Raw genomic sequence first — 71,009 nt, forward strand, 5'->3', positions numbered from 1 at the left:
TAACACAACAATCAATCTGAGTCTCCTCAGCTGTCTCATCTGTGGAAGGAGTGGCAAGGGTATCCAGCCACATCACCTCCCACGGTCTTTGTAGATGGTGGGTGCTCAGGAAACCCAAGTCTTTATCATGGCCCTGCCTCTTCTGGGGACCCCACCATATCCCTCTTTCCTTTCTTCCCTTACTCTTCCCCAACTCACTCGGCCCCATCCCCACTAGCCTCTATGCATGCTCCTTCCCATTCGGGCCTCTGCACTTGCTCTTGCCTCTGGCATGGAATGTTCTTCCAGTAGATATGAATTTGGCATATTCTTTTACTAAAATCAGATTTCTGCTCAGTGGTCACCTCCTTAAGGAGTTTTTCCCAATCCTTTTTTTTTTTTTTTTTTTTTTTTAATTACCCAGTTGTTTATTTTATTTTGAGATAGGGTCTCACTAAGTTGTGGAAACTGGCCTCAAACTTGTGATCCTCCTGCCTCAGCCTCCTGGATCATTTGGATTATAGTCATGGGCCACTGCAGCCAGTTTCCAAATCATCCATTCTAAACTAGCACTTTCCCCATCCCTGGTCATCCTTTTGCCTACTTTATTGTCTTTCATAGGCAACTGTTATGTGGGATTACATAATTCCAATACTTTAATTTCTATGTCAACTCAAAGGCAATCACTGAGTTTGGTCTTGCTTTCCCCTTATATCAACTCTAAAATTGCCTAGCACATAGGAAGGGTTAAAAATAAAGTCAGGTGAATGAACGACTTGTCTTATGTTTGGTTTAGCCATGGTCTAATTCGATTTCAGTGATTCCTTTGGTATAAAGAGCATTACTAAGGGTCTGACATCCACAGGGTCCCCTGGATACAGCAAACAGGCACCCAGCAGGTGGAGGGCTTCCCTCTGCATCCCAAGGCCCACCAGAAGGGCCTAAAACTCCTCGTTGCTCTTCCTTTTTTCCTTTATTTTTTCAATCACTAAATACTGAGCTCTAGTCAAGAACCTGGTACCATTTGAGGCTCCAGGATATTGAGGCAGCCATATTTGTGGTCAGAGAAAAATGCAGAAGAGAGATTTTTATGAATGTTCACTCTGCTTACCTGAGGGAGGGGTTAGCTGGGATGGGGGATGAAGAGCCTGCAGGCTTAGGTCCAACCCCGACTGAGTAATTTCTACCCTCAGTTTCTTCATCTGTAAAATGGAGCTAATATAGTAACTACTTCTCAGAATTGTCACGAGAATTCTTTGTTAATCCTTTTGGCAGAAAGAAAACTTTCAAACGTGTTGGTTATTAATCATAACAGTGAGTATAGGTTACATCTGTAATGTAAGCAAACCTAAAATAAAGAATAAAAAATAAATCTCCCAGAACTTCATACACGATCTCTCAAAATTCAGATGGAGAAAGTAGCCAGAAAGATCCCAGGTCTTGTTCAACCTGTGGAATGAGGGGTGGCAGGCATGGGTTAGGGCTGCACAATGCAATCTCTGTCCTGAGGAACATCTAAGTAGCTGAGCATGGTGTCGCATGCCTATAATCCCAGTGACTCAGGAGGCTGAGGCAGGAGAATCACACATTTGAGGCCAGCCTCAGCAATTTAGCGAGCCCTAAGAAACTGAACTTAGTGAGATCTCATTGCAAAATAAAAAGGCTAGGGATGTAGCTCAGAGGTAAAGCACCCGGGGTCAATCTCCAATACAAAAAAAAAAAAAAAAAGGAACCGCTAAGTAAGACACAAGCATTCACAGCTGCAGTTTTGTTTTGCTTTTTCACCTTTTAGACAAACTTTATTGTGGTATAATCTTTTTTTTTTTTTTTTTTTTTTTTTTTTTGCAGTGCTGGGGATCAAACCCAGGGCTTTGTGCTTGCAAGGCAAGCACTCTACCGACTGAGCTATCCCCCCAGCCCTGTGGTATAATTTACATACAATAAAATTCCATCACCCAGAAAGTCACCTTGTACCACTCAGTCATCATTTCCTGCCCAAAAGACAACCACTGATAGGATTTCTGCCACCAAAGGCCATTGTCACCAGACTTTATATTAATATAAACATAGAATGTGTACTCTTTTTCTCTCCTTTTAAAACTAACTTTATTGACATGAAGTTGCAAAATTGATGTACATAAACTTACTTAAGGGTACAATATGTGGTGTTTTCACATTGTCCAGGAAACTGTCAACAATTAGGATAAGGAACTTACCCAAGACCCAGCAGTGTTTCCTGTGCTTTTGTTTTCTATCCCTCCCTCCCCACCCCTCTACTCACCTGCTGGCACTATAAATTAATTTGCATTTTCAAGAATTGCATATACGGCCTGGGGGGCATGGCACAACCTGTAATCCCAGTGACTTGGGAGGCTGAGGCAGGAGGATCACAAGTTTGCAGCCTGCCTGGGCAACATTTATGAGACAGTCTCAAAACAAAACAAAAAAGGGCTGGGGATAGCTTAGTGGTAAAGTGCCAAAAAAAAAAAAAAAAAAAAAAAGATTGTATATAGAATCATCCAGTAGGTATTCTTTTGTGCTTGATGTTGAGTATCGATACTTCGTCACTTTTTTCTTCATTATATGGAAATAACCACAATTTGTGCAGGTTGATAAACATGCACGCGAGTGCCTTCCAGTTTGGAATTCTTATGGGGAAAGACGCTATGAACATTCTTAACCAAGTCTATTTGTAAATGTTGTTTTCATTTATCTTCGGCAACTACCTAGACATGGAATTGCTGGACTATAGGGTCAATATATATATTGAATGTTGTAAGAAACTGCCAAACTGTTTTTTCCAAAGTGTTGTATCATCTTACACTCTCACTGGGTGGCTGAAATTGACCATCGAACTTGTTCCTATCTCAGGGCTTTTATACTTGCTACTCCCGATTCCCGGAAGGAACTTCCACTAGTTTTAGCATGGCTGCCCTCTTGAAATTTAGGTATCAGCTCAAATGTCATATTCCAAAGAGATTGTTATAAACTGAATTGTGTCCCCCTAAAATAATATGTCGAAATTGCAACCCCCAGTACCTTAGGAAGTGGCCAAATATGGAAATTAGGTCTTTAAAGAAGTGATTACATTAAAATGAAGCTGTTGGTAGAAACATCAGGAATGAGGAACCTTCTTCCCAGAGAGGAGAGACCATGTGGGAATACAGCAAGAATACAGCCATCTGCAAGACAAGGAGGTAGCCTCAGGAGAAACCAAATCTGCCCACAGATTTTGGATTTCTAGGCTCTAGAACCATTTAAGCCACACAGTCTGTGGTATTTTGTTATGGCAGCCCTAGAAAACTCATATAAGGGCCCCTAATCACCATTTCACAACCATCATAATAAAAATTGTTTCAAGCTTTTAGTTATTCATTTTTTGGATAAAAGTTCAAATGTACACATAAATTTTAAGAATAACAAAAAACTCACATACTTCTCACCCATAGAAATAGTTATATTTTGCCACATTCTCTTGTACATTTTCTGTGTGTACATGCATACACACACACACACACACACACACACACACACACATACAGGGTTTATATAATGTGTATATGTCCAAATGAGAATCATCAATGAATGCTAAAACCAGTGGATGAGAATCTAGTGACGAATAGGATATTTAGTCTCAAAATATAGTCCTATAAAAATACCTAACAGTTACAAAGGGAAAATGCAAATTTATGGTGGAGAACCCTGGCAGATTCAACTTTAACCAATGATCAAGGTTAATATCACCAATGTTGGGGCAAGCCAATGTCATGTGCTTCCTGATGTGAGGCACCGAGGACATAACTTTCTTTTAGTAGCATTCCTGTCAAAAAGTGCACAGTCTGAATCTACTTATGAGAAAATACCAGACAAATCCAATTTAGTGACATTCTACAAAATAACCTGCCAGTATTCTCCAAAAATGTCAAGGTCATGAAAGACAAAGGAAGGCTGAGTAGCTAACTGCCTTCCCAGGATTAAAGCAAACTAGAGACATGACAACTGAATTCAACAAGTGATCCTGAATGCAATCCAGGGAAATAGCCATAAAAGGCATTAATGCCACAATTAGCAAAACTTAAAATATGAATGGTGTATTAAAAGAATGTTCTCATAGTTAAAATTCCTGCTTTTGATCATTGTACTGAGATTGTATGAGAGTGTCTTTGCTCTTAACAAATCCAGAAAAAATATAAAGGAATAAAGGAATATGTCTGAAACTCTGATTTTGAAAAAAAGGACGTGTGTATTATACAGAGAGTATGCAAACTTGGCAAACGATAACAACGTATTTTTCTGGTAGAAAAGTGTGTGAGACGGGCTGGGATTGTGGTTCAGCAGTACAGCGCTTGCCTAGCACATGTGAGGCCCTGGGTTTGATCCTCAGCACCACATAAAAATAAAAAAATAAAATAAAGGTATTGTGCCCATCTACAATTAAAAAATATTTTTTAAAAGTATATGAGAGTTCTCTACTAGTCTTACAATTTATGTATACATTTGACATTTTATCAAAAAAAAAAAAAAAAAAAAAAAGAGAGAGAGATTTTTGGTGACCAAACACTATCAGAAGTGGCCTGTCCACAGCTCCCGGGAACTCTACAACTATTTTTTTTTTTTTTTTTGGCACGCTTATCTCTGGCTAAAATTACATTGTAATACATTGTGCGTTTAATGATTTTTATTGTGTGCAAGACCTGTTCTGGTCTAGGTGTTTTAAGGGGATAAGCACTTTGACTTTTCCAACTCTCCTTCCTACTTTACAGATGAAAAACAACGACAGAAGGTTGGTTAACTTGCCCAAAATAATCCAAGTGATTTGTCTCCTCCAGGGGTGAACAACTTCAACTAAGGCAGAGTCTGTCTCTGCTTTTTTTTCTCCGAGATTTGGAATGGTACGTAGCACATTCGGTAAATATCTGAAGATTTCAACTAAAATACGGGGCACCTACTGGAGAATGGAGTACCACGCAGTGAACAAAATATTTTTAAAAATTCATGCCTAAATGGAGCTTCCATGGGGCACTGTCGGGCCACACCCGATTAACCACCACTTTTCATTTGGTCCTATCAACCTTGGGAAGGCGGGCCCACTTTATTTTGCTGAGGAGGAAACAAGATCAGGAACGGGTAATGATTTGCCCAAGATCACTGGGCTGCGCAGGAGTGACAGTGAGCATTCCAACCCAGTCGGTGAGGTTCCCAGGCCCGAGCTGTGAATCAATCAAACTGACGAATCCAATCACCCAATCAGTATTTATGAGGCACCAACCGCGGGCGGTTAGTCCTCACGCACTTCTCGAGAGGAGAGGCGGTTGCGGTGCGCAGGCGGCTGCGTAGACCCTGAGGCCGCCGCGAATCGCGGGAATTTGGCGCGTATTTTTTGTTGGTTGGGTGTTCTCGCCGGTGATTGGGCCCCGGCTTAGCGTCCCGGGTGCGCTGGGTGGCGGCCGCTGCGTCGACCTTGGCAAGACCCGGGCGGCGCAGAACTGTGCTGGCCTCCCGGGGGATGGGCCACCAGGAGTCTCCGCTGACCCGTGCGGCGGCGGGAGGTGCAGCTTATATAAAAAGGTTATGTAAAGGGCTCAGCTGGCGCGAACACGTGGAGGGCCACGGGAACCTGGAAGCCTGGGCCTCCCCCGCGAGCGCCTCTGCCACCACCGGCGCAGCGGTGGGACCTGTCGCAAGCCTGACTCGGGCCGCCGCCTCCCGCGCAACTCGGTCCCGGAGGCAGCCCCAGCCCGGAGCGGACCATCCCCTGGCTAGGGCCCCAGGGGGGAAGCGGGCCGCCCGGAAGTGGAACGGTGCCGGCCAGGTAAGGACAGGCCGGCGGAGTAAAGGCAAGAGCCAGCTCTGGGGCTTCTGCCCGCTGCCTCGGCGCTGGCGGCGGGAAACGGGGTCTTTGGTTTGTCTCACTCGGAGAGGCCGAACTTTTGGTCCGTTTCCTCCACCCGCTGCCCTTGGGGACTTGGGTCGATCCTTTGGGCTCTGCTAGGTCTTAATTCAATGGACTGTTTACACCCCGGAGCACACAAAGCAGGACGCGGGGAGGGGGATCTCCAAGGGGACCAAGCTGGGAAAAATATTTGAACGGGCAGAATCCCTCCTTCAAGGCGCTTTTCATACATCGCGGAGGCTGCCGGTTCTTATTTTTCCGATTCCTACCGATAACTTAACGGAAAAAGTGGATAGTTTTTGCTTTTCTTTCCGGTTCACCCTCTGAGCCACTGCTTAGTGGTTCCGTCTTTCCCGCTTTCCCCTCCCTTCCCCGGTTCAATCCTCGGCAGTGGCTTCCGTCTTAAAGGGGCCGCGGCGGCCGGAGGAGGAGGAGGTGGGACGCTCCGCGGCCTACGCTCCTTGCCTCCCCGCCTCGGCCTGGTCGTTTAACTGATTCTTTCGCCCGCAGGTCACAATCCAAGGTCCCGCTCCTCCGCGTCCCGGGGCCGGACGGAGGGATGAGGCAGGGGGGGCCCGGGCAGCACCGTTGCTGCTCCCCCCGCCGCCCGCAGCCATGGAAACGGGGGAGGAGGACGGCGCCCGCAGAGGTACACAAAGCCTGGAGCGGAAAAGGCGAAGCCCAGTGCCGCGGGCGCCCAGCGCGAAGCTGAGGCCGGCGGCGGCGGCCCAAGCCATGAATCCGGTGGCGGCCGAGGTCCCGGGCGAGGCCTACCTGGCGAGGCGGCGGCCAGAGGGTGGCGGCGGGTCTGCGCGGCCGCGCTACAGCCTGTTGGCCGAGATCGGGCGCGGCAGCTACGGCGTGGTTTACGAGGCAGTGGCCGGGCGCAGCGGGGCCCGGGTGGCGGTCAAGAAGATCCGCTGCGACGCCCCCGAGAACGTGGAGCTGGCGCTGGCTGAATTCTGGGCCCTGACCAGCCTCAAGCGGCGCCACCAGAACGTCGTGCAGTTTGAGGAGTGCGTCCTGCAGCGCAACGGGCTAGCCCAGCGCATGAGTCACGGCAACAAGAGCTCGCAGCTTTACCTGCGCCTGGTGGAGACCTCGCTCAAAGGTAGGGACACGGTGGGCGCTCGCAGGGCCGGGACACCCGCCCTCCGGATCGCTGGGTCCTAACTGTCCCCGGGCCCCCTTGGCCCTGGTCCTGTCACCCTGGGCACAGACACACCCTCCTTTCCCAGGCCCAGGCATTGGGGCCCTCTTACCCTTGCTCAAGATCAGCCCCAGCCCCGAATGTTAACTGACTTTTTCATAACAAGAGCTCATTTAAATGCTGACCATTATCTTAGTAAGTAGTCAGCGTGCCGCTTTGTTTTTAAATGTCTAGCACTCATAAGATCTGATGGGGAGCAGAAGGGGTCCTGTTCTGGGTTGTTGGCAGAACTGCATGGGGAGCCCCCTCACCCTCTAAGGTTTCTTCTTTTTTCCCTCCTAAAACAAAAAGACACTTTCATCTGACCCACCCGCCCCCTCTCTGGTTCCAGGTTTCCTGACAACTCCAGCTCCACCCCCAAAACTCTTGCATTCCTAGTCTGCGTTTTCCTCTGAGCCCTTCATCTCAGAGCAGTCAGGAAAGCGGGTTGGCTTTCTGTCTTAGTCTTCTGGGGCATGCAGACTAATAACTCCCATAGGTGGACCTAGAACTGTCCCATAACAAACCACCAGACATCTTTTCCTGCCTTTTAACATGGTTAATCTTTTTCCTAACCTCAGAATCTGGGAAGTAATTTTATTTATGAAGAAAATTGGGCTCTGTGAGTCCAAGGAACTTGCAGCCCTGGGAGAACAAGTAACCAGGGATCTGTTCATGGAGGAAAAGAACAGTGGTCTCGAAAAGTGTGAAGAGACTCACTGAGATTGGAGAATCAAGGGGAAAATTAACTAATCTGAGTCCCAGGGTTGGTCTGAGCACTGAAGCGATTTTAGGTAATAATGTTATAAGTAAATTCTGTCCCATTTCTATAAATAGAAAAATTAAGGCTTAGAGGTGAACTTAATTTGATTAAGGTTAATCAGCTTGAAAGGGAAGTTGGACTATAACTCCTTGTTCTCATGTACTTAAGTAATGTTCTCATACTTAAGTAATGTGGACCCAGAGCTGTCTTTCAAGGCCTGAGTCCTTTCAAAATGAGTTAATTCTACTCTTCTACCTAAGAATGAATTTCTAAGAGTAAGTAGGATTTGTGGTTGGGTAGGCTGGTGTCCCAAAGTCTTTCTTGGAGCTTTGGCCCAATTTTTCTATAGAATCCCATTAGTCTATGCCAAGAGAACTCCTTGTTCTGTTTCAACTTATTTGTTTTGATGGTGGACTAGATGTCAAACCATATCACCTGGGGCCCTTTTCCAAAGTATACTTGTTACTTTGTTAGTCCCTGCCCCTTTCATTCTGAAAAAGTCCATCATTCCCCCAGAGTGATGCTTTTGTTTTGAAAAGACTCTTGGGACATTGCTTCTACCTTGCCTGTGATCCAGGAGCGCATCACTTATTTTTAAGTCATTCTTTCTCAGGTGTTTCACCATGGTTAATGAATGGTCTGGATTTCATACTTCAGGGCTGTTGTGGGATGTGGGAATTTTGCTTTGCTGAACACTCCCTTTTATCTTTAGTTCATTGATGCCAGTTTTGAAATTTTAACCTCAATTTACAGTTCTTGTTTACTCTCTCAAAATATAAATACCTGGAAATTTTCCTTACAGGTAGAAGAATTTTTAAGAATCCTACAGTGATCAAGAGCAGCAGAGAATAGTGGTTAATACTGTGGACTTTGGAGTTAGACTTATATTCAGTCCTGAACTAGTGTACAGGACATGGGATAAGTTGTCTAAAACCTGTGAGGCACATACCTGTATCTGTAAGGTCATAGAGTTGCTGTGTACACTGGGAATGTCAATAAGTGCTCCAGATAAGGAGGAATTCACTGCCTCAGTAACTTCAGGCTGCATTCTGAACCCTTTTCCACCAACCCCCAATTTTTTTTTTTTTTGTTTTTTTTTGTTTGTTTGTTTTTCCTGGTACTAGGAATTGAACCCAGGGGTACCCTACCCTAAACCTTTTTATTTTTTTGAGGGAGGGCCTCTCTGAGTTGTGCAGACTGACCTTGAACTCAGTCCTCCTGCCTCAGCCTCCTGAGTGGCTGGAATTATAGGCATGAGGTACTGAGATTCATGTTCTTGAAGTTTCCCAACTTGACTGTGGACCACATCTTATTTCCTGTGTTAGCAACACCAACTTCACAAAATCTCTGATGTTTTCATCCTGCCTTTGCAAACTAAAACTAGAGAAATAAAATAGTTTGCTTTAGACCACATACTTAATATTGTCCCTTTTACTCATTTAGAGTCTTCAGAATATTTGAGCCTCTACAGTGTTCTGGGCTCAGGATAACAATGAAGAAAATGTATTTTCTCTACTTATGGAAATGACAGTCAAGCTTCATTGTCCTTGTTAATTTACCAAGTAGCAAACAAGCAATCATTTTGCTTATGTAATATTAAAGTGGGGAACAAAGATCCAAGTATCTCCAGGTTAAGTTTTCCTGATTCGAGCTTCCAAGATTTAGTGGTCTTGATCAGGATTTACAGCCTACCTATCCTGTCCAGTAAGTTAGAGCAGGAAGGAACCCTAGAGATGACCTAATTCAGACCTCATTAAACAGAAAAGTCCTTTGCAGATACCCTCTGCTCCATCTCCTGCAATTTAGAAGGATTTTGAAATTAGACCAAAGTGATGATAATCTGCCCTGAAGTCTCAATGGAAGCAGATGCCCATATTTTTTACCAGGCCCCTACAGTGATATTTGAAGGGGTAGTACAACCCCCACTGCACTCCCATAATAATCTCCTTGCTAACTTACTTATAGAGTTCGAAGAATTGCATGGTGGTCGAGATCACTGGAGGAAATGGCAGGTTAGGTCATTAGCACTGTAGAGATTATTGTAGAATTTAGAGATAATCAGGAGTTAGGGGAGAAGGTGGGCTTGAAAAAAGGAACCCTTGGGCTGAGGATAGGCAGAGATCAGAGTATAGTCAAATTTACTCTTGGGCCAGTGGATTGGTTATTTTTTCTCCCTGTCATCTCAGCTGTCTAGTGAATGCACAGAAGGCATGTCTGTAGTCTCAGGAAATTACTTGATGTATAAATGACCCAAAATTTAAAAAAAAAAAAAAAAAAGGAAAGAAACTTTTTACAGTGCTCTTGGTCTAATACCGGTCCTGCTTTGGTAAACTTCGTGCATCACATTTTTCCTTTCTAAGCCAGGACCAACCAAGTCCTACCCAGAAGCACTTTATAGAGAACAGAAGCTATAGAGTCAAAAGACTATGGCCTGAGTTTCATAAGGAAGGAAACTGGAGCTCAGAAAGAACAGAGCTTGCCAAAAATGAGTTAGTGGCAGCACTGAAACCAGCCTTTTAAAGAGTGACTTTTTAAAACCAACTTTTAACAGTCCTACAAATTACTTGGTTGATGAGTTGGTGTCTGTGTCTTTGTTTAGCTTTGAAGTACTTTTCACATAAAAGAGGAATTAAGGCATCCCTTGCTTTCCATTGCTACATGGCCCTGTTTTGATTGCACCTAAAACAAAGTTCAAGATCCCTGCCACTTAGAAGACAGCAGGCAAGTCTGGCTGCAAACTCAGAAACTCTGTCCCTCTAAATCCTTCTGACAAACAGCAAGTGAGGAGCCCCTCCCCAGACACAAAGTAAAATTAGGATCAGCTCTTAAGACTGACAAAACTAGACATTTGAAAACTGGGATCTTAGCCTATCCCCGTCTTGGTAAGACACTAGTTCTACTTTACCAGTTGTTTGATATTTATGACTCAAGTGTTCTTTAGGTAGCTTGAGATGGTGGGAACCCAAGTCCTTGGGAAGTGGTCTTACTTGCTTACCAACAGAATGGCCACCATGATCTGGGCTGTGATACTAGAAGGGTCTATGCATAGCTTGCCCCATGAGGTACACACATGCCCGGGTGGACAGAACGATGCAAGGACATGAGTGGTGACAGCCTAGAAAACAGGTTCTCTCTGGGAATTTAGTTAGAAGTGTTGGGGAGCAGGGAACACAAGTGACTGAGGAAAGAACTGACGTGGGGAAGGCCAGGGTCTTAGCAATGGATTGGGTGTCTGCGAGCTCTTTTAGACTGTTGAGTGTCTGGGGAATTGTGGGGGCTTACAGGGCAGGGCCTCCCCTTGCCCAGGCTCCTGGAAAGCATTTTTGAATTCTGTACTGTAGCTTAGGCCTTCAGGGTTTATAGAGTCCCCAGGTAAACTGGGCTGGATGGAAGGTGATCTTTGGCTACCCTGCCAGATAAGTAAATTAACAGGTTACAATAGAACACTGAACTTGGAGTCAAGTTTTAGTCCATTTTTCACCCTGTTCATAAAACTTGCTGATATGTGCCAGGTGCTCTGCTTTCTACCTGTTAACTTCATTTAGCCCTTAGAACCACATTTGAAAGTCAACACTGTGGTTATCTTTTATAGGTGAAGCAACAGGTTAATGAAATGGTCCACCGTAAAACAGCTAAGCAAGTAACCAAGCCAGGACCGGCACAGGCATTCCGATTTGAGTCTGCTTTCTTAACTGCTATGGGCTGGACAGTTGGGACAAGTGGCTTAAGTTCTGAGTTGTTCTGTTTTTCTTGGTTTTAAAATGGGCATAATCATATTTAGAGGCTAATAGTTACTGTTTGTTTAATTATATATTAATCAGTGTTTGTGGCACTGCTCGCTTTCTGTGTGCATTGGGAATTTTTAGGTAACAGCCCCAGGAGATAGAAACGACTCTTCCTTAATTGAGAGCTTTGGTTAATTGGGGTTGCATTGGGTAAGGCTTTTAATAGTGCAAACTCTCAAGGAGAGCCTAACTTCTAGTAGAACTCAGTTCACCTTGAAGTTATCCTTTGGTGGTATTCTTTAGACTGGGAACCCTCCTCAGTGACTCCAATTCTGGACCCTGACCTAGTTGTCTTTAATTTACATATTCTGCATGCCTTAGTTACCACACACAGGCTCCTGCTCCTTGCGTACTTGATTGAAGTCAAGTCAGTGGAGACGCAGGTGATGGATAGAGTATTTTGTTTATTACAACGAGCTTGATGAAGGGTCAGCTTCCCAGTAGTTGATTTACGGGGCAGTCTGGAGGAGATGGGTGATCACAGATGGTGGGTACCTTCTCACAGGCAGTTTGCAGAGCGAGGCATATCTGATCCTAATCAGACACCTGGTCTCCAGGTGCTTCAGTTCTGCAAATCTCAAGAACAAAGATTATTTCCTTGGGCTCTTCTTGTCACTGATTAGTTTGTGGGGCTGTTCCTGACATGTTATACAATGGACCTGCAAGAGGGAGTAGCTGTCCCTAGGCCCCCTTGCTGATCATCAGCCTCACAGTAATGAAAGAAAAGGGATCACCTGATCACCGACAAGCTTCAGGTAAGAGTAAATGGGAAGTCGGCTCAAGGTCCCGTCTCACTGTTCAGCTTCGCTTCTACTTTTTTCATGTTCGTTTTATAAATCTGTCCAACTCATAACACCCATTCTTGAACACCTATTATGTGCATGCACTATATTGGGGGAACCCTCGGACTTGGTTTTAGTCCTCCGTATGTGCCCAGTCTAATGGAGGAGACAGTTATGTTATAGCACATGTGACTTCACTGCAACCTATGAGGAGTGCTGTAGGGAACCAGCTGCTGGAAATGTGGACTCAAGAGGGAAGAGGGATGAATTGTAAAGGTCAGAAATGACCTGGCAAAAGCCGAGGCTTGCGTATGTGGCCACTGGAGAAATTCTTGAACCAAGAATGCCATGGATTATTCCCGCTCTGCTTGGCTGGCAGAATACACACTTTACCCAGATCCCCAGTAATGTTCCAACTGGTGATTGCTTGTCCCTCAGTATTTTCATGTTCATTTTCTCATTTAATCCTCTCCTGAGAAATTAGTGTTTTTGTTACCTGATGTTACAAATGAGAAAAATGGAGATGCATCAATGTCAAATAACTTGTCCAATATGACACTAGTGAAGGATAGAGCCCTCCTTTTATAAACAGATGTTCTCTGCAGTTTCTCAGCTCTTGATATGCTGTCTTATGACCAATGTGGTCATATTGGATGACTGCCACTGGTGTTCAGAGACCTTAAAATAATTAACACCCAGTAGTCATCTGCTCTGGTGTCTAGGCACTGTGCTAGGTGCTTCAGATGTCACAAGCCTTACAAGAGCCCATTAATGGCAGTGTTCTTTCCAGTTTATGGAAAGTGAAACAGATTCTTTGGATCTTGGGTCATAATAGAAAGCAGGGGCTAGAGGGAAATGCTGATACCAGGCCTGCAGGCTGCAGGTTCATTCTTGGCCTCTGTAGGACACTGTATCTTGCCTGGCAGCCTTTGAAAACAGATCTATTTAACTAATTTTAGGAAGTCTTTTGGGCACACCCCATGGTGTTGACATGGTACCCAACCTTTTATGTAGTGTCGTGGCACAGCCTCAAATCATTGAAATTGGGCAGCAGAATTGGTCTAAATACTCATTGTTCTTGGGAAGACATGGTGGGGGCTTTCCTTCACCCTGTCAGGACTGATCTTTAGCTGAACCACTTTAAAAGATTTTAGCATACAATGCTTAACTAACTAAAGCAAAGCTAGTCATAACTTATTCAAACTACATTTTTATCTCTAATTTTTTCTTTAACATAACTTTACAATATTCTGCTCTTTTTTCCCCTTCACATTAAAACTTGTTTATGATGTGTTATGACTTTTGCTTTAAGTTTCTGTTGACATATAACATGACCCTTGAAAGCATTCAACCAAGTGGCAAATATCATAATTAACTGTTACCATTCTTAGACATTTTAGTTGTTTTCAATTCTTTACTTTTATTATGCTATGTGGAATACTGGTTCTGGGTGTTCTGGGTGTTTAGGGGGTGTCTTGTTGGTGGTAGGGTTTTTTGTTGTTGTTGTTTTGGTTGTTTTAATATTTTTGGTACTTTTAGTATAAATTCCTAGGATGGGATTTTTATTTTTTATTTAGTTTTTGCTACCAGGAATTGAACGCAGGGTGTGTTTTACTGCTGGGCTATGTCCCCAGACCCTTTTTTTTTTTTTTTTTTTTTAACTTTTTATTTTGAGATACGGTCTCACTAAGTTGCCAAGGCTGGCCCCAAACTTGTGGTCCTCCTGCCTCGGCCTCCTGAGTCTTGGGATTACAGGTGTGCACCACCATGCCTGGCTAGAGTGGGATTTTTTTGTCAAATCGATTGAGTATTTTTAAGACTCGTGGTACGTACTACTGAATTGTTATCATCCCAGAACATTTAGGTAAAAATCATAATCAGTCCTCTATTGAAAAGAAGTGAATCTGCATGTTGTGTATTTGGACCATCAGCACCAGGGCCTTGATGCACATCAGATTCCTCAGTACATGCATCAGTCTGCTCACAAGGCGCTTGTGCCTGCAGGGGAATCAGAACACCCGGGTGTGAGATTCTGCTGGGGCACTAAGAGGCAGTAGTAGAGCATCCTGAGGTTCCGTGCTGTGGAGACTCTAGCTCCTGCCCCTCACCAGCTCTGGGACTATAGATGGGCAAGTTGCTTATTTTTTGAGCCTTAATTAAGGCTATAAAGGAGGATGTTACTCAGAATATATGGGAGTCTGGAGTAAGAAGAGAGGACTGGCCAGAGTACTCTCTTGACTTGGTTTCCATCAGATGAGATAAAACACTAAATTCTGTTGATCCTAAACCTCCAAGTCTCTCTCATTCCCTCTCCCTTCCTTTGGTTGAGAACCTTCTGACGAGTCTCCTGACTACTCGCCTATCTTCCATCTCCAGCCCCTCATGCCTCCAGAGGGAACTTTTTCCATCAATTATCTAAGACAGACCAGCTCTGAGATGAGAAGTTGACTTAGTCCATGGTATGTCATAATGTTGTCAACAGTCTGTAAGGGCTTAAATGCCATGTCTAAACTTGATGACTTCTTACACTCGGTGAGCAGTGTATCTTTCTAAAATAAATTGAGACTTTTGAGTCATTTCCATTTCTTAGCATCTCAGTCTGCCCCAGAACATCTCCAGCCTCACCCTGCCCAGCGTTGCATCTCTTCTGTGACTCCCTGGACTCCTGTGACCTTAGCTGTGCCTTCACATCACCTTCCTGGGAGAGACAGCTGAAGGGTCTCTTTAGTTATTCCCAGCCTGCCTTTCTCTCCTTTTCTGTCCCCAGTCCTCAGGCAGAATGGGGCCTTGCTGGCTCTTACATTTGTACACATCATGCTTCTCCCAACCAGCAGCCTTTGTAGGGGCAGAGACTGCATCTTAACTCATCTCTCATCGCTGGAGTCTGACAAGCCATGTGTGTGCAGGAACTGTTTGAATGGAATTGACAAGAAACTGGACCTCCTACCTCTGGAGATGTCTTGGGAACTAATTGGCTTATAAACTCCAGGGCGTTTTGTATCTTCCCAGGAGGTGCATGCTTATGCAAAGCTCACACCGCTGTCCTCACGTGGAGCCTGCTGGCCTACAGTTTCTCAGTAAAGCAGGGCACATTTTATTGAAAGATTTCATTAGTTTATTTGCACCTGCTTGGTTTGGAGGGTTTGTTTGTTTTTTGTTTTCTGTCTCCTTGTGAACTGTGACATAGAATATTTTGAAATATGAAATCTGTTTTGTGGCCACCTGACTTCGGTGGGCCTGCCTCTTTAATCAAAGTGCATGGTTCGGCCTTCTGTGAACTGGGAGGCAGCATTATTAGATGAACTTGGCCGTGGAGGCTCAGATCCTACCAAACACTCCCCATAGTGCTCTTGGGCAGGTTACTTAGCTTTTCTCGCCCTTAGTTTCCTCACCTAGAAAATGTGCAGTAGGCGGTGAGATAAGACGGCTCAGGTAATGACATTGTGTCTGAAACCCAGTGAGCACTCGGGTTCATGTTCTCAAATTCTTGTCACTTCCAAGTAACATCCTCAATATTTTCTCCCTCTCTGGAATAGAAGCTCAGTTTTTAACTCTGAATGCCCCCCCTCCTGCCCGCCACTGCCCAGTACTGAGGATAGAGCCCAGGGCACTCTGCCATTGAGCTAAATCCCCAGCCCTTTCTTAAATTTTTAAAAATTTTAGAGACAGGGTCTCTCTAAGTTGCCAGGCTGGCCTTGCACTTGCCATTTTGTTGCCTCAACCTCCTGAGTCTCTGGGATTATAGGTGCTGCTGCTCCTGGCATTTCACTCTTAATTTTATTAGAGCCTGTCAGATTGTACCAGACGAGGAAATTATAAAAACCTAAGTTTTTATTTGTTTCTATCAGCTAAAAATACTGAATTTCACATGGGAATTATAGAAGTTGCCCATTCCAATAGTACATCTTGAAAGTGGGAAAATAACCACAGGCTTGGTTGGGGACCCACTGGATGCTCTGAGGTAGGCCTGAGCTCCATCAGTCCCTGCTCTGACAGATGGACCACTGTGACATTTTGGTCTTCAGGAATTAGTGTCATTTCAGAACCAGTGTTCTGTAATCCCCGATAGTTTGACCATTTTCTCTTTCCCAGTACACACCTGGTAAATGACTCAGGTCGTCCCTCTGGGGATGCTGGAGAACTGAGAAATCTAACCCGCCCCTGCCCCGCACCCCCCAGCGTTTGCAAAGTGAGCTAGCATTTCTCATGACCAAATAGAAGTTGAACCATGAGTTGTTAATGAGCTGTCTGGTCTAATTTAATTAAAATTGAAATAAAATAAACTAGGGCCCTGCCTGGTCAGAGAAAGAGGTTCCCTGGGAAGTTGGGCAAGAGTGGCCTTTGGGCTGTCCTTAGGTGGACGTTTACTTGTATCTTGAAGACTTAACTCTGAAGGCTCGTTTGGTGGTCACAGTTAGCAATTCCGGCACACATTTGGCAGAGATAGGGGATCTTTTTAGGTAGAGAGACCACCCCAAGTAAAAGTGGCCTGCACTAGCTAGAACTTAGGTCTTAGTTGTTATTGCCTAAGAAATGTGATATAATTATCCACTTTCATTTTCTGATCTAAGAGTCATCTTCTGCCTCACATGCAAGAACTTGATTCTGGGTCTATACCCCTGAGATTATTGAAATCATGACTTCCAAGGACCTGGTTGGGGTTTGGTGGCAAAGAGAATGTTAGTCATGATCAGTGATTCCTCCAAAGTGCCTTTGTCCTCTGCAAAATTTCATATAATTGTATTTCATGTAATCTGTGACTTAATTTATGGCGATCATGTGCTGTAGATGTCATTTTCAAATTTGATCAATGAGAAGATGGAGCCACCAAAAAAGACTGATGCTCAGGTTCAGGGACCAGGGTTCTAGCCATCTGCCCTCATACCTCAATTTTCCCCGCAAACTAAGAATCCACCCACAAGTTAGTGGAGAGAGTTGGGGAATGCACCCAGACTCCTTGCTTCTGGGTCTGTGCTCCCCCTCTTAGGTCACCCTGGCTTGCTTTACCACAGAAGAGCACAAATGTGGGGTGCTGTCCATGTCCCCTCCCTTTGGTCATAAGGTAGCCAGGAGACCCGGGCAGGCCTTCTGCCTTACGTAAGGGCCAAAATTCTAACCTCTTCCATTTTTCTGGTGTGCAGAAGCTGAAATAAACCCAAGGCCCTTGTGTGCTCAGAGTAGTTCTGTCTCTGGGACAAGTAGCTGTACTCCCAGGTTTTCCATTCTGTCACTGATGCCATTTCGGCTTCTGAGAATGCTTCCGCCCAGTGTTTTCCTCCCCATACCCAGCCCCTCCTTTAGCGCCTCCTAAGCTTACTTAGCTCACTCCTCAGAGCAGGCTCCTTGGTCCAGGGGTCCCCCCTGCCCCACCCACGGACTAATTTCAGGCACTTTTTTGGCCCTTATTTTCTTTCCCTGGATTCTTGTGACCTAGACCTACATTATGGTCTGTTTGGTAGACTTGTTTTCTTTTTTTCTTCCATTGCCATAGTTACCAGCTTTGTATATAAAATAATCATCGTTCCCCACCCTTTATTCTCCCACCAGAAGTTTCACTGTTTTCTGATGTGGCCTTTGCAGAAGGAATTTGATGACTTTTAATCTTTTCCTTTCTGGCTGTACCACCAGGAAGCCTTCCTCTTCTTTTTCTTTCTCTCTCCTTCAGTCTAGATAGATTGGGGCTTTAGGTCGCTGCTTCATTTTGCAGTGTTTTTAGGTAGAGAGCCTCAGCCTGCTTCCCAGTGACCTAGAAAGAGGATTACGAGAGGGGAAACTACTGATCTTTAAAAAAAAAAAAAAAAAAGAAGAAGAAGAAGAAGAAGCCATCTGCCCTAGACTGGTTCTACCTGTATTACTTTGTGAGTAATAGAAACAAATGAATTAATTGCAGGGGAAGTGAGGTATGTTAGGTTATAGTCAAAACCTAAAACTTTTGTCAAATCACAGAGGCTCAATCTGGAACTCCCCAACCTCTGGCTTTGGTAGACCATGAGCCTTGGTAATTTCAGGGTTGTTTGGGGTAGTAGGGACTCATCTGGATCACTGATTGTCTTTGTAGTAAGGTACGGTAAAATCAGTGACTGGTAAAAAGCATCCTTTGGCAGAGGAGGTTCAGCTCCTGTCATTGGGAAGGTGGCTACACCATACTGGGACCTGAAGGCTTGTTTTCAGATCCTGGCTGTTACAGATGACCCAGGGCAAGTTGCTACAGTTGTAACCCTAGCCAAATTTTCATTAGCAAAATAAACATCTGCCTACTTAGACAACTTTTAGGGCACTTGTCATCAAATAACTTTCACATAAGTGTTCAGTGTGCTGTCAGTTGCTTTATAAAGAATGTTGGGATTTGCTTGGAGATACTAGTCCTCAGCTTTCCTGCTTTCAAGCCCACACAACTAAATTCTGCCTTACACATCTACTCCAGACTTCTGTTTACCCTTTCCTACTTGGTTCATTCCTGTGTCCCATTGTCTGTGCCATCTCAGCCTAGAGTTACCTTCTTATTTCCTTCTGCTGGTCCACTGCCTGTCCTTTAAAGGGCAATTCAGGTCCTGCCCACTCTTCATTGTTGATACAGGTTGACCTTACTGCTGACCTACAGCTTATGGTGGTTGCTATCGCAGATACCTGCCCCCTTGAAACTAAGCTAACTTTGTAGTCAGGCCCATGTTGCCCTCTTGACTTGCAGTGGGCATGTGGTGGGCTAGCGGAAGATATTGCTGGGTTGGAGGGGGCTTCTGAAATAATTTGTGCCATTCTTCCTACATCAATGGAGTCCTCACACAAGTCAGGAAAGAAGGGAGGGTCATTTGCCTGGCGTAGAGTATAGTGATAATAGAAACAGCAAACACCCTGCAGTCTGCTCCTGTGCTTCACCTTGTCTCATCTTCCCAGCAGCCCTGGGAGGTGTGGGTGCTTGATGCTCCCTATTCAGAAGCAGTAAAGAAAAAAATGGCTTCCCAGTCAACCATGTAAGCAGTAACCTGAGCTCCTACCCAGACCTCTTGATTCTACACCCCAGGTGCTTGACACCAGTCTGCTCCGTGTCATACCTAGACTTAGCCTATGTGGTTAGAAACACTCCTGCATGTCTATAGTTGGCTTGATGCCAATTGTGTAGGAATTGGAGGAATTATTTGTCACCACCATCATTTTTAACATAGTGCATTGTTTTGGTTCAAAAGTGATGTGAACACATCCATCTCACTCGAGCTCTTTCCTGTCCTTTGGTTTAGGAGAAAGGATCCTGGGCTATGCCGAGGAGCCCTGCTATCTCTGGTTTGTCATGGAGTTCTGTGAAGGTGGAGACCTGAATCAGTACGTTCTGTCTCGGAGGCCGGACCCAGCCACCAACAAAAGCTTCATGCTACAGCTCACCAGCGCCATTGCCTTCCTGCACAAAAACCACATCGTGCACAGGGACCTAAAACCAGACAACATCCTCATCACAGAGCGCTCCGGCACCCCTATCCTCAAGGTGGCGGACTTTGGACTGAGCAAGGTCTGTGCTGGGCTGGCACCTCGAGGCAAAGAGGGCAATCAAGACAACAAAAATGTGAATGTGAATAAATACTGGCTGTCCTCAGCCTGTGGCTCAGACTTCTACATGGCCCCTGAAGTCTGGGAGGGACACTACACGGCCAAGGCGGACATCTTTGCCCTGGGCATTATCATCTGGGCAATGATAGAAAGAATCACTTTCATTGACTCTGAGACCAAGAAAGAGCTCCTGGGGACCTACATTAAACAGGGGACTGAGATCGTCCCTGTTGGTGAGGCGCTGCTAGAAAACCCAAAGATGGAGTTGCACATCCCTCAGAAACGTAGGACTTCCATGTCTGAGGGGATCAAGCAGCTCTTGAAAGATATGTTAGCTGCTAACCCACAGGACCGGCCTGATGCCTTTGAACTTGAAACCAGAATGGACCAGGTCACATGTGCTGCTTAAAATTCAGGGCTGACCATCTTGGGTGTTTTTAAACTAGGTGAGTGCTCCCTTCTTGTCACCCTGGGCCCTGGGTGGGCTCTGGAGAGTTGGGGAGAAGACAGGGTTGATGAGAAGTAAGTCTTGTTATTTGCCCCCAAGTCTTGATGAAGAAAGAGGTGGGATTATTGGAACATAAGTTGGGAAGCATAGGGGAGTCTTCGGAGAGGACATTGTGTTTGGGTTAAATTTTATAAGAAACACCCCATCAAGTAGTAAATGCAAACAGGAGTAAGCATGACCAATCCTATCCTTCCAGTTCACACATCTGATTCTACATTGTTTAGGTCTATCTGACTCTACATTGTTTTGATCTGACTGCGGTTAGGGGTCATCTGACTGCTCTTTTCACTGGTCTTCTGCTCTTTTTACTCCATGTTGGTCTGAGCACCTCCTCATCATACTTGGAATATGTAGTTTTCAGGCTGGGGATATAACTCAGTTGGTAGAGTGCTTGCCTCGCAAGTACAAGGCCCTGGGTTCAATCCTCAGCACCGCAAAAAAAAAAAAATGTAGTTTTCAGTGATTATATGACATCCCATTATATAGACCATAATATAACCTTTCTCCTACTTTAAATATCAAATTGTGTCTCCATTTTAGACACTATAAAGAATATAGTAATGAAGTCTCCTTTTTTTTTTTGTACCAGGGACTGAACCCGTGGGCTCTCTACCATTGAGCCACTTTAATTTTTTACTTAGCCACAGGGTCTAAGTTGCCTAGGGCCTCTAATTTGCTGAGGCTGACTTTGAGCTTGCAATCCTCCCACCTCAGCTTGCCTAATCACTTGGATTATAGGTATGCACCCTGCTGCTGGAAGTCTTTTCTTGCTTAGCAGAATTATTCTTCCTCTGCTGGCTCTGGAGGAGCATGTTAAGCAAAATCTCACTTTCCCCATCTTCATGCAGCTTTAACTAGGGAGCAAAGCATTGATCAACATTTGTCACATTTGTTTATAGTGAATGAGGGAAGTGTTAAGGGGAATTGACCTAACGGGTGTGGTATCCAGAGGCAAGAATAGGGAGTTGGGGGTAGCAGGGAACATCCTAGGTAGAAGGATTGGTTTCTGCAAAGGACCTGGTGCTAGAGAGATCCTGGCACATTGGAGAGATGAGAGTAACTTCAGTTAGTGAGGAAGGACAGGGACCTGCCAGGACAAGGAACCTGTGCATGGAAGTTGAGGCAGAAGGTCCAAAGTTGTGTGCCCAGACAGGAGTCTGAGGTGCTGGCAGAGGAAATAGATCAGAAGTTACCTCCGTGTGTGTGTGTGTGTGTGTGTGTGTGTGTGTGTGTGTGTGGCATTTTGACATGTGCCATTTCATTTCACCTTGACAGCCTGGCAAGGGGGTTAAGTGGTTGCCCAAGAGCCCACTAAATTTAGGGAAGAGACATGTTACGCAAGCAGTCCCACTTTCTTCCCCTCAACATCAGTATGGCAAGCTGTAAATGAGCTACCCTTGATGAGCTTGGAGATGAGGTGGTTGGGGGGCTAGTGCTATTCCCAGTGGGTCACAAGGAGGAAGCCTCAGGAACCATCCAGCCCAGGCCTCTGTCACTAAGAGTCAGTTCTTACTCCCCTTTCCCATTCTTCTGAGATTTCTAGGTTGAGTTGGTTTGAAATGAAAGGAGTTGGTTAACATCAGTGCTGAGCGAGGCACTAGGTTTAATTCTTCCGTCTACAGATATTTATGAGTACCTTTTCAGGTGCCAGGCCAATTTGTCTGCCATGCATTGAGTAAGACAGTACCATTCCCCAAAGTGAAGCCCATGGTCATGCTGTGTTAGAGACTGGGGGCTTGGCCAACCAGTGTTTGAGCTGTATTTCATGCTCTCTCCCCCCAGTTCCATCTTGTCCTTTTTGCTTCTGAAAGCCCTCTTAGAATTCTTAGTTTGCCCTGGTGTAGGAGGAACACTGTCATTGGAAGAGGAACCTGAATTTGGGTTAGGATTGTGAGGTTGTCAAGCAAATTGAGATCAGGGCTCCCCTTTGGATATCCACACTTGGGACTTGAGCTGCTTTGCAGGGCAGAGTTTTTGCTAAATAGAGGTGATTCCTTTATCTAGGAGAAAGGGGTGACCTTGAGAAGAGGAGAAAAGGTTAGGAACTTCACAGGTAAGTGCCCCAGGCCGTTTCGTGATTCACTTTGTGATTCACAGCTAAGTAGGACCCTACTGGTAGTATTGTACTGGCTTCCCCTGTGCTAGGTGGGCACTTAACTGTGGGCTGGGCCTAGGTCTGTGTGACCAGAGCTGAACTGTGGTGCTAGAAGCTTCCCTTTCATTGTCCTGTAGATGAACTGGATCTGGCTGGTTAGAGAATCAGGCTTGAGCTGAAAACAGTGAATCCAGACCCCCTCCCGAAAAGCTAATTTTACTTTTTCAAGGTATTTATTGGGAAACTATTTTCCAGGTATCATTTCAGGCATGGGCAATACACTGGTGAAAAAAGCAGACACATTTTTGCAGTTGAGGAGCTTATATTATGTTCAGAAAACAGGCAGTAAACACAGGTCATCTGAAGAAAGGGCCAGTGGAGGAGGAAAGAGAATGCTGGGAGGTGGGTGGAATGGCAAGGTGAGTCTCCTTGAGACTGTGACCTTTGAGCAAAGGTTAGGAGTTGAGGGAGAGAGTCGAGGACTTCTGGGAAAAGAGCATCCCAGACAGACAACAGCCAGTATAAAGGCCTAACTACCAGATGGTAGCCAAGAGTTGAGGGTAGGAAAAGAGAAGCCGAGGTAACAGGAGTCAACAGCACAGGCTTTGTAGGCCATGGTAAACATTTTGTCTTTTGTTCTGGGTGAAATAGAAAGCCATTGGTGTGTGTTGCTGTGCGATACCTCATCTTTTGAAAGATGTGTTTGTCTGCTGTGCTAAAAATAAGCCATGGGGAAGCAAGTGAGAGGCGAAATGGAAGGCCCCTGTAATAATCCAGGTAAGAGTTGATGGGGGCCTGAAACAGTGGAGGTGGGAGGGGATGATTGGATTTGGGGTCTATTTTGAAGTCAGAACTAACAAGATTTCCTGTGGATTGGACGTGTGAGGTATGAGAGGAGGAATTAAGGATAGCTTCAAGATTCAGGACTAAGCAGTTAGAAGGAGAGAGTTACCATCAAGTGCAATGGGGAGAATTGGGGAAATGGGTTTGCCTGGGTTTAATCCTCTGAAGTTTGGCACACCATTTTAGAATTCAAGTACTGGTCTAGAATAGGCAGTTGGCTGAGTCTGGAGTTCAGGAGAAGATTCCAGAGGACTAAGCTCTGGACCACTCTGAATACTAGGCATTGGTTTTAGCAAATGGGAAGTGATTGGTGTCTTGGGTGGTTTTGGTAGGGTAATACTAACCCCTAACTAGAGTGGATTTGAGCAGGCATGAGAGGATAGGGTTTGGAGATAGTGAGAAAATAGACTAGTGATTCTCAAAGTTTGGGGAGTAGACTCCAGGGAACTTTCGTTTGGGATTACATGTGGATATGTGTTAAAAATTAAAACTGAGAAATGTTACTAAATATCCCTCTTGAATGAATAAATAACATGTCATAGCTAACATTTTATGAAAAATAAGTTTTCAGAAACATTTAGTAAGTAGGGTAGTTGTGTGTGTTTGCAAATCTCTTTAATGTCTTCCTTAATAGTCAACTGGATTCACGTTTCTGCAATACATTTGGGCACCATGTCACTCATCATGTAACTTCTGGAAAACTCCATTGTACAGCCAGGAGACGAAGAAAGTGAAAAAGGCGAACTGTCTATTATCATTCTGAAAAGGTTCAGCTGCGCAGATAAACCAGGGAGCCAGTAATAAAGATGGATTTTTCTGAGGAATTTTTGCTGTGAAGAGGAGCCAGCAAGTGGGTGGTAGCTAGAAAACTAGGAATGAGGCGATAGTGCGAGGTCCCAAAAGAAGAGACAGAACTTGCCTGTCCTGATTTCCTAGCCAACGTTCCAGTTGGACTTGTCACAGCTCAAACTAGCTACGTACATTAAGTACATCGGACCCCAGTACTGACGAAAAGAAACCCCTCAGCTCCAAGGTTGCAGGTTGCAGAGTAGCATTTTAGTCAAGGGTCAGTGATTTTAACTCTTCACAGAAAGGAAATGCACTTTGGATTGGAAACTTGGGTTTTCCCTGAAAGGATTGTTGACTTGGGACAACCTAGGGATTGAGTTCCATTTCTGTGGTTTACTGACTCTGTGGCCTCAGGCAAGTTATTTTACCTCTCTGTGCCTTGGTTTTATCATCCCTAAAATAGAATCAGTCATGTTTATCTTATGGAGGATATTGGAGTCACAAAAGGTTGTGCAAGAATCATCTATAAAACATGTGGATTAAATACTGTCACACTAGGTGCACACTGCTGTGCTGCACTAGGTGTCTGGAGGAGCTCGTGGCCTGAGGTGAAAATACTCCATTCCACTCTAAAGACCTGCACTGTCGTAGCTTTGCTTCTGAGGATTACCAAAGAACTTTTCTTTTAGGACAAAGCTGTATCCAAGGCCACCTTGTCCAGTTACTTGTTCCAGAAAATTTTATCTATTTTTAACTATTACATAATGATAGGCCCTATCTCTCCCTTATCTGTCACTTTTGGAAGACATTTAATAATTCCTAATGGATCTTACCAGCCAGCCACAAGCCTTATTACCCCAATCCGGAAGCCAGCCAAACTGATCTTCCAGGTGCCACCGCCCACATGTTACTAGGGAGGATGTTGTGGGATGAGGGACACTGCATTCATGGCCAAGTCTGCTGTCCAGTATACAAACCTCTGTTACTAGGGCCTTTTGAATCCAGGCCCTCGAATGACGTCTATTTGGAGTAGGCAGCTAAGGGCTGCTGAAGGAAATCAGATGTTCATGTGACCTGAAGGGTCATAGAAAATATTCTTTGCTCCGTGTGTGATCTTGGTAGTAGTCTGGTGTTGCAGAAAGAAATCGGGCCTAATTTCTTGTTGTAGGTCACAGAGCTACGAAGAGACAAAGGCTACACTGGAACCCAAGTCTGAGTCCCTGGCTTTAACCAGTGTGGTGTGTTTTCTCATTGAATTTCTAAATCCTGGATAAATTTTAAATGTTTCATGATTGAATTCAGCGAAGAGTTACACATCAGCTAGATTGAACTTCCTGCACACCCAGCCCCAGGCATTCTGAGATGACTGACAGACGTGAGGCACTTGGCACTTAGTAGGTTTCCTGCAGGAGGTAGTTTCTTCCGAGAAGATTCAGTCTGCTGCTAAGCCATCAGGTAGCTCGAAGGAGCATATAAGCGAGCAAGCTTCCAGGAAAGGTGCAGCTATCAAGGAGCTGCAGTCGGTGACTGATTCTGTGCCCTAGAAGCTGATCCCAGCTTAGTGTTGAATTGCCTGGGGGAAGGCGGGTGGGAGGAGGGACATGCCTCCCTGTGCCCTAAAGTAGATTATTAGATCCTTAAGAACAGGGGCTTTATTTAAAGTAGAGAGATCCTTTGGAGGTCAGGGGTTATATATCCATTGATTATCAGTTCTTTGATCCAGGCCTATCTAGAACTTCTGAGCCTTTATTCCCTGATCTCTCTTGAGTTCCTGTCTCTACAGTGGGAGGTCACAGCTTTACCTGACTCTGTCTCACTAGCACTTCACAGATGTGTGCCAGAGTTAGAGGGACAGTGAGCAAAGACAGTGTTTGGTTTTCTCCCAGGAAGTTGAAGCTCATCCTACAACCGTGAAGACCCTGGTGAAGACTAGTCCCTGGAGTCTTGTCTGTACTGCTGTTTTAGAGAGACCGTCCCTGGGGTCTTGTCTCTGCTGGTGTTTGGAGTCTTGCTCTGTAGGTGGGGAGGCTGGTATTTCCGTAAGACCCGGGCAGCTCTCCCGGCTGCTGTTGCCATCTCTTGGTTGTTGCTGCTGCATCAACAGGAAGAAGCTGAGCTGTCAGTTATGTAATGGGGCTGCTGGCCCCTGGGATCATCTGTCCCTTGAAGCTCTGTAGGACATGAAAGCATCTGGGAGGGGACAGGCCTGCCCCTGGGCTGTTGACAGCAAGGCCCAGATGCTGCTCACATTCTCTCCCTCCCTGGCATCCTTGGCTCCACCCAGCCGAGACTGTATCCCTGTGGGCAAGGCAGAGGGGCATGGAATCATCCAGCTGTGAGCAGAGCTGTCTGGAGGTTCAGGGCTTCTCCATCTCCCATTTCCTTTCACCCCAGGGACCCAGAGACACTCCCACTGACAGTTATCACCTCTGCTTACCAAAGCCTGCTTTAAGGGTCCCCTGAAACGTGGGGGCAGTGGCCCTGACTCGAAATCTGCAGCACTTGTTAAATTCAGCACTGTACTTCTTGTTATCAGGTACCATCTGCCTAACTGTTCTGTTGGTTGCTCTCATTCTGTAGATAAGGAAGTCAAGAATCGCTTTCCTAGGGTTTTGAGAGTCAGGATTTGACGCTAGGTGTATCTGACTAGAGATTCCACTCTTCCATTCTGCCTCCTCCTGTCTCTCAAAAAGCACCTTGTGACGGATTTGTGCTTTGAGGCAGGTAGTGGGTTCCCCTCACCACACTGCAGCCAGACCACCAGCCACTCCAGGTGAGGTGAGCCCGCATGACGAAGCCCCAAACATTGGCAGGAGAGGAAAGGTCACAGCAGCAGAGAAGGGAGAAGCCACATAAACAGAAGTCAGAAATTACCAAAGGTTCGGAAGCGCACACTCGGCTCTGGAGGAAAGCACGCGGCTCGGAGGGAATCTGACAGTGGGACCGCCTGACGCTCAGTCATGAGGAAGGGGCTCATGAGCAGACGGCATCCTAGTTGTCTCTAGTCCCTGGTCCCTGGCAGAAGCCTATTCCAAAGACGTTTCTTGTTTGTTTTGGTTTTGGTTCTGGGGATTGACCCCAGGGTACACTTAACCACTGAGCCACATCCCCAGTACCTTTTTTTTTTTTTTTTTTTTTTTTTTTTTAAAGACAGGGCCTCACTAAGTTGGAGACTGACCTTGAACTTGGAATTCTCCTGCCTCAGCCTCCAGAACTGCTGGTGGCATATGCCACTGTGTCCTGCTCAAGGAAGAGCTTTTAAGGTTGATGAGGACCCTAAGCAAGAGGGCAGGAGTTGCCATGTTTCTCACTCACAGACCTTTCAGCCCCCTTATTAAATCCTGATTAAAATGAGGGATGACATCAGTCTTGCCGCTCTGGTTGAGGGACCTGCCTGCAGACCCAGGGTGAAAAATTCTGGGGTCAGGTCAGGTTTGGGGCAGGAGCTCCCCTGGTATCTGGAGGCAGTTGCCCAGTGGTGGCCCTGATGATTTTATCCTCTGGAAGCTTATAATTTAGTAGTGGAGACCAGAGGTAGATTATGTCTCTGTAGGGAGACTGGAGAATAGAGGGAAGCCTTTGGAGAACAGGGGGTTTGTGGCTGGATCTTGAAGGAGGTTTGGTGGTGCCTTGGACCTGCCAGGTGAGGTGTGAGGGGGTCACATTTCAGGATGCATCCTGAGGCTTTGCTCCGGGCAGGAGGAAGTGTAGAGATGGAGAGTGGGCCCACGCCTGGGGAAGAGCACCCAAGTTTCCGTCTCAGTAAACTAGGGCAGAACATAAGCTCTTCGCCCCTTTTCATTCCCACTTGTGAGTCCTCTGTGGCATTACAAAATCAGAAAATGGAGCCCTCCTCCCGCATTTCTGGGGCTCAGAGGTATGGCAGGCCTTAAAACTGCCAACCAAGTTTAAAATAAATCAATACCATAAAACACTGCAATGAATTTCCCAACTTTAAAGGAATTTCACTTTCAGTGAGAGGTGCCAGGGGAAAGCTATAACTCAGCCTGCATCATACACAGGTCAGAAAGCATTTGGTATTTTGTTTCTTTGTTAAAGAAAGTGATGTCTGGGGACTTGGGAGGAGTGGATTAGAGCCACCCAGGCACCCCATAGGGCATAGTGACGAAGATGGAAATGTTCCTGCTTTCCCAGGCTGCAATAAGGGTCTCGCTGTGGGGCCAGGGAGGAAGTCTTGTGCACAGTGGCTGTTTTCAGAATTCAGAGGCTCGGTGCTGAAGCACGTCACCTTTGGTGTCTCATGTTGGATTTTAACATTGATTATTTCTTCTTAAGGGAGGATGACCAAGACGTTGCGAGCCAGCTGACTCACTCTGCATCTCCTTCCATCCTTTGAGAAAGGGACACCCTTGACAACTACATGCAACACCCTTTTTTCCCTCTTTCCCTTCTTGTTTTCAGACATGTCTAAGACATGCCCTTCTAGAACACTGAAGTCTGGGGCAAATCTGAGGCATGGGGTAGGAGTATTAGTGCTGTCAGATTTTGGCAGACTGCATGGGCATTACCAGCATGGCCCAGCCCCTAGTACCAGACATAAAGAGAACTGGAAGTCACAAGTAAAGAGTCATTTGTTGTTAGTAACCAGATTGCCTGCTTGGATCTGGTGAATATTTGGAAGGAACCCTTGGTTTGCATGGGGTAGCAAAAGTGAGTTTGAGTCTACCACACCCCGAACAAACAACAGAGTGACTTTTACCTTAATAAAACTTGTTCTGGGGTTGAAGCCAAGTGCCTAAACTGAAATCCAGATGTCACCACTGATACGATCTCTGCTCTGCCTGGAGCATCTCGGGCTGGGCACCAGCCTGCCATGACACAGAAAGGCTTCGGAGAGCACTCACCCTGTGCCTTCTCTTGAGCGTGTCCTGTAGCAGTACTGCAGCAGTTGCTAGAATTCCAGTTTCCCACCTGTTCCTGGAATGAATTGGGATTGATGCCATAGGCAGACTAAATGGAAGTTTCTGCCACCTTGATCCTGGGTGAAATGTGGCAAAGGTTGGAAGAAGGATTGATTTGCCAGTGCTAGAAACCCAGGGTGTCTTAAGTAAGGTGTTTTCTATTGAACAGGTTGAGATTCTGTCCCATTATCTGGAAGATAGCTTTGAGCCATTATATCCTCCCTCCATTCCACTCCCCAACAGTGTCTGAGAAAACACCACACCAGTGCTTCTCAAAATGGGATCCACAGACCAGCAGCAGCATTACCTGGGAACTTGTTAAAAGGCCTGTTTTGTGCAGCACACCTGGAGGAGGGGTACTGTGTCGAGCCCTTCAGGTGTTGCAGCTGTATGCACAGTTGTAAAACAGCAAAGGCCCAGCGGGCCACCCTCTTAGGTTGCAGACCTTTGCCTCATCTTTTACTTATTTGCCTTTGAAAAGCTTGGAGCGAGGCCTAAGAGTCAGGAGGGCTGCAAGTTTCTAACCCTGGCTTCTGTAGTTCTGTATGGTGATCTCTAGTCACCTGGCCCTGTGACTTCAACCAGGTCACTCCTCCTATCTGACCTTGGTTTTCTGATTGAGAGAACCAGGGTAACGAGGACCACTCTTGACCCTCTTACCCCAGCTCTGACATGTTCCTCATTCAGAGGTGGACATGATTCTAGGACCTGGGACAGCTTTCTTTTACTCACCTCCCCCCACCGGGTGTGTGTGTATTGTGTGTGTGTGTGTGTGTGTGTTTGCCTTTAGGCTGAGGCAAGGCCCTGTGGTCTGCTCCTGGGAGGAGGAGAAAGAAATAATTTAACTTCTCCCAGGGTTTCCCCAGCCCTGGGGAAGTGAACTTCCAAGCCATGGTAATGAGGAACCTCTTAAAATGATCTCAGGCGAGTACCAGCAGGATAATAAGAGGATCTCTGGGAGTCTGCTGGGAGGAAGGGACTCACCCTAGGGAAAGGGGCACGTGGAACGGGGAAGCACCGCGATGTGACGCACAGGTAGGACCTAAGGCTTAGATATAGCTTTGAATCCTGGCTCGATTCACATATTGAGCACCTGCTGCGTCAGGTTTGGGTCATGGAGGTGAGGGTGGTCTCTGACTGACCTCTGCCCACTTCAGCCCTAGCCAATCTCCAATCTCTAGGCCTTGAAGGCATCATTTGTAAACCAAGGTTGCTGACACGTACGGTGACGTTGCCTCCCTTCTTCCTTCGTGAGGATTAAATGGAGCACCAGTGTGGAGGGAGCAGAGGAATGCCAGGCATGCGGCAGGTGCTACACAGATGCCAGTTCTCGACCAAGCCGGAAGTGGAGATAGGCTTAGCATCTTGAAATGCGTGCACGTTCATTGCTTTCCCTGTTCCCCACTAGGAATAGGAAAAACACATCAGAGAGGGCCCATTCCTTCTGTATTTATCGATTGCCTACATACCAGGCACTATGGTAGGCTCTGGCGAAAAAACAGACTTGGTCCCCACCCTGGAGGCACATCAACCTCCTCAGTTGGAGAGAAATATCATAAAAGAAATACTGCTTGGGAATATTTGAAGGAACTAGTGAAAAATAGGGGTCTAGCCCAAAGAAAGTTTCTTGAAGAACATGCCCCTGAAACAGACCTGGAGGATGACGCCTCTGCCAAGCAGAGGGAAAAGGAGCCGGACACCGCGAGGAGAGGACGGGAGGGACTGGGAGCCCGATCAGTCCGAGCTCTGAGGTCCCTGAGTGGTTGAGCTGCAGTTGGAACCGTGGGTGTGCATGGGTAGAGTGTAGCCCTGGCTGCTGTGTGGCAGGTGGAACTGGAGGGAGGCAGGCGTGGTGGAAGCAGGGAGCCGGCAAAGCACAGATGAGATCAAGGTATATTTGGGGGGATTTCTAAAGGGACTGTCAGACCAAATGAGGAAGGGGTGGCTCAAATATGACTCTGTGGTCTGTGGCTTACACAACTGGCCGTGGGGACAGAACTGTAAGAGATCCTGACCATTGCAGGAGAGGGACTTGGGAGCAGGAGGTGCAGGACGCCAGTAAAGCCCCCCTTGCTTCTGTGGGAGTTTGTGCTGAGCTGTGTGTGATCAGTGGGGTCGTGGAGGGTGGTTGAAGTTCAAATTTGGTGCTGAATGGAGGTCACCTTCCCAGGCATGGGATGGCCTCCTGAGACCCGAGTCTTCCTTCCTGGCCTTTATTTGGTGGCTGTGATGTGCGGTGTATTGCTTTTTACTGATGATCCAAATGAAGGTGACTGATGTGTCTGGCTCTTGTCTTAGTTTGCATATGCAGGCTGCTGTAATCATGTCTCAAGAACATGGCATTTTGGTTTTGTATTGATTTGCTTTTAGAGCTGAAAACCTGAGCAGGGTCTTGTCCCAGGGATAGCCTGGTAGTTCTGCCATGGAGCAGCTTTGTAGTGCCAGCATCTGGCTGTCTTTACTTTTAAATAGTTGTCTAACACCAGGACCATGATTGCTGGCTATAAAATTGATTTTGAGAGTTGCTTTAATTTGCATTTGAGAACTACTTTCTATTTGGGGTTAAGGAAAGGAGTGGAGGGGAAAGTCTCTGGTCAGTTGCCTCCAGGTTGTGAAGTGCAATTCCAGGGGCTGAGGGGTGGCCCTGCAACCTTAACTGACATCTAGCTGGCGGGAAAGGGTTTCAAGGTCACTCCTTCAGTTCGTCTTCCACACCAGGTCCACTCCATGGAACCCAGGAACCCCTAGGTTTGTTTTTAACATTCATTTAACAAATACACACCGAGCCCCTGGTGCTTGCTGGTGGCCGTGCATCCACTGTTCCTGTGTCGCACACGGCCTGTGCAGGCTTCAGTCTGGTAGGCAGGAGAGGAGGGGGTGAGGGTGTGTCCTCCCCTGCTCTCCCCCATCCTGAACTTGCGGAGCATGTGCTTTTTGCCAGACCCAGTACCCTCCACTGTTACCTTGTTATACCTCACCTGCATCCTGGGTGTCTCTGCCCCCCACTCCCATTCCAGAGAGGGGAAGTGATTTTGCCCTGACCACATGGCCAGCGAGTGCCAGCACAAGGGCTGGAGGGCAAGCCCAGGCTCTTCTCCATTGAGAACCCAAAAAGAGAACCATCTGGCTAAGTCCAGGGTGGTCCAGCACTGTCCCAGGCCCATCAGAAGCCAGGAGAAGGGCATGCTGGCAGTCCGACGGCAACGTGGGACTGGACGTTTCACTGTGGACAGACCTTGGAGAAAGGGGAGTAGCAGGGGAGCCTGTGTGGGTGCAGGCAGAGCAGGGACGTGTGGGAGAGCGGATCCCAGGGAGGGACTGTGCCGGGCTGTGTTTTAGGAGGGTGAATGAGTAAGAGCGAGGAGAGGTCACACCTGGCAGGACGTGTCTCCAGAGGGCGTGAGACTGCACAGCCACCTTCTGAGCATGTGGAGGAAGAAAGGCAGCAGCTGGAGAGGATGTCCCAAACCCCGTTTTCCCATAGTGGTTATCGGGACATTATGGGACTTGCTGTTGAACCTAATGGACCGGAAGCCTAGGTTTACATGGCCGCTCTGCCACTTACTGGCTGGGTGAGTTGGCAAGCCATCTGCCTTTTCTAGGCCAGCGTTTCCCTGTCCCAAGCGCGGGGCTGTGCGCACTGTGTGTCCTCCACTCCAGCACGTACACAGAAGCTCAGTAAGGTGGCTCCGCTGCGGCCTCACCCTGCTGTTTTCTTTTTGCCAAATCCTCTTAGGCGAATCAAGTGTTCTCGCTTTGTTTCTCCCTATTTGTGGTACCCTTCCTTCCCCAAGAGAGCGCAAACCCCTTAGCACGTGCCCGCCAGTTCCTCTTGGCGTGCTGGGCTTTGGCCAGAAGTCTGTATGGTCTCCTTTTGCCTGGGCCACTCTGTGGTCACAACCTGGTTTAAGTCTTCCCTTTTATAACCACAAATTGTCTTGTCCCCATATGGAAGAGTGACCTCTCCTTTAGCTAATAACAGGGACTACGACATCTTCCTCCTGGCACGGGGTCCTTGGGGTAGCTCTCAGAACCCCAGGCTTCCCTGGAGCCCTTTCTCTGCTAATCACGGCCACCGCAGCTGAACCCGGCTCCGCAGGGACTCAGGGAGGCCGTCCGCGGCGGCTTTTATTTCAACCCCACACTTAATAAATTGAGAAAGGAAATCGTTAGGGTATCCACATCACTAACTGCCAATTACCAGGGCTGCTTTAGGGACAAAAAGTTCTCCTCGGCTGGTCTTGAGTTCCACCCAGGACCTGTTTACCAGCTGAGGTGCTTAAGGGAAACGGCGGCCCCAGTGCCCCAGGGCCTCTGGCTTCTCAAGGCCAGAAAGACCAGTTTCGGTGGGTCTAGGTTCTCAGACCCAGATGGGGTGATTCAGTGCTACCGCTGTTACCACGGAGACCTCCAAATCTGGAATCTTCCGTCTTGCCCGGTGATTCTTCTTCTGATGCGTTTGGCGAACTTTGTAGTACCAGCATTTTTGGCAGCACACTCCAGGGAATCGGGCTCAAAGTCCTGTGAAGTCAGCAGTGCTGATGACATGGGCACTGCTGCAATGTGACTAAGTCTCCTCCCTGAGAGCTTCCACCCTAGCCACTCACTTCAGTCGGCATAGACCTGTTCGCTCCCCAGATGGCGCTTCCTGGCACACTTGAGTTAAGGTGACATACTGTCCTGGTGTTGAGCTCTGCTAGTACCCTTTTAGCAAGCCACTCCCTGCCGTGTGCTGGGTCTTCCAGTTGTGCTGTGGGAGTGTGTCCTCGGTGTAGGTGGTCAGCTGATGGGGCACAGAGCCACCTCTTCTCCATGGCACCCATCCCTTTAAGTGGGGGTGGCGCGTAGGTTATTTGAAATTCGCTGGGAGAAGAACCTCACTGCCCCACTGTTGGGACGGTTGAGCTGAAGTCTGCCTCCCGCCAAATGCTCACTGATCTGATCTCCCCAGCCCTGCTGTCTTGGGCTGCGGGGAGCCCTTCCTCAGGCCCACAGGTTGCTTCCTGGTTAGTTTTTGCCTCACAGAACAGGAGCCTACAGAGATTCTCCTGGCTTCCCATACTCTTTGTGTCCTGGCCCCATCTCAGTATCTGAATAGTGGAATATTTTACCAGAAAAGTGAATGTGACTTACATTTCATGATCCTTCACGGGGTTTGTAGAACCCCTGCCATATCCCTGGGCCTAGAGAGATCTCAGGTTAAGAATCCCTGCTCTGGTCCCAAGTCCTTCAGTTAGCACCTAAGAAATGAAGTTTCCATAGAGGTAGAGCAAGCAATGCCGGTGGAAGCAGGTCTCCTGGCCACCGGGCCAACCTTCATCATTTTCTTGCATGTTACCTTAGTGTCTTTGAATGTGCTGCGACCTAGGAGCCATGTCTCAAATCGTACCTGTGCTGTTACAGTCTGGTGAGAGTCTGCCTTACAGAAACTCCATAGGGCCAACCTCAGACTCCAGTCCTCTTGAATTAAGTCACCGGGGCTGACTTAGACTCAGGGGACATGCATGGTCTGAGGCCAACTGTTCATACCTGGATTTCAAGGGCCCGCTCCACATGAACAGCGTATTTGTAGACAGTTAGATCTTCTTCCCCTTTGAGGGAGGGCCTCCTGCTGAAAGGGGAGGGGGAGTGGAGAGCTGGAATCCAAACAGTAGGCTCCTGTGAGCCCCAGTCTGAAGGTGTGAGGAGAGCTGAATGGTGAAGCTGGCCCGGGCTTCCGGGTTGGGCCCAGTCCTGGCTCTGACCCTTACCAGCTGCTGGCACGTGGAGAGGTGGCCCAGCCTTCTGAGGTGAGGGGAGCATCCCTCCCTGCGTCTGTGCCCGGATGCTCAGTGGGAGTGTGTGCAGAGCACTTGGCAGTGAAGTGGGACCTCGACCAGAGCAGGAATTTTTAACCATGTTCTTGTTGCAATGCTCATGTTGAACGAATGATCCCTCGGAGCTCACAGATTAATTTTGTGTTGCTGTGTGTTGACCGGCCATTTCTATCACTCACTCAGTATCTGAGCTCCCTCTAAAAGCCAACACTGCTTGGTAACCTGAGAGGCCTAAGAGAAGCAGCAGACTGTCCGTCCTCAGGAAAGCTTGTCGTCTAAGGGGCGGTGAGATCAGAATACACAGCGTAGTATTAAGTATTTCTTGCCACACTGCCTGGAAATTTGCCAGGTCTTCACACCTGGCGAAGTAGATGTTTCCTCATTTTAAGTTGAGAAGACTGAGGCTTGGAGGCCTTGACTAGGTAAAGGCCAGAGCAGGTAATGGAGAGAGTGGAGAGGTAGCTTTGGGTCTTCCTACTCCAGGGCCCATGCCCTGGACAGAACAGCTCTTGGCCATTCTGTACATCGTATGGAGTCATCCTCCCCACGCGGCTGGATGCGCTCCTGGATATCTACCTATGGACAAGCTGCCGGTGAGGGCCTCCTGGTCTTCCAGGTTGTCATGGCCTACTGTGAAGCTGCTGCCATGTCTGATTTCATAATTACTGGCGTCGTCTTCCGCTTTTCTCTAACGCCATGCCCCTTCTTGTAGACCTTAAGACTGAAAGTGGCATCCTCCGATTCATTGTCTACCCTGACAGCAGGACACCGAGTGCTGTGCTGTGGGCTGCTGTGGCATCATCGGGTGTTGCCTTACTTGGAGCACCGCAGTTGCTAGCTCAGGGGCGTGGCAGGGGGCTCGACTCCCCGCTCAGCCCCTCCGACCCATGGGAACAGACAGGTACTGGGCCTGCTGAACCCCCAGGGCTGGTGTGTAGATGTCTGTATGAGAGGCCAGACGCTTTGGTCTGTTGACCAGGTGAAGTATGATTTGGTTGGAGTTCATCTGTGACCCTGACAGATTATCTTTGCTCTCTTCACCTGTGGTGCATGTTTGCTGAGAATTAATAACCCTAGCCTCAGCTTGCTTGTCTGCACAGTGGGGATAATTCCTATGTGGACTTTGGTTTAAGCAAAGAAGGCACTACTTATTAAGCCTCGTGGGGTGTCTAGCTTATAAGAGGTATTGTTAGCTGCAGAGACGGTGCCCAGCCAGGTCTGCAAGAGAATTTAGTTGAGTTCTTGGCTCCCACTGGCAATACCACACTTCGAGTTCATTCTGCACCTTAATCTGTGAGTGGGCCAACAAACAGGTGAGAGGCAGGGCATAGTCGAGGAAGCTGGACCACGTTGGAGTCCTAGTCAGCCACTGTAACTTAAGTGAGCTCCAAGACTGAAATTCCTCATCTGTAGGAAAAGCTTTTTTTTTTTTTTTTTTTTTTTTTTTTTTTAATAGATAAAAGGGGATGTGTAGAGCAGAGAGAACCTGTGCTTGCACTGGGCATCACAGATGCTCGAGGTCCCCGTCTGCTTGACCAGCAGGACTTCTGTTGCTCTGAGCCACTCTGAAGCCTGCAGGGGCTGGGGGAGGGGGCTACTCTTCTAACACTTTCAGCAATAGGTCCTGATAAGCAGCCAGGTTGTATTTAAGCTTTCTGGGGAAATGCTGAGAATACTTCAGCTCCCACCTGCTGTCCTGGGGCCCTCATGGCAGTGTGTGGCAGAGATCCACATCCCTCCAGATGGGGATCTGAGAGCTGCCTTCCCCACCACCTCCATTCCTCCATTCATACCTCCATGGCGAGAACGTAGGACAGAGATTCCCTAAATTGAGCCCGGACTCAATATAAGTTGTAGATAGTACAGTCTGTGGCACCATAAGAACCAAAGTGACCATGAACGCAGATGGCAGCGAGGTCGTTCCGATTAGGCTCACTCTTCCAGGTGCCATGACTCCTCACTCCTCACAGCAGACCCCAGAGGACAAATAGCACCATCTGCATTTTCTATTAGGAAAAGGAAGCTTGGATCATGGAAGTGACTAGTAAGTGGCAAGGCTTGGATTGAACCCTCAAGTGCCTGCCATAAAGCCTGGGCTCTTTCCCTGATAGAGCCCTGGAGTGCAGGCGCTGTGTTTCATTTGCAGTTTTAGCTCCTAGAAATTTTTCAGGGGACCAAAACCAGGGGCCCTTTACCACTGAGCTACGTCCTTGGCCCTTTTTATTTATTTTGAGACAGGGTGTTGCTAAGGTGGCAGAACTAGCCTCAAACCTGCCATCCTCCTGACTCAGCCTCTTGAGTCTCTGGGATTATAGGCCCAGTGCTCCCAGAGATTTTTGAATCCTGTGTGTGGGTTACAAGACTTAACAAAACCAGGGATGGGGAGTCGATTTTTCAAGTAATACCTACTTACCCCTCACCTTCACCTGTTCAAAGAAATGGCACTTTGACATCAACAAAGCAGGAAGGCCCTACACAGAGAGTAAGGAAGGACCCTTGGTTCACCAGGGTGTGCCATGCCTGCAGGTTGAGGAATCGGGGCAGGAGAAGGGCATGGACCCATCCGTCCCCCTCTTCCTGTCGCCTGCTTGCCTGAGCGCCTCCCTGCTTCTGTGCTCCAAGCCCTTAATGACCTTAGTGGAAGCATTTTGGCTCCCCAGACCCCTCGGGCAGACCAGACAGCTGCTCAGCTGGCAGAGGAACTTGCTGGAAGACTGCTCACCGTCTGGTTGGCAACACGTCCCTCCTTGTGCCCTGGGCCCCAGACCTGCACAGAGGCACCTAAGCCAAGCCTTCCAAGAGCCCTTTTCTAAGTAATTCTATTTATAAATGCAGGGATTAAATGGGTTTTAAACTCTCCTCCAGCTCCTGTCTCTCTAGGAAGGGATTTGATGTGACGGAGTTACACATTAAGAGCAGGGACTTTGGAATGAGACTGACCTGAGTTTAAACCCTGTTCTCTACCATTTTTATAAACCGCAGCCTTTCTCTGAGCTTCAGTTTCTTCAGCTCTTTCAGACGGGGGTGACAACAGCTCCTGCCACATAGGGTTGCTGGGGTGAAATGAGGTGGTAGATAAAGCTGGTCCCTTTTGGGACAGTGATAGGAATGCAGTATAAGAGGGTTGTGGGCTGCCTTGCTAGGTTGTTACCTGTACCAGCTTACTAAGGCATATATTAAGTGCTCAATAAATGTTTGCTGTATGATAGTTTTAGAGAAATAAGGTGGGATATATTGGGACCTCAGTCCAAGAGCCAAATTAAGGAGGATAAGGATCGGCCAACAATCCTTCCAGATTGCCTTCTGCACTTAGAGATCTCAGATGTGAGCTGCTAGAGCCAGCGACCACTGGCTTCGAAGCACATGCAGTCCTGGTGGGAACGCTCTGCGCCACAAAACTGCAGAAGTTTGGATTAAGCACAGGGCCTACTGCTCTGGGATGTGGCCTGTATTGTTCTGTATCTCTGGGCTTGTGCCCTTGGTCAGACTGGCCCACATTCATCCTCACAGTAATCACAAAGTAAGGTACAGATGTCACTCACAGGCTTGTCACATCACCATGTTTCACTGTGCTTAGCAGGTGTGGCTTAGCGTACCAGGAGCACGCTAGGTCAGCAGTAGGATCTCCAGTGAGTGGGACAAACCAAGCCCTGTTGAGACTGGTAGCCACTGAGGTGAGATGTGGCATCTGCCAGGATGAAGGGTGACGCATGAGTGCTGGAACCTGTACCGTTTATGGTGCCAAAGGTGCCCAGGAGGGTCGCTGCTGTAACCCAGCATCGTGTGGCCGCACCGTTCCCTCGACTGTTTGAAAGGGCCTTTCCACCTCCATCGAACAACCATGCCCCGTGCTCCCTGGGAAAGGTGTATCCTCCGTGATGGGAGATGTAAGAGGAACCCAAGGCCAAGGTCCTCTCCCCAGGGGAGAGCCAGACCTAGACCTGGGCTGTCCTGAGGCCTCCCGACAGGAGGGCCTTGGGAACTGCCAGCCTCACTTCCCAGCAAGGGTTCCTGTTGTCACAGCCTCATTGCCAGCGGGCATCTCAGGAACTCTTGCAGGGTGCTGTGCTGTGGGTGCAGCCTTCTGTTGCCACTCTCCATCCCACTAGTTTGTTGTGTAAAGGGGCCTCTGGCTTCTGAAATTCCCCACCACCTCACCAGCACTGCTTTCCAGCCGCCACACGCCACCTACCTTTTGAGGGTGTTGACAGCCACCCTTTTGAGAACGCTGTCCAATGCTTAGGTCTCACCTGGGGAGGAGGAAAGGGAATTTGAAAGATCCCAAGGAGTGTCTTAGCAGACCACAGCGGACTGCACGGTTTCCTGAGCTCTGTCATACTTTACAAGGTCCTAGTGCTCAGATGGGGAGGTGTCCTCATCTGGTCAACTTGCCTCACCTGCTGAGAGAGCTTGAAACTGGGGCTGGAGGTGGCTGCTGAACTGGCAGGGAGTGCACGGTCGTGGTGATTTGCCTTCTGCCAAGCTGGGATCGAGACCCGCAAGTGGGCTCTTGTTGAGGGTAACTAGCAGGGGAGCAGGAGCAGCAGAGTGGGAGGCTGACCTGAGGAATCTCTTTTCTTTCCAGTTTTCATACTCTCCCAGTGCATCTCAGCCACCCCAGAACAAAGGAGACACTGGGTCACCCCTTCCTGGGGCAACGGAGCAGGAATTATCCGTCTAGCCTCTCACATGACAGGTGTGGAGAAGTCTCCACTGCCCGCTGTACAGAGGAGCCCAGACAGGAGCCTGTGTCTGAAAGAGTGTGCTGTTCTCATTAAACAGTCAAGTGTGAGAGTGATGCGTGTTGTACCTTGGAAATCAGAGGCTGGGGAAGAAGTCTTGGTGTGGTTCTGGCCAGGTTCTGCTGTCAGCTGGTGTTGGGGGTGGGGTTTATGTAGTCACAGTGCATCAGTCTGCTTTCTGTTGCTGGTAACACATTACTCCAGACTGGGTAAGTTTAAAGAAAAGATTTATTTGGTCTCAAATCAGAGGCCCATATCAGGTGATGGCCCTTCTTGCTGACAGTTTCAGGCAGCACAGGGCATCCTGTGGCAACGGAGGGAGCATGTGTCTGTCTGGCCTCTCTCTTACGAAGCCACCAGGATCCAGTCAAGGGTAGGGGGGTCCACCTCTAAACCCCATAATTGAGTTGCTGAGTTTTCACTCCCTCATCACCTCACTGTGGGGTCTAAGCTCCAGCATGAGCTGGGGACCCACCATATTCTTACTTCATGCCATGCAACTTTGTAACCTGCTGCTTTCCACTTAACCCAGAGTCGGGCTTCTGGTTTAATCAAAATGCCATATAACTCCCTCGTTTCCTCTGCAGTATATCAAGTTGATGGATCATTTGCTTAATCATCCCTTATTTTTGGACTTGAGTTATTGCCTCATAAGTTACGGCAGCAAACATCTCTTCACAGAGTCCTCTCCTTATTTAGTGTTATCTGAAGCTCGATTTGCAGGAGCAGAACTGGAGGGTGTGGGGCTAAGCACATCTCAGACTCTGACAGTACATTGCCATGCTGCTTTCCAGAAGGCTCTCCCACGTTGGCTGGTGGGTGGGGCTTGGCGGAGGTATCCTCACTTGGCGCCCTCGCCCAGGCCGCAGCGCCGTAGATGACTGAACAAACCGCGGCCTGTTTAAATCTAGCACGTTGAGAGTGTGGCTGAAGACTGTTGGCTGGGGGAAGGGGCGGGCTCATCAAATACGTCAGCCTGCTGTGGGAGGGTACAGCCCAGTCATTATTCCACGCAGTTCAAAAAAATGCCCCCCCCCCCCCCCCCCCCCCCGTTTTCAGAGGAAGAGCTCGAGGCTGAGGTAGTAAATTGCCCTATCCCCCCGCCCCGCCGCCTCTTCCGAGGGTAAGAAGGCTGCCGCGGAGGATGGCAGGCAGTGGCACCAGACTGACGGGCAGGCCTCAGCCCGCGGAGAGCCTCTGGGGGGTAGTGTGCACACAGGAAAGATGCATCTGTCCAGTGGTTCAGTGCGGAAGCAGGCCCTTGAAGAACCAGCTGATTCCATGTGCAGGGATGTGGAGCGTTGCTGCCCTGAGCCCACACTGCTAGGACAAGGCCGGCCTTAGCTCTGATCACGGGGCTTGGCCCCAGGCGGCCCAAGACCAATCTCTTTGTAGGCTTTTGGGTTCTAGGTTCCACTAGATTTAGGTTCCGGGGCAGGCTTCTTGTCTGTCTTCTGGCACCAAGGTGGTTTCCAAATCACAACCAATACTAACACTAACCAACACTAACCAAATACTAAAGTTTTACGTCTAAAATTAGGATAGCACAAGCTTGAGGGGACGCTGTGATGCCCAGGGCCGCCGCAGTTAGCCCTGGAGGGCGGGGAGGAAGGGCTCAGCAGAACCAGGCAGGCGAGGCCTGTGGGGTCTGTCCCCTCACAGTGCCGGAAAGCTGGGGTGGGAATAGGACCTGGGACCCTGATCAGATCCCAGGGTCTCTCCTTAGTCATGACCTTGGGCATCTGTTTCCTTTTCTGAGAAATAAGAATGCCTGTCCGTGGCAGGATCGTTCCGCAGCGCTCGAGTCCCTGCAGTGGAGCATTTAGGAAACTGCTTGAGCACAGTGGGTTGGGTGGGGTGCTGGTGCCCCAGCCCAGCGATCCTGTGTCCACTCCTTGCTTGCCTTCTGTCTTCCAGGTTGATCCTTTGGAACCCACAGTCCCATCGTGTCTCCGGCAGGACGGCAGAGGGTACAGGTGATGGCTCGGCTGGTTGGCGATCTCCCGACAGCTGGATCTCCGGCAATGTGAAGCTTTTGTTTGGTTTCCCCTCCTTTTAGTTTCGCTTTTTTTTTTTTTTTTTTTTTTTTTTTTTTTTTTTTTCTTTTTTCCTTTTTTAATTTAAACCATCAAGACTTCAGAAGAGCAGAAAGCTATGCTGTGGACAGGCACCATTTCTTTAAAGAAATTCAGTGTGGACAAGGCATATGTATAAATTTCACTGTTCGTTTTTATAAGGTTAGGGAACGATTTTGGTTTTGTCCTTCATTTTACCTCTGTCTTCTTTCTTTTACACATCTCCCAGTTCTGCTTAGAGCATCTCACCTTCTCGGAGAAGACCTGTCTCCCCAGAGAGAATTTTGGGGTTTCTCCTGGATTGGGACATGAAGACCCAAGGAGGTCTCTGGGCCACCTCCCTACCAGATGCAGAAACTGCTGGATTCCTTGGTGGGCTGGTCCTGGCCCTGGCTCCTGGCCCTCGGATGGGATCAGAGGCGAAGAACCACCTGGAAAAGGGAGCTAGGGCTTGGCCAGGAGGACTCCAGAAAGGAGGCCTAAACTGTGGGTTTGGTTCTCTTTAAGCTGTTGGGAACCCCAGGCCACACCAGGACTCTCAGTGCTGGGAATCAGTCCCCTTTTCTCTCCTTTATAACTGGGAGTCCCCAGGGAGGAGGTAGCATGTGACCATCCCCACTTGCTGCAGATGACTGACCACCTGACCCCAGCCCCAAAAGCCCACTTCTCTGTTAGGAAACTGTTGTGCCAAACCTCTGCCCAGGACACCCTGGGTCTTCTGTGGGCACCTGTCACTGCTGAGGTCACCCCTCACTGCTGCCTCCCGATCGTCGTCTTCCCAGGGGTGCTGCAAGTTTCTAGGCCATCACAGAGACTGCCTGAGGCCCCACGAGCCGGTTGTGACCATTGCCATGAATACAGGGCACCCTGCACTAGCCACCACCGTCTTGCAGTGAAGGGTGTGCCCTGTATGCTGGGGTCCACAGTGTCACATCCAGGACACACTGTCGAGCGCCATCTCCCTCACCCCAGGGACTTTGCCCACCCTCAATGTAAATGTGTCCAGTGGGAAGAGATTGGAGCTGCCCTGGGCAGGAAGGTGTCTGGCAGGACAGGGGAGACCCCGTGCTTGCTAGGTGCAGGTGTGGTCCATTGCCGCCTCAGGTACCCCAACCTTCACTGTCCAGGCGGCCCTTCTGCTCCTGACAGTATCTCCTGACAGCAGCCCTTCCTCTTGGGCTGCTTCTCTTAACCGGGCCCTCCTGTCCGTGTGGCCCTCTGTCTGGGTGCACTCTGGGCTGCTCCAAAGTTTTTCCAGGCCTTTTCACATCCATAACAGCCACATGGGATTGGGCCTCTGGGAGAGGGACAGTAGTCATTCCTGTTTGGGTTTTTGTTTTATTGTTTTTGTACCTAAACCAGCAGAGGAGTGATACAGAGACAGCTGGAGGGCATTTCAGTTGGTATGTGACCAAGAGGGATTTCCCCGCAAAGCAGCAGACCTTTGGCCCTGGGAGTGTAGGAGACCAGCACAGCATCGAGCCACGCAGCCCAGGGTTCTTCCTCCCCTTAGCAGGCAGGGCTGCAGGGGGCGACCAGGCCCTTCCCTTCCTGGACTGAAGCCCGCGGTGGTCCCCTGTCTCCTCCTGTCTTCTCAGGCAGCCTCTTAGCACACTGCACTGCAGCTGGAGGGTCAGGGCAGCAGGGTTCCCTACTGAGTGTGTGTTCCTTCTCTGCCCCCCGCCCACCTTCCTTTGCGGGTAGCCGTCTCTGTACGTGAGCAGATGGGAAAAGCAAGCCTCCAGACCCGGCACCCTGGCTCTCTGGCTGTAGTTGTGTTCTGAGGCCCCTGGTGGGGGCTCCAGCCTGAGGCGCCTGCTTTTTGCCCATCTTTTCTCCTGCTTCCCCCAGCCTCAGCTCTGTCTAGGGTCTTGGGGCCATAGCTCTTCCGCCTGGTGTCACAGTCTCCCCTGTAGGTCTCAGGGAGGCAGCTTGGCAGGGCTGCTGCTTCCTCACCTTTCCTCCGGGACTCCCAGCCAGCTCCAGCTTGGTGGTAGGACCTCCCTCCTCAGCTCACTCGAGGGCCAGCTCTTTAACCCCAAGTGCCTGTCCCTCCCTCTTCTCCTCCCCTCCCATCCCCTGCCGCTCCACTCTGTCCACCACAGGTACCCAGCCAGGTGGTGGGCAGCTTTGGGTCAGCCCCAGGTGGCCCTGCAATCTCTTAGGGCCTCTCCCTGCCCCCCTCAGGGATTGGCACCCTCTTCTGTTGCTTCCCTCCTTCTCCTGCCCACGCCTCAGGCTCACCAGGACCTCCGTGGGGCCTCACCTCAGCACCACCAGGTTTGTTAGACCTGTCCAAGTTCTAGGAGTTTCCAGACCTTAAGACAGCACTCAGTCATTCTCTTCTTGGATCTGTGGGAAGGATGGCTTGTTGGAGACCATCCTGGCCCCGGCCCTCATGGGTCTGAGTGTGAGGCAGCAAGGACAGGTCATAGTGCCTTAATCTATTGCCCCCCCAACCCCACCCCGCCAGCCCAGCTGAAAGTGTGGCTTCCTTCTCTCCTTCTCCCTGTCTGTCCATCTGTCACTTGCACTCACATTCCCTCCTGCCCAGAGACAGCCACGGGGGAAGGATGACCCTCTGCACTCCCACACCTGCTTCCTGAGGGCTGCAGCCAGGCATGTCCCCTACCCACCTCCAGGCGCTCCAAGCAGCTTTAACCCAGGACAGAAAAACTGCTGCAGACAGGTGCACCTTCTGCCTCACCTCTCCAGCAGGTTCCTCCCTGCCTCTTACCTCTAGCCAGGAGGACCCAGCAGGCTGCTCCTTCCAGATCGATTCCACCTGACCCCTTTCTGGGCACTGGGACTGAGGTTGCCAGCCTTGGGCTCATCTCATTCCGGGGGTTTTGGGACAGGTAATGGGAGCTCTTTTCTCCCATCCTGATGGGCTCTGCCCACCATGGCTGCCTTTCTGAGGAAGTGTATCAAATGTTTACTTAAGAAATACCCTGTTTACAGCTGGAGGAGATCTGTGCCCACACTGGGTGGAGAGCTAACTCTGGAAAGGCCTGGCCTCCTTTGTGGCACTGCCAGTGGTGGCCCCAGAGCAGATGCAGGCAGAGAAGCCCAGGGTCGGGGAAGGGCCCTCACTGCCCCTGCTCCCTGCCTGTGGTGCTAAGACCACTCCCTGCTTCCCAGGGCCTTGCCCCAAACATTCCCCACCTCCACCATTCCCTTCCTCCAAGATTCTCAGCTCCTTAACATATCACTTGTCTCCTATCCTAGAAAACCAGTGTTTGGAGCAATAAGATTATTTTTGCTTGAATCTTTTTCTAAGAAAAGGAAAAGAGCTGGCATTGTGGGAATCTATATGCTGTTGGCTGTTTACCTCTTTAGAAGACAACTAAAAAGGACGGTGTCTGGGTTTTAGCCTTGGGGTATCTTTTGGACACTTGGAAGAGCAAGAGTCAGGCTGCCACCCCCTAAGGAGGGGACCCTAACTCTGCCCTTGCCTTGCCATAAGGCCCCTTCCAACCCTGCCCACCAAGTGTGCCTCCCACCGATCACCCTGCCCCTGTGCCCTACTCCTCCCCCACATCTGGAGGCACTGGCGGCTCTACGCGGGATGGGTCTCTTGGTATCCCTCCCTTGATTAGTTTTACCTCCCTTAGGCTGTCTGGTACACAGACAGCTGCTGGCAGGCAACCTCAGAGCAGCCAAGCTTCTTTATCAGCTCTCCAGACTGGCAGGTTTGGGAGACAGAAGCCCAGGGATACTGCCTCTTCCTCCCTCCTGTGCTGAACTGTAGCACAGTGTGGCCCTGCCCTGCCCAGGCCCTGAGGACAGGGGGGCTCCTGTCCTAGACATGCTCTTGAAGGGAAACCAGTGGGTGCAACGGAGGACTGTCCCATGTGAGCATCCACAGCCATCCCCAAGAGATGAATCTACTGCCATTGGTTGCCCAGGGAGCTTCCGCCCCAGAAAATGTTTTTCCAGGAGAGACCACAGGAGGAAGGGAGCTTATTTGGGGATGCTTTAAAGAGTTGTGTCCCGGGGACTTCTTTCCATCTGCAGGGCAGGCAGGATGTTTTCATGACTTCTTAACATTCATGTGGGACAGTCTTGGGCATGAGGGAGGTTTTAAGCCAGGCACAAAGTTAGTTTCAAATACTAGTTAATAAATCTATTTTTCTTTATTTTCTTTTTTTGCACAGAAGCTGGTAATCTAGGACCTACGTGTGAACAACTTTATATGAATATGTTTTGTACTTGGTTACTTGGGCTGGTATAATACATTATATTTAAGTTCTTTGAACACTGTGGATCCCCTAATGTGTATGAATGACTGAGGCTTTGTAAATTAAGGGACGTTTGTGTGAATAAAGTTATTTGATGGGGTCAAAGAAGCCATATGTGATTTGAAAATGAGCCTTTTGTGCTTTTGTTGCCACCTGTTTGGGAGGGTGGAGAAGCCAGCATGTCATAGTGCCACCATCCTGTTTGGTGGTGGCAAAAGAAAAGGATGCTCACCACTCAGTGTCCTCATGCTTGAGAAAACTGCCAGTGGCCCTAAGGCTCTTTGGTTCCACACCTGAAAGACAGGCACCTCGAAGTGAAGGAGCCTGTCCGAAGTCGTGCCACCTCTCCTTGGGGGGGGGGGGGGGTTCTGAGTTGGGACCAAGGCCTGAGAGAACACCAGGGACCTCCAGACAGTTCTAAGGCTCTCTCAGCCCCAGCCCTGCAGGTCCATACAAGTCCTACCCCTGAAGAATTTTAATGTAGAAAAAAATGTCACCACAGCAGGGTTGGGGATAGTGTTCTGGAAAAGAATGGGCTCAATCAAGGGCCCAGTTGGTGACAGGGTGAGGTGGTAGCCCACTTCCTGAGAGCAAAGGTGTCTGAGCAAGGCAGGCCATTGTGGGTGGGTTGGGGGTGGGGAAAGGAGCACACAGCCCATCTCCTTCAGCCCAGCCGGGGCCAACAAAAGCCACATTCCATGAGGAATGGAGACGAATTTGCTAAAAGCCAGGCCCTTCCGATCCCTCCACCCTGCTGCTTGGGAGGTGGGATGTGTGCTCCCTCTGCTGATGAGAAACGATCCAGAGAAGTCAGGACACTGGGCGAGTACAGGGGACCTGGGAAGAACAGGGATTTGTGCCGCTTGCCAGCTGGGACGGGTAACAGCCATGCTGAAGCTATGTGCGGGGGTAACATGGAGGTGATAATGGCTGCCTTTGGAACAGCTGAAGACTAACCTAATCCTGGGTCCAGCAGGCAGCCTCTCCACAAATGCAACTAGTTTCTAGTTTCTTTCCCCCAAAAAAGAACAAGCAGGTCAGGGACTCTCCTGGGGCTTGGGGAACGCGAGGCCTGACTTTCTGGCATCCTGCAGCCATGGTGAAGGTTGCCTGTCATAAGAGCTGATGGTGAGTGTGGAGCCCACCATTCAAGGCCTTTCCAGAAGACCTGTGAACCCAGGAAAAATAAAACCACCAGAGGACAGAGTCAGAACTTTGTAATGTGTGAGCTGGAGGAAAAGAGCGCAGGCTTGCTGTCTAACCTGGAAGGACCAGGGCTTGGGGTGCAGTGGCTGCTGGGGATGGAGCTTCCTGTAAAGGATTCCTCTGTCCATATCATGGACAGTAACCTGGGACTTGAAGAGGACAACCCACAAGTTGTGGTTTTATTAACAGGTTTATTGATCTAATTCACCCTCTCAAAGCATACAATTCAGGGAGTTGTGTAACCATCTCCTCCAATTCCAGAACATTTTTTAATCTCAAAAAGAAACCTGTACCCATGAGCACCCACCTCCCAGGTGTGGCACAGGCAGCCGCTGGCAAGCTTGCACTGATCTACTTTGTGTCTGGATTCGCCTGTTCTGGGCATTGCATAAATGGAATTATACAATGTGCGGCCTCTGTTATTGGTATTTCATTAATGTTATTCCATGGTGTGGATATACCACATTTTATCTATTCATCAGTTAATGGATGTTTGAATGGTTTCCACTCTTTGGCTAAAGAATATTGCTCTGAATATTGGTATACAAGTTTTTGTGTAGGTTCAAGTTTTTAATTTCCATAGGTGTATAACAAGCAGTGGAATTGTGAAATTTACATGATTACTTTAATATAATTTATATTAAATTTATATTTTTGGCCAAACTTTTTCAAAAAGGCTGCACAATTATAAATTCCACCAATAGTGTATTTTTGCCATACCTTCCCCCCCATATTTTATCTGTGTCCCTCTTTTTTATGATAGTTGATCTACCATAGGTCACGGGTTGTAGATGTCTATCCCACAGTACTATAAATGGTGAATAAGAGACTAATCACTAGGTACTTTAGCTTCTGGAGTCAGTCAGTTAATGATTCAGCAAGAACTAGTGACCTGGCCCATGCCTAGGGAGTTAAAGGAACACACACTGGCTCTGCTGGGCACTGGCTCTCTGACCTTGAGGTGGGTCGTCTTTCTGACTTCATTTCTCATCCACAAAAGAGTAAGTAACCACTTCCAATGATGGTTGGCAAGACTGAAGGTTTTCATGGAAGATGCACGTTGGGCATCCCTGTGTCCCAAGCCCTGTGTGTCAGGGCAGGGTTCGGAAGAGAAGAGGCATGGAGGAGCTCGGGCGTGTTGCTTGGGCAGGGGCGGTATGGAACAAAGGACTGACATCACTAACGGTCTGCTGAGCGCCCTGCTCTACGAGGATGCGAGGTGCCGCTCTGACCCTGGAAGGAATGATCTAGAATACCAAACTAGGCCAGCTTGCATGCTAGTGGAAGGAGTTGGACATCTAGGTCCTCACTGATCACCACCACCCCCAGCCCTAGGTGTCCTGGCTCCAGACCTTGGCTTAGTGGTTTGAGAGAGACCTGCTCCCAGCCTCCTACTGGCTGCCAGCAAGGAGCTCCCCGAATAGAGGAGAAGTGCATGGTCATGGCGGGCCTGGCCTGTGGGAGAGGGAGGCTCCAAGGGCCTGGGCACCCAGAGAAGCCCCAGGGCAACCCGGGAGGCAGAGGGGAGACTTCCTGGAGGAAGCCAGGTCCGAGGAGCCACACCGGGTCCATCCCGCTGCCTGCCCTGAGCTCTGCCCTCCAGGCCACGCTGTAGCACCCGACTGCTCACCGCCCAGGGTTCTGAGGGCAAGCTTCCCTCAGCTTTTCTGGCTTTCCAACGTCTTGCAGAGCAGCTTCTCAGTCTCCCAGAAGGTCTTTACCTCATGACATCCCAACCTGAAGATCCAAAAGAGGTACTATGGCATGGAAACCCCAATTCAGTCCACCCACGGATGTCCTTTGAAATCAGTAGAACAGCGGATGCCAAGGCCCAGAACACTCTGCAGACTTCCATTGCACCGAAGGCATCTCCCAGACCCCTCGCCTTGCCTGTGGTCCCCTCCATCCTCCTGCTTACTCACCAGACCCACTTGCCACCCAGAACCTCCTCAGGCTCTGCCCCCAAGCCATCCTGGCTTTCTTGCTGTCTCTAAGCACAGGGGACTTGGCAGCAGGGCCTTTGTTCCTTGTACCTGGAATGCGTTGGTCCTTCTCGGCTTCCTTGCTCATATCACCCCCTTAAAGGACTACCTCCCCCCATCACTACTTTTTCAGCATGCTTTATTTTTCTTTATAATACATAATTATGAGCAGAAAGTCTTTTAATATATGTAATATATATGCAAATGTAGACATAAATAAAATCTCTAGGTAGATCTTTACGCAGTGCCTGACATAGCACATAGTAGACATTCACGATACATTTAAAGAACATGTTCTATCAGATCATACTATTCCACCCTGGTGGAAGGGGCTTCTTGGGGCCCTGAAAGGTAGAGGGCAGCACCCGGACAGGAACTTGGAGCTCCTGAGCCCTGGCCCATCCGCTGGCTGGCCTGCAACTTACCTTCATTCCTGAGACTTAGTCACAGGCCACTTCATTCCTGCCAACCCCTGAGAAGTAGGAACGAAACCAGATACTTGAGTAGGAAATTGCCAGATGTGAGTGATAATATTACTGGGGCTTGATTTCTTTCATCTGGATCAAGAATCAGCAAGGGCCAAAAAGTCAACATGTTAGGCACAGACCATGGGGGCCACTGCAGTCCTTCAGCCCTGCCGTCATGATGTGCAAGTGGAGACTATCAGCGACCGAGCGTGGCCATGTACCAATAGAACTGGAGTTACGGATTCTGAAATTTGGATCTCACGTCATTTTCACCAGGGTGTTACAAAGTCGTATTCATTTTTCTTCAACCATTTAAAATCACATAACCTGTTTAAAACCACATGGCTCAAGTGGTCTAGGGCTGCTTCTAGGGAGCCTGTGGTAGACAGCATGGCATGTGACACAGGGGTCAGTGCAGGTCCAGAAGGCTGAGGGCGAAGCCCTATGTATTTTGGCGATGGGCAAGATCCAGAAGATTCTGCTCTGTGTCCAGCTGATTCCTTGACCTTCAAGGGACGTACACGTGGAGCGGTGGATATCACCCACCATCCCACACAGTTATGAATCTAGAAACAACAACGTGTGAAAAGCAATTGGAAGGGTTGAGGTTGAGGCTCAGTGGTGGAGCACTTAGCTAGCACGTGTGAGGCACTGGGTTTGATTCTCAGCACCACATATAAATAAATGAGTAAAACAAAGGTCTATCAATATCTAAAAAAAACCTATTCTTAAAAAAAAAAAAGCAATTGGAAGAGGAGTCAACTCCAGATCCATTCCGGCCTTCTGCCAGCTGTGTGGGATGCAGCAGGTTCTCTCCTCTCTGGCCTAATGGGATTCCGGAATCAGATAGAAGGGTTTGGCTTACCACTTTTTACTTCTTACAGCCTTGTGACTTTGGGCACGTCACTCTCTGAGTCTCGGTTTCCTCACTTACATAATGGCAGTGATACCAGTACCTGCCTCATAGATTTTCCTGAGAACTAATGAGACAGTGCGTATATAAATACAGAACAAAGTACTTGACATGCAGTAAATTATCCATAAATGGCAACTATTTAAAATCTTTTTTAAAAGAAAAATATTTTATAAGATGCTCCTCAAATAGTCAAAGGGCTCAAACTGAAATGTTAAGGAAGGCTGCATGTTTCATCTCCCTCCTGGAGTGTCCTCGTGCATGCTCAAGACCCTGAGCAGTCCTGTAATAAGAGCTGTTTGTCAAGCGTTCTCGGATCACTGATGCGTCCACATTGAACACCTACTAACATCGCCTGATTGACGTGGCGGAGAGATGCTTCAGAGCCCGCTTCCGGGCATGCTAAACGAGGTCAGCTTTGCAGCTTTAACATCCTGAATCCCAGTGAAGGCATTTTAGCTAGCTGCCCCATCCTGTTTCACATTGGGCTGAAATCACTTCCCTCTTGCAAAAGCCTTCAAAAATTGCCTCTGCTTGGTCAACGGGTTCCCTGAGGGCAGACCAGAATATGAGGAATTTAATAACCGTGGTCTGGGTCCCCGGCCAAAACACTGTAGGGAAGAGACCCAGATAACTTGAATGTGGTAAGAACACAGAGAACAGTCACCCCAGCCAGCAGACCAAGGATATTGCCCAAACCTGCACATTCCTGGTTCCCGCACTGGCAGGGCCCAGCCACCCTCCAGCCAGTGTTTACCCAGAGCCCAACACCTGCAGTGAGCTGCCTGCTGGGAGGCACTGTAGGTTGGTGGTTCTGTACACAGGTTCTACCATGAGTCTGTCCACGCTGAAAGCAAGTTACTCTACCACTCTAGGACTCAGTTTCCTCACATATAAAACGAGGATCATAACTTTGCCTGTGTCTGTGTCTGTACAAACTGGATAGCCCAAAGAGCAGCAGGTGAAACGAGATGGAGTCTGACTTCCCTCTTACATGAAACGAGGTGGCCATCCAGGGCTATCACTTTGGTTACATGAAGTCAGCCGGGATCCCATTTCTTTTCGGTCTTCAGCAAGCACCTTTCATCTTCCAGCCCACCTCCTGGTCCAGGATGGCTGCTGGAGCTTCAGGCGTTTCATCCTAATCCCAAGTAACAGCAAAAAGCGAGGGATAAAGGAACCTCTCCCTCTCTTTAAGGAAACTTCCCTGAAGACACACACACTACACTTGACTTATATTTCCTTGGCTAGAACTTGGTCACCTGGCCACATCTGGTGCCAAGGAGGCTGAGAAGCAGAGGGGGCGATGGTTTTGTTATTAAGGCTAAGGGGAGACTAGCTGTCTGTCAGGTCAAGTATGCCTCTGGCTTATTCTAATAATACTGATGATAGCTCTGCAGATCTAGTTTCAAAAATAATAAAAATAAGGAAGAAAGAAAAGAAATAACTAAATCAGTCTTTCTTAGAACCAGATAGGCTCCAGGGTGTCGTTTTCAGAGTTGGGACGATGTCTAGGTTAGTCTCAGTTCTGACCTTTCCTATGTGCTCTTGGGCAGTTTACCTAACCTCTCTGGACTTCATTGTCTTCATCTCTGAAATGGAGAAGATAAGAATACCACCACAGGGTTATCCTCAGGGGTAAATGAATGAATAGAAATAAAGGGCTCTGAACACTGGAATAGGGAAGCTTCGATCCCTTCCATGGACCCAGAGAGCTTCTGCATGGGTACATTGCTTTCTTCCTTCCTAACCTGAGCATTCACCAAGTGTCTCCTTGTGTGGCACTGGGGTTCAAAGATGAAATACACATAGATCCATGTTCCCTAATTGTACGAATGTTTCCTGAGCCCCTAGTGTGTGCCAAGCTCTGATCATAGGACAATGTCACAGAAAGAGACAAAACATTGTGTAGAGTCAGGCATGGGATGTGTAGAGAACAGATCCTGAGAGCTCTCATTTCAGGGAAGATGGATCTAATGGGTGTGCAGAGACGTGCGATCTGGTCCCAGCTCTGTGGGTGGGATTAGCCTGTAAATTTGTGTCCCATGATTGTAGATGGGCAGCAAAGCCAGACCTGAAAATTGGGTCCCGGAGGGGAGGCCACCCAATTCTAGCATAGAAAAATGGTACTGTGTTTTCCTGGGTCATCAAATGAACAGTAATCTGGAAACAAAAGCTGATTAGCCACGGATGCCTGCAGAGCTAAACCAGTTGCCTGCACCCAGGAACCAAGCCAGTTCTCTGCTCTCTGGGGCCCCAAACTTGCCTCCCAAGACTGTTTCTTTTTCTTTTTTTAAAATTTGTTCTAATCATACATGACAGTAGAATGCATTTATGCATTTTGATAAATCATACATAAATGGAGTATAATTTCTCACTTTTCTGATTGTACATATTGTACCATCACATGGGTCTTGCAGTAATACATGTACATGAGATGTTTCTTTGAGACCTTCCCATCTACCTTCTTCAACCAGCTTTGGAAAGCAGTTAGAATAGCAAGCCTGCCCATCTGAGTCAGCTATTAATTTATTTCATCTCAGTTCCAAGTGCTGCTTCAATATGCACTCCATGGTGAGTGACCAAATGATTTTAAGCATTTCTTCTGTAAGTGAGAATGATTTTAAGTTCTCACTAGAGGATATACCCTGATAGGACACTGCAGGAGGAAAACACAGGGGATCTGCAGTAGACTTTTACCCTAGCCACGGGGCCAGAACATGATCTGTCTGCACCCTTGCGGGCTCAGCCCAGTAGTATCCTTTATACAACCCTCTTGAAACCGAAGTTCCTGTGTGACCCGCACTCAGTTGCCCGTGGACCGGAGAATCCCATGCACTTACGGTAGTGCTTTGTCACAAACCCACGTGGACCCAGGTCAGCTCTGGCCGGACTAAACCATCCAACCTCTCTAACATCTAAGGACTGAACTACACTTTTCCCAAAAAGGTCCAAACCCCTTCCCAGTTGGACCTTCCTTGGGCACTTATGAAACAATTAGAACCAACATACCAACGTCATATTTAATGGAGCAAAACAGGATATCCACTCTTACCATCCAACATTGTCATAGGGTTTCTAGCCAGTTCAGTCAGGCAAGAAATAAAATTAAAGAAATAAAAGGTGTGAGATTAGAAAGAAGTAAAATTGCTTTTATTTGCAGATGACATGATCATCTATGTAGAAGATACCACGAAATCTACAAAAAAACTGTAAGAATTAAGTTTAGCAAGGTTGCTAGATACAAGATCAATACACTACAATCAATTTTGAGTCTATATGCTCACAATGACTAATTGGGAATTGAAACACCAGAAAAAATAATACCATTTGTAATATTATCAACAAATAGGAATACTTATGGATACATCTGGCAAAAGATATTAAAGATTTGTACAGTGAACATTATGAAACACTGCTGAGAGAAATTAAAGAAAATCTAAATAAAAGGGGAGACATAAGTCAATCCTCATTTTTTATGTATTCCCTATTTGTGATTCTGCCTAGCCACAACAATTTGCTTGTATGGTAAAAGTGGATATTCTGACATGCAGGCAGAAAAAGAAATCGAGTAGCCGGGTGCATACATTTCCAGCTAATGTCAATGAGGAAACTCCCTGCCTTCTTATTTTAGCTTTCATACTATAAACAAGTGTTCTTTCCAATCTATTTAGTGCCACATTTTTCATATTTATGCTCTTTGCTGGTGTTTTAAAATGGTCCCCAAGCTGCTTGTATGTGCAAGGAGGTTGCAATGAGCCTTACAGAGCAAATACAGGTTTTAGATCAGCTTTGCAGGTGTGAGTTATGGTGCTGACATTCGTGAACTCAGGGTGAATGAATCCACAACAGGTATTACATAAGGGGCCTGCAAACAGAAACAGACATAAGTCAAAGAAATGTATTGACCAGTTCATGAGAATGTTGTGACCAAACCTTGTAGGAACCTGACCTTGTGTTCCCCCTAAGAGCAATGTTTCAGTATTTGTTAACTCAGTGTTCACAGAGACTCTGAGAACATAATTCCCACAGATCATGAGAATCGACTGTACTGTTTTGTGTCAGAAAACTCAATATTGTTAAGATGGCAATTCCTCCCTCACCCCAAATTTGCTGGAAGGATTCAATCCTTCCAAGCAAAATCTCATAGGGCTTTTTTGTAGAAATTGACAAATTGATTTTCAAGTTCATATGTAAATAAAAAGGACTTAAAAATGGACAAAAAAACTCTGAAAAAGACCAAAGTAAGAAAACACAGTACCTATTTCAAAAAGCATTATGAAGCAACATTAATCAGAACAGTATGGTATCGGCATAAGATAGAGGTAAAGATCAGTAGGACAGAATAAAGCATCCAAAAGTAGACCCACACACATGTGGATGACAGATTTTTGACAAGGTTACAAAAGCAACCCAGAGAAGGAAAAGTGGCCTTTTCAATGAATGAGGCTGGAACAATAAAAAATAAAAAAATTTTAAACTTCAATCTATCCCTCATATTATATGCAAAAGGTAAATCAAAATAGACTAATAGGTCTAACTACAAAACCCCAGATGATAAAACTTCTAGAAGAAAATATACATGAAAATCTTTGGGACCTGAGGTTAAGCAAATGCCTCTTAGTTATGACACTACAAGCATAATTCATAAAAAGGTCAAATGGATAAGTGGAACCACATCAAAATTTAAAAATTTCTGCATCTTAAGAGACTTAAAGAATGAAAAGACAAAACTCAGGAAAAAAAAATCTTTACAAAGCATATCATAAATAAAGAATTTGTATCCAGAATATAAGGAACTCTCAAAATTGAACAATAAGAAAAGAAATAATCCTTCCAAAACTGGCAAAAGTTTTGAATAGACTTATTACATGAGAACATAAACACATGGCAAATAGTACATGAAAGAGATGCTCAGCATCATTTTCCATTAAAAAAAATTAAAATTAAAATGTTTTAAATTTAAAAATTAAATTAAAAGCCCAGTAAAGTACATACCTAATGGGTATGTACATACCTAAATAAAAAACACCGAAGACACCGATATTGGGAACAATGTGAAGGAACTAGAACTCTTGTACCCTGTTCATAGGAATGAAAAACAGTGTTACCATTTTGGAAATAATTTGTTAATTGTTAAAAAAATTAATCCAGCTAGCCAGTCATGGTGGCACAGGACTGTAATCCCAGCCACTTGGGAGGCTGAGGCAGGAGGATTGCAAATTTGAGGCCAGCCTCAGCAATTAGCAAGACCCTATGCCAAAATAAAAAATAGAACTAGGGATGTAGCTCAGTGATGGAGCACTCCTGGGTTCCATCCCCAGCCCTGCCTCCCACCCCATCAAATTAATCCAGCTATTCCATTTCTAGTTGTTTACCCAAGAGAAAAGGGAACTTAACCTGTCCATACAAAGACTTGCACAAATGTTCATAGCAGCTTTATTTGTAATAGCCCCAAACTGGAAATAGCCCAAATGTCCATCAGCAAATCAATCAACACATGGATAAACACATTGTGGTTCATCCGCACAATGGAATGCCACTCAGCAAAAAAAGTAAATAAATAACTATTGATACCCACAATTGCATGGAATCATCTCTAAGTAATCATGCTGAGTGCGCGGAAATGAAACCCAAAAAGTACCAACTTGTATGATTCCATTTCCATGAAACTCTAGAAAATGTAAACTGATGTACAGTAACAGAAGGCAGGTCACTGGTTGCTTGAGGACCAAGAATGGCTGGAGGGAAAATTTCAAGGGTGAATGGGGAAATTTGGGAGGAGGTGGGTATGTTCCTATCTTGAATATAGTGATGGCTTCCTGGGCATACCCCATGTCAAAATTTATTAAGTTACATACATCAAATATGTGTGACTTGTTATATGTTCACTATGCCTTAATAAACAAGTTTTTAAAAAGAGGAAAGGGAGAACATGGTCAATTTGAAAGGACTCCCCCAGGCCAAACTTGGAACAATTTGATCATCAAAACACAATAGCAGGGGACTGGGGAGATAGCTCAGTCGGTAGAGTACTTGCCTTGTAAGCACAAGGCCCTGGGTTCGATCCCCAGCACCCAAAAAAAAAAAAAAAAAAACCACAATAGCAAACCCAGCATCTATAATTCCAGTGATTCAGGAGGCTGAGGCAGGAGGATTGCAAATTCAAGGCCAGCCTCAGCAACTTAATGAGGCCCTAAGCAACTTAGCAAAACCCTGTCTCAAAATAAAAAGGGCTGAGGGTGGAACTCAGTGGTAAAGCACCCCAAGTTCAATCATCAGTACCCAAAACCAAATGAACCACAACAATAAAAATGAAAACATACAGTGATAATGTATTTTTAGCACATCAAATAATAATAATTTTAAAAAACCCTAAGAACATGGTCAAAACTACAAAAAAAATGGGGAGGAGAAAGAGAGGGAAAAACTTTTCAGAAGTATGGAGAAAGAATAATAGAACTAGGAAAATCTCTATTTTGCAGTCACCAATAATTGACTTCAGCAAGGTAGCAACAGCAGTCGGAATCACTTTGTGAACACGTGTAACAGGATATTCACATGTCTCAAACATCATAATCCATCCCAGAGAGAAATCATTATTTTCAAAAGGAATCAACTTCACAACAGAAGCACTTCACTCAAATGATCCTATTCAGTGTCACGGACAACAGGGTGATTGGGCACGGTGCCACCTTACGTAACGCAGTGGGGAAGAGGCAGCCTCACCTCTCTGGGGTTTCTGCCTGAAATATTTAGCCAGAACCTGGTCACAAGGAAGCAATTAGGTATGCCCAAATTGAGAGAGATTCTACACCACAACTGCACTGCCCTTTCTTCTTCTTCTTCTTCTTCTTCTTTTCTTTTTAAATGTCAATGTCAGGAAAGAAAGAAAAAAAAAAGGCAGGGAGATAATGCAGTGTCCCCTAGTCATTCTGGATGGGACACTGAAGGGACATTGACAACCCAATGAAAAGTCTGATCCTTGATGGAAACTCTAAAAGAAACAGCTAGCATGCATGTTTAGGGAACTTGGATCCGGGCTGTTTGGTGGCAGTGCGGCAGTGTGAAACTTTTTGATTTGGTATTTGGAATTTTTGTTGGATAGGAGAATGCCCCTTGTTTGGATGGCCATATGCTGTGTTTCGGGGTGAAGTGAGAGGGACAGAAGAGAACACCAAGGTGACAAAATGCTAACAATTAGGGAGCTTAGGTGATGGGTGAATGGTTCTCCATCATATGATTCTTTTTTGGGGGTGGGTGGGATTTAACCCAGTGGTGCTTTACCACTGACCTACATCCGCAGCTCCTTTTTTGTATTTATTTATTTTATTTTGAAACAGGGACTCCCTACATTGCTGAGGTTGGCCCCAAATTTGCAATCCTCCTGCCTCAGTCTTCTGAGTTGTGGATTACAGGTGTGCACCACTGTGCTGAGCAATGATTTATTTTATTTATGTATGTATGTATGTATGTATGTATGTATTTATTTTTGCAACACTTTGGATAGAACCCAGGGCCTCATGCATGCTAGGCAAATGCTCTACCACTAAACCACATCCCCAGGCCTGTATGATTCTTTTAATGTCTCTGTCAGTATGAAAATATTCAAATGAAAAGCTGGTGGGGGAGAAGAAGAGGTGGCTGGCCCAGTGGGGTCTTTCTAGCTCCCAGAGTCTGCTTAGAGCGCCCACCTTTAGCCACCAGGCAGTACTGGGCCTCTCCCAACCTATACGCATCTTCCTTGGCAGCCTGCCTGGCCTGGCCACAGGGCCCCGGCCCCTGATAACTGCAGGGTCCCCCCACTCTCCTGCCTCAGCCTCCTGGAGTAGGGCTCAGAATGGAGGGATGGTCCAGCTGGAGGAAAGGAACACACAGGGCCAGTAATGCAGGTGTCCTGGGAGGTGTGGGAGACCCCAGCCGTGTCTGTGGATGACAGACGTAGCCACCATGCTGTGCAGAGATGGACGAAGCCTGGAGATGGAGAGGGCCACGCTTGTCCTCCAATATGTGGGCTGACTGCCTGGTGTCCCTCCTGCTGAGGGGGGAAATGGAAAGTCCTCTCGGGGAAGACAGGGCCCTCCATCCGCTGCCCTCCTGCTCCTTTCCCGACCTCCTCTCGGTCCGACCCCACAACTTCAGTGTTTTTTCTAGGCCACTTACTCCGGCCCCAGGGCTTTTGTATTTATTTGCTCTCTTGAGACGCTCCCCCCTGCCCCTGCCCCAGAATCTGCCCAGCCCACGCCCTCTCCTCCTGCTGCTGGGCTGGTTTTGTTTGTTTTCCTCTGGAGCACACAGCACCACCTAACATGCCACCAGGTGTCACATGCTTGGCCCATCTCTGCCACTAGGTACCAGTGCCCAAAAAGCAGTCGCGTCTACCTATTGTGCTTTCTGCCACTCCCAGCACCTGCTACAGAGCAGGTGCTCAATAAAGAATTCTTCCTTTTTTTTTTTTTTGGTACTTTATCACTGAGTAGTTACATCCCAAGTCCTTTTCTTTCTCTTTTTCTTTTTTCTTTTTTTTTCTTTTTTTTTCATATTTGAGACGGGGTCTCACTAGGTTGCCCCAGCTGGCCTTGAACTTGCCATCCTCCCGTCTCCGTCTCCTGAGCCGCTGGATAGCAGGTGTGCGCCACTGCACCCGGCATTTGATGAGGAATTCTTGAGTGAGAGATGCCAGAGCCAGGCTTCTGCTCCCCAGAGGATGACACGTGGGTGTGCTCCTGGTGTACGTGCGTGCGTGCGTGTGTCCCGGGCAGGCTGAGGAGTGCTTGGCCATCTGGGTCACCCTCCAGGGGCTCACTTCCTGAGGGGCAGGCAGGGTTGGAGGGCTGGGTGGATGCCACTTGCTGCATCAACACATTATATAACCCGGCACCGGGCAGGGGCGAGGGGGCAGGCAGGGCCTTTATCCTGCGTTTGCCCAGAGACTCTTCCCCAGGCCACATCCCAAGCTGCCAAGCCTTCAGCTTTGTGCTCCCTAATCGTCCTGACAGGGTCCACCCCCCATTCACCCGGCCCACTGGCTCTGAAAGGCAACTGCACGGATGGGCGCCCAGGGCAGGGAGGAGCTCGCGCCTGGCATTCTGACACTGATGCCTGGGGTCTCGGCCCCGCCTGGCATCGGTGACCCTGGGAGGCCAGACCCACCTGCCCGCCCGCCTGCACACGCTCAGGGCTCCAGGTGCTCCCCTGGGGCACCACCTGTCTGCCCACTGACCTTTCCCGCACTGGGGTTCGTGATCTGAGCCGTCTTGATGGGCATCACCCTCTGGGCCTTGGGCCTCCTTCCGCCCACGAGTGACTCAGAGCAGATCGGCCTCCATCTGTCAGGGCAGAATGGCAGCTGACCTCACAGAGTTAGAGGGAAGCCACGCACATCAGGTGTCCCACTCCTTCTCCGAGGCCCACAAGTGACAGCCATTGGTGTGGTCAGTCGCTGAGGGTCCACTCTGAGCCAAGCCCTGGTCAATGGCTGGGCACTTGAAACCAGTCATGCCTGCAACTTCTGCTTGGTACCCAGAGCCCAGGGTGGAGAGAAACATAAACAAACAGCAGTCCACGTCGGTGAGAGCTTTGAGGTCAGGGTCCAGGGACACGGGAGAAGGAGGTAGGGCGGTCAGCATGACTTCCCTGTAGAGGTCCTGACTCAAGTGGGGGCGAGCCAGGCAGGGACTGGGGAGCGGGCACAGACAGCTCGACGACCCTGGGCAGAAGGTGCAGGTGGGCTGGAGGCCAGGGTTGTTGAAGCAGAGGGAGCGAGAGACCGTGTGAGGCGTCAGGTCGGGAGGAGCCTCCAAAGCCGTTGTGACACCCTCGTCTTTTCCTCCAAGTGGTCGGGGAGACTGGAGGGTTTTGGCTTCTATTTCAAAGGGTCCCTCGGCTCCTATGTTAGGAGTGAATTTGGGGAGGAAGACAGTTGGAGAAATGTGAAGGGCGGATTTGGGGAGGAAGACAGTTGGAGAAATGTGAAGGGCGGAGGCCCCAGCCCTGTAACCATTGGGGGAGGATGGTTCTTGGGTCAGATTGGCAAGAGTGAAGGAGTGACAAGTGACCAGAGACTAGAGAGGGCATGAGGGTGGAGCCACCAGACTGGCTGGCAGGTGGGGCACTGGGGCTGGGGGAGACGCCAATAGCAACTATTAACTCTTAACACCTACTCCAGATCTACCTTTAGGTAGCAGACACTTCTTTCATGTCTACACCCCTGAGGCTGCACACCACTGTCCTCATTTTAAACACGGAGGAACCGAGGCCCAGTGGGTGGGGGAATGGTATTAACTGAGGGCTGCTGGCTCAGACCAGGGGCCACCACTAGCTTTCTCAAAAAGAGCTCTCCTTTACCAAGAGGCTGTAGATGAGGCCGGGGCTCACCTCCCCACAGCAGCATCTCAAACTCTTCCTCCTGGAGGCACACGGCACTTCCCTTTGGGTCCCAACCAGTATGGGGTTCTGTTGCTCATTTTGAGATAGAAATTGCAAAACAGCGAATACAGTTCATTTTAGTGTTCCCAGCTCATCTGAGGTTCTGTTGCTTGATGCAAGTTAGAAACCAGGGAGAGGCCAGCTGAGCATCCCAACCAGGCTTTCTTTTTTGGGGGCAGGGATACCTGGGATTGAACCCAATGACACTAGACCACTGAGACACATCCCCAGCTCTATTTTGTATTTTATTTAAGGTCAGGGTCTCACCGAGTGGCTTAGTACCTTACTTTTGTTGAGGCTGGCTTTGAACTCACGATCCTCCTGTCTCAGCCTCCCAAGCTGCTGGGATTACAGATTTGAGCCACCTTGCAAGTTTTTCTTTATCCCTGCTTGTGCTTGAATACAAGGGAGACCAGCGCACGGGTCAGGGTCCCCAGACTGCTCACTGAGAGCACAAGTTGCAAAGCTCACTTAGACAACACAGGTGGGCTCGTACCAGCACAGTCAGATCCCAGGATTTCTGCACGCGCATCCTCAGATCTTTGCACTCAGCGCGTGGTTTCACACTTGACGTGGTGATCTGCTCACACATGTTCAACTCATCCATGACGGTGGAGGTGCTCACTCCCGCCACCCCAAGAAGGTCACCTATCAGTCAAGATCAGCTGCATTGCACCTGTTGGGGTCGCTGGAAAACCTGGGGGAGGAATCCGCAGCTCCTGAAGCCCAGCACCGGTGCAGACAAACAGCAGCTTGCTCTCAGGAGATCTGGGTGGGGGACTCAGAGACCCCTGCCCTGCTCCCACTGCAAGGCCAGTGAAACCTCCATGCGCCTCACCAACGTACCCAAACGTACCCATATCTCCTCGTCCATCCCAAGGGCCCCTCACACACACCCCGCAGGTTCAAAGTGGAACCTCACCCTCTCTCACCCTCTTCTTGCTCTTCCTGGGATCACCTGGCTATTGCCTCTTGACACTGGCAGGCACTAACTGGTTCACAGCTGGCATCTACTCTGTGAGGGGGGCCCCACAGGTACCCCAATGTGCACATGAGAAGACCAAGGCACAAGGACGTGAAGCAACTTGCCCATAGGCAGCCAGTTGGTGAATGGTGGAGTCAGGATCTGAACCCAGATCCTCCTCCTCCAGAATCTGTCCCTTCCCTGGGCTACCCACCAGCTGGGACCGTGGCAAGACTGGAATTCCAGGTGCACAGAGATGGTGAGCTCCCTCATCCTGGCTTCCCTACAAAGTACTGCCAAAGAACTGTTAGCTCCAGAATCTGATACATTGTTATCGTTTCTATTCTACAGACGAGACAGCCAAGGCCAAGAGCTGTTGAATCATTAGCCAGTTTTGCACAATGACCAAGTGACCTAACCAAGATTGAACTTGGGTCTCTGACACCGGAACCCAGGGAAGAGTTTCTTCCATGCCTCTTCCATGTGACCATAAGTGTGTGTTTGGGGTGCGGGGAGGTCGGGATGCCAGGGTGACAGCAGATCAGGCATGGGGAGGGGAAACCAAATCCACGGCTTATTTTACACCTCGCATTCGCTTCTGGGTAAAAAAGAAAGCAGTTCATTACTGAGACAGCCACTGCGTTCCGCCGCCTGAATCGTCGATAGCTGAGGTAATTGGGGGCCTCTGTCTGGCCTCTTGGTCCCTGAAAAGAATTTTCAGGTAGATCTCAGCCGGGAGCGCTGAATTCTACTTAGAATGTAAAATGCATCTGTGAAGTGTTTTCTCTGAAGTGGGAATAGGTAATTGATTTTTTAAAGAAGGCAACCTTTCTGGGCTCTGAAAAAAATGTGTTCAGGTCCCTCTCTTATTTTTCTGTGCATAAAGGCAATTATCCCAGGTCAGCACTCCGCATAGGAAATGGGACTCACTAATTTTGCACAACAAACGTTTCACTGTTGCATTTTCCTTATTGCAAGAGAGATTATGGAATCGGCTTGTTTCACATCAGAGAGAGAAAAACAGAGTCCTGCCTTCAACCGTGAATGGAGGTTAAAGATTCTGCAGGCCTTGGAAGATCCCGGCTCTGCCTCTAACTCCCAGCAAGTCGCTCAGAGTCCCCTTTCCTCTCTGCACCAAGTTTCCCCACCAGTGCAAGAGCCATCATCATGGCGCCCAACTCCAACGATTCCGTGGGTGAGTGGTAAAAATGGCCACACGTTGTTCTCCGTCTCTGCCCTTTGGGGCTGTTTCCCCACCCCTCTCTGGCTGTGGCCACGTGACTTGCTCTGACCAATGGGGATAACAGCAAACACGGTGCAAACAGGTTTGAAAAGCCCAGGCTGTTCACTGGAACTCTTGAGACCACCATGAAGGCGCCTGAGCTAGCCTGCTGGAGGGTGGTAGCCACATGAGACGTGGGTGAGCCAACCCGGTCATGCCAGACCGGAGAATCAGTGATGGAATCAGGCAGGAACTGGAATGGCAGCCTTCCCAGACCAGCTAATCCTAGGCCGGCTGGTCTAACCCAGACACACTTCCCAGCAGAACCCCAGAACTGTTGGAAACAATTGTCATTTTAACTCACTGAAGTTAGTGGCATTTTGTTTCACAGCAGTAGCTAACTGATACATCTCCTCTCATTCTTATATCTATTATGTTCTTGGGTGCTTGGGTGAAAGGAGAAGTTATTGGAAGATTATTGGGGATCCTGGAATTGAGACAAAGACTGAAGAATCAGACAGGAAGCAGAATCATAGCTATGGGATGATCAGGTCCCCACCTAGGGAATGAGACCTCCACCAATGCTATCCTTGCATGATTCCACTCAGGAGCTAAAGTCCCATCTGGCTGAATGAGGTCAGCCATCTAACCCTGGCCACAGAGTGTGGGAGAAGCAGGGTCTGAGGAGAGGATATCTCCAGGGTGGTGATCAAGTACAAGCCTCTGGAGCCCGTCCCAGCTCAGAGCCCATTCTGCAGCTTACTAGCAAGTTCTTTCTCTGAGCCTTGCTTTTGCCTTCTGGAAATGGGCTGCACCTGGCTTCTGGGGCTACTGGGAAGATTAAATGGAGTGATACATGAACAGCTCGGAATGGAACCTCGCTCTCAGAAAGCGACCATGGTGCTGGCTTGTATATAATTATCATAGAATTATTATTATTTTCTGAAGTAGGAGGGAGAACTATAGAATTCAAACTGGGGAATGTGTCAAATCGCTGAGACTCCACCTCATGGGGTGGGGGGTTCTCCAAAACCACGAGGGTACCGTTCAGAAGGGGAGGATGGATACCAGTGTCCCCTCTTGGGGCCTCATGAGGGTCCCCTTCATCCTTCTGGTTACTGTTTGCCCAGCATGTTGGGGGGACACTCTCAACAAGATGGACCGGGTCCCTACTCCCCAGCAGCTGACCTTCTAGTTGAGGGGCAGTGAAGGAGGAAGTCCCAAGCTCACTTCCGAGGGCCCTGAGTGCTAAGTTGGATGAATGGGAGGGGAAGGGACAGGAGGCTGCTTAGGTGATGTGACGGGGAGCAAAGAAAGTCCCCGCGGTGCTGGTTTAGTATTTATTATCTGCTGCGACGCTCCTGTTCAGGACACGCCGGCAGCAGGTAGGTCCTCTAGACCTGCTGACCCCAGTCCTGGGGCGAAGGGGAGCAATGTGGATCCCGGGCTTCCGGTATTCCCAGGACAAATCCCTTCCCCTTCGTGAGACTCAATTTTCTCATTGATGCAATAAGGTAGTGGTCAGGTCAGTGACTTTCCAAAGGCATCTCAGCCTCTTTTTCTCTTGTGAGACCCCAAAATGCTTAAAGTGAGGGAAGGGGACCAGAGTCCCACTTGTGAGCTCAGTGTCTGTTTTACCTTTTCTTTGAGACACTTTTGCAGACATCAGAGGTTCCAAGAAGCCGCACCACCAGCAAACCACAGGGTACATAAGAGATGCTACAATGGTCTAAGAACCGACAGATGTGGCTAGAATCCTAGCTTTGACTCTTACTTACTGTGTAACCGTGGGCCAGTCACTTGACCTCTCTGAACTGTCTGCATCACCTCACCAGTAGGGCTGGGAATGAGGAGATAGGTCTGAGTTCTAGAGTACTCATCCAGCCAATGACATACTCTGTGTCTTGAAGAGCCCTTTCCTTTCTCTGGGTCCCAAACCTGGTGACAGATTGGAATTCTTCACGCCAGCCTCTGCTGAATCTGCTTCTCCAGGGCCATGACAATTTAAGGAGTCCCCAGAGCAAAACCTGCCCCTTCCTCCCACCAGGCTTAATCAAGAGGAGAAATCTAGGAGGAAGTGGCAGCCCCCCACATTCCAGAAATAGCAGGCCAGTAGGTGGGTGGCTGACCTTGAAGCCCAGGGCCTAAGCTGAGGCCTGTTGCCTGGCAACAGTCACCATCACACACTGTGGGTGGCCAAGGGCTCCGTGGTGGCTCACACCACCAGGCCCGCCCACACATACCTGGGTGCCAAACAGCAGCAGCAGAATGTCCTTGAGGCTTAGAACAAATCTCCCCATCTTCGGAGAACTTGCGTGTGGCCCAGCCCCCCTCGGCCTTCTGACTCTACTGGGAGAGCCAGCTTCTGGGTCAGCAGCATCTTTAATCGTGACCGGAACTCAACAAATAGGGCCCCCTGTCCTCCCTTACAGGAAGGGAAGCCGAGACCCCAGGGGTGGAGGTCTCTCACCCAGGATCAGTGAGCAGCATGGCCCCTCAACTGACCGGAAGAGAGGGCAGGGTGGACGTCTGGAGGCCCTAGGAGGGGTCCAAAGTGGGTTTGGCGAGAGAGGAGGCAGCTGAGAAGGAGTTTGTGGTTCTGACAACCTCCAAGTCCTGGTGATGTAAGGTCAGGGTTCAACTGCACTGGAGGTGGCCGTGACCTTGACCTTGAGTGGTGGTCAAGACCTTGAGCAGCTTGGGAGAGGACCTGAGCCATCCCCAGAGACGGTCCTTTTAGTGGACCCACTCGGGATCGTGTATCTGGAAGCGCTGGGACTCTGGATGCTGACCCGTTCCTTCAGAAAGGACCTTCCCTTTCCTTGGTCAACCCACCTTGGATCCCTAGGGAGCGCTTCAGAGTGTCCCACCAAGACGATACTCTGCGCCAGCCTCAGGCTCAGGCTTCCGGGTCTCTGCTTGCCATCTGAGTTCCCATTTCTGGGTGTTTGGGGGATTTCTCATGAGAATGTTTGTTTATCTATTTTATCATTATCCTTATTTCACAGTTGAGAACACTGAGACTCAGAGAGGTTAATGAACTTACTCGAGTTCACACAGCTGGTCAGGGCAGGGCAGAAATTCAAGGTTCTTCCAGTTATCTGCTGCTGCATAACAAACCACTCACCACATAATGACTTCACACAGAAGTATTTGTTTGCGTGAAAGTACATCTTGGGCAGGGTATGGTAGAGACGGCTCCCCCTGTTCCCATTGGCATGAGCTGGGCCTAGAATCTTCCACAGGCTCATTCACCCATATGTTGGGTGGTTGGTGCTGGCTGTTGACTGACAGCTCAGCTGCATGGCTTACCACAGGGTCTGGGCTGCTTTACAACACAGTACCTGAAGTCCCGAGAGTAAGAGTCCTAACAATCAGTGTCCAAAGAGAGACCCGTCTTCCTCCTCATAATTGGTTGAATGAATGAAGAGCAAAGCACTGGAGGAGGGGCTGCCTGGGGCTGAAAGGCCCCACAGAGGCTCCGAGCAGAATGTTCTGTTCCTGAGCCATGCAGCGCCCCGGGTAAGCCTGGGAGGAGGAGGAAGCAGCTGTTTCGAGAGCCTCTCTCCCAAAAGAGGAAGCAGGAGGAGGGAGGTCTGAGCTGATCAGACAGGCCAGGGAGCCAAGCCAGAGAAGCCCCGGGCAGAAACAAGCCCTAAAAATGCCAGGCTGCCCCCGACACAGCTGTCACCCTTAGAAGACTAGCCCTCGTCAGGCCAGCGACCCGGGAGCTGCCCCTGCTTCCGCCTCTTGCTCCCCTAGTCAGTGCCACTTCCAAAGTGTGCTGAGCCCAGGCCCTTCCTCAGCTCCACGGTCACACCCTGCCTGGGTCCAGCCACACAGCCCTCGCCTGTCACCCGCCCAGCGCTGAGGCATTTCCCACTCGGCAGCCAGACAGGGCCTGAAAGTATAGATCGAACATCACCTCACTTGGCTGTTTACCGACATCCAACAGCCAGGTGCAGAGGCGCACACCTGCAATCCCAGCTCCTCAGGAGGCTGAGGCAGGAGGATCGCAAGTTTGAGGCCAGCCTGGGAAAAACAGGGAGACCCTGTCTCAAAACAAACAAATAAATAACAACAACAACAACAACACACACACACACACACACAAACCCTAAAAATGTCTGAGCTTTTCCTACACTTAGAATTCAATTAAAACTCTTTCAACTCCTGCAAGACATCATGGCGTCCAGCCTTTACCCTCCTCTCTCCCTCTTCCTGGAACCACGGCTCACACCTTTGCTTGGCTGGATCTTTCTTGTCCCATCTCAGTGTCATCGTAGCCTCTTTGGAGAGCAGCTCTGACCACCAGCTCTGCGTCAGTCCCTACCCCCACCTCACCTCACCCTTCGAGGTCACTTCGTTTATTTGCTTGCTTTTCTCTGTGTATCTGCTCTCTCCCGCCCTGGCCTCAGAAACGCAGGGACCCCCATCCCTGAGGCTCACGGCTGCATCCCCCTCATCTAAGTGCAGGGAGAGAGTGGAGCGAGCACACCTGGAGATAGGCACATTCTCACTCCCATGTGCACTCAGCCATACACTCGGCCCCTCTGCCACGCTTGCAAACACGTGCACACACTATTATCCACACCTGCTTTGCACGTTGAAACACTCCTAAACACATTGTCTCCACGCAGATCCAGGAAGCCGACCTGGTACCGGTAACCAGGGATGCTGCCGCCCCCTGCTGGAAAGAGTGGGGAAGTGCAGTCAGTCTGTCAGGCAACAGCTCTGACACTATCCTCCGGATATCAGGAAGATTCCTGCCATCGTCCCTTCCCTGGCAGGGTCCCAACACTTTTCTGAGCCCTCTCTTCTACACTGGACCTCAGGACGTTCTAAGCAGGTGTAGAAAAGGAAGGAGGGAAGAAGATGGGGACAACTGTGACTTAGGCAACTGAGATGCTTTACCTCTTTACCAGATCAGTGTCACAGACCTGGTACTATTTGTGTGCAAAAATCATGGTTTAGAACAAGGTGTGAAAGAATGCCAGAATGAAGCCCTGTATTTATTTCATCCTGAAGTTCACAGGGAGCCACCCAGAGTGTTCTGGTATGAGGACAGGATCAGACCTTTGGAAAGGTTAGCCAGACCACCAACATTCACCCATGCATTATTCACGTGCTCCTCTAACAAACAGTGCTTTCAACATGCTTTGCCAGGCTCCAGGAACGCAGCCATGAGCAGACAGAGGTGCCGTGGGCCTTCCTGGAGCATTCAGTCTGGAGTAGCGTGGGAGGTGGGGGGCGGGTTTGGACACACAGCAGGCGTCACCCGGGGCCTAGCCAGGTGAGTTCTTGGATGACATGAGGCTCACAAAAGCACCACAGCGCCTGCCTAGGTAAGCCCTGGAGGCACCAGCAGAGGCCAGCCTGAGCTCCACCACTGATTCAAGTACAGACCCTGGGGCAGAGACAAGCTGGATGATCCTCAGCCCCTTTCCCACATAATGAGAGGACAATCTGACTGAATCAGGAGCTGCATCTGTTGATTCTTTTTTTTCTGAGCCTAATTAAATAGATGCAAATAACATGCAAATATATGCAAGAGGTCCTAACTGAAGGTATGTTCAATAAATGTATTATGATCTGCCTGCTGCAATTATAGTCAAACTCAGCATTCAGGATGTGACCAACATGAAATACTGAACTGATTTTAGTATCGGGCAGCATAATCACTTTGGAGACAAGATGAGGCAGAACCCCAGGGACCCTGACACACCATATGGGGAGCTGCGCACATGGGCAGGTGTTTGCAGAAGATTCACTGCATTCAGGAGGTGCCACGAGGAAGGGGCATTGCTTTCTCAGCCAGGGCTGGAGCTTCAGCCCTTCCTGTGAAGACATATGAATGAAGAGGTAGATGTCCTGGGTACTAGAACTGGGTCCCTGGAAACTGCAAATTCTAACTAGTCACGTCTCCAACATTCTCGTCTGTATGATGGATCAGTGATAAGGAAGCATGGAGACCACAGAGGTGCCTTAGGCTTGCCCCCTGAGAAGCTGCCTGCAGACAAGGATTCTGGTGAAAGTGACCTGCTGTGAAACACACTCAGGAAAAGCTGGCGGAGGGTAGAAAGGCAGAAGGCACGGAGGGAGGCCAAGCGAGGGTGCATCACCTCCAAGTCCCAGTAGGGAACCATCCTGCAAAGAGATAGCGTAGGTCGAACTCAGAAGTCGTCTCATTTGGAAGGCGAGGGAGCTGGGGTAGTTACGTTCCCCAGTTCATCCGTGATTGGAGGAGTAAATTCCCTCCAGACACCACATTCACTTCCAGGCCTTCCAGCTCTTCATAGATGCAGCCAAAGCTGGATCCTTTTAAGGCTAAGAGCCATCCTTCACAAGACACACATCCTGGCCCCTGGGAGTAAGAACATTCTGGAAACAGCTATACACAATATGGCGTCCAATGGGTCATCTGCTCCAGGAGGGCCAGGGAGGGTCCTCAACCCAGTCCTGTCTGGAGCTCTGATCCCTCTTAGGCAAGCTGAGTCTATTGTTGCCCATGCAAATGAGTGTAATGAAACACATGGAGCCCAGGAAGGTAGGAGGCAGGGTAACTACGTGGGAAATGGTCTCTACTCTGGAGGTGGAGCCACAGGGAGCAGGGCAGCCAGAACCTTGCTGATGGGAGGGGACATGGGTGTCATCTCCAGGGGGGAGGCAATGTGACAGTTTCTATCAAAGTTAAAAATACACAAATCCTTCACCCAAGAACTTATTTATAGGATTTTGTCCTACATATATACACACAAACAACACATCCTCGAAGGTATCCATTGCAGCACTGTTTGTAATAACCAAGAAATTAAAGCAATCTAATTGTTAAGTAAATTATGTACACTCATAAAATGGAATATTCTGCAACCACAATAGCAACAACAAAGGCGAACAAGGAAGTGCTGTCTATTCAGTTATTGGGCGATCTCCAAACCCTATATTTAAGTTAAAAAAAAAAAAAGCAAATTAAAGAACTGTGCATGGTATTTGTTTAACAAATTCTTACACAGTCAGGTATTATCTGAGGTGCTTTAAAAATATGATTTCACTGAGTCCTCTAACAATCCTGGGATAGGTGTTATTGCGATGTCCATTTCACAGAGGTTAAGTAACTTGGCCAAGGTCAGGGGGCTTTTAAATGGCAGAGCCAGAATTTGAAGGGGCAGAGACTCAGAATCTGAGCTTTTTGTCATAGGCTGTTTCCTCCCTAGAGCTGGATATTACTCCAACCAATCCTGTCTTTTCCTATCCAGTGATTGGTTCAAAAAAGGCACGTGACCCAGTTCCATCCAATGAGATTGGAAGGGCTGTCTGCTGGGGAACTTCTGGGAAAGGTCTTCTCCTTGATCAAAAGGGATGTCCAGCTGGGCATGGTTTGCTGGCCTGTCATCTTAGCTACTCAGGAGGCTGAGGCAGGAGGATTACAAGTTAGAGGTCAGCCTGGGAAATTTAGGGAGATCTTATCTTTAAAAGGGCCGGGGCTGTAGCTCAGTGGTAGAACTCCCCTGGGTCCATCCGTAGTACTGAAAAACTATTAATAATAAAGATCCAGAGGAAGTGTCCGTCTCCTTTACTTCTGGAAGTCTGGGTGAGGCTGTCCATGGAGCAGCCACTGGGAGGGCCTGAGCCCAAAGGCATACGTCCAAGGCATGGAGGAGTGGGAAGACACATCATCTGGGTCCCCATAAAGTCATCGAGTCACTGAAAGAACCAACCCCAGTCTCTCGTTTTGTGAGGTCATAAACATGTTTACTGCGTAAAGCAGTATGTCTGTAGCGGGAGTGGGCGGTAAGGTGGCCTGTTAAACACAATGACGAGACCACACCCCCATGGGTTCTGCTTGGGAAGGCCAAGCCGAGAGTT

At 48.5% G+C, this 71,009-nt stretch overlaps 1 protein-coding gene and 1 long non-coding RNA gene across 2 annotated transcripts; both read left to right on the forward strand.

The window, feature by feature from the left end:
* The first annotated feature begins 5,418 nt into the window (after positions 1 to 5,418).
* On the forward strand, positions 5,419 to 41,705 carry Stk35 (serine/threonine kinase 35). The gene is made up of 4 exons (XM_047540564.1): positions 5,419 to 5,791; positions 6,383 to 6,983; positions 19,627 to 20,376; positions 41,563 to 41,705. Exons 1-3 carry the CDS (start codon positions 5,486 to 5,488, stop codon positions 20,337 to 20,339), a joined length of 1,620 nt encoding a protein of 539 aa, XP_047396520.1. The 5' UTR covers positions 5,419 to 5,485; the 3' UTR covers positions 20,340 to 20,376; positions 41,563 to 41,705.
* Positions 41,706 to 41,764: 59 nt separating this feature from the next.
* LOC124976778 (uncharacterized) lies at positions 41,765 to 46,061 on the forward strand. Its single transcript, XR_007107058.1, has 2 exons — positions 41,765 to 41,882; positions 45,878 to 46,061. It is a non-coding gene; the product is annotated as an uncharacterized LOC124976778 (long non-coding RNA).
* Positions 46,062 to 71,009: the final 24,948 nt, after the last annotated feature.

This window comes from Sciurus carolinensis, chromosome 2 (assembly GCF_902686445.1).
Source record: "Sciurus carolinensis chromosome 2, mSciCar1.2, whole genome shotgun sequence".
Lineage (NCBI taxonomy): Eukaryota > Metazoa > Chordata > Mammalia > Rodentia > Sciuridae > Sciurus > Sciurus carolinensis.

Coding starts and splice junctions, on each gene's coding strand:
- Stk35 (XM_047540564.1), top strand. CDS start 5,486: ATGGGCCACCAGGAGTCTCCGCTGACCCGTGCGGCGGCGGGAGGTGCA. Junction 5,792..6,382: donor AGTGGAACGGTGCCGGCCAG/GTAAGGACAGGC, acceptor TTTCGCCCGCAG/GTCACAATCCAAGGTCCCGC. Junction 6,984..19,626: donor GGTGGAGACCTCGCTCAAAG/GTAGGGACACGG, acceptor CCTTTGGTTTAG/GAGAAAGGATCCTGGGCTAT.